Source organism: Bubalus kerabau, chromosome 5 (assembly GCF_029407905.1).
Source record: "Bubalus kerabau isolate K-KA32 ecotype Philippines breed swamp buffalo chromosome 5, PCC_UOA_SB_1v2, whole genome shotgun sequence".
Taxonomy (NCBI): Eukaryota; Metazoa; Chordata; class Mammalia; order Artiodactyla; family Bovidae; genus Bubalus; species Bubalus kerabau.
This window is the reverse complement of record NC_073628.1, coordinates 37,741,794-37,813,882: the sequence shown is the minus strand read 5'-3', so window position 1 is coordinate 37,813,882 and position 72,089 is coordinate 37,741,794.

Here is a 72,089-nt window from a genome sequence, read left to right as displayed (position 1 = left end):
GAATACACCAGTCTTAATGAAAAATAAGGATTTGGTAGTTTTTCTTCTGTAATGATGTGTCTTTGATCAAGTGATGATTTCTTTCTCCGACCCTTAGTTTCCCATCCATGAATTATATACAGGAATGCCTGCCTTCACGATGGCCGTGAAACAGACAGACTGATTTCACTTTCACTTTTCACTTTCATGCATTGGAGAAGGAAACGGCAACCCACTCCAGTGTTCTTGCCTGGAGAATCCCAGGGACGGGGGAGCCTGGTGGGCTGCCGTCTGTGGGGTCGCACAGAGTCGGACACGACTGAAGCGACACTGCAGCAGCAGCAGCAACAGCAGTGTTCAGTGTTGATCACAGAGATGTCCATGCTGGAGGTGTTCAGAAAACGGCAGCTCTTTCTACTGGTTTCCATCCTCTTAGCAATAACCTCCAGTAGCTTTGATTGCATCAAGCACCTTTCCAGAAGCACTCAGGACACAGGAGTCTGAGTTTATTTTCAATGAATATCAGTTCAGTCATAAATAACTTTAGCAGATAATTTTCTGTTCAGAGTTAGAAGCAGATTGTACATCAGAAAAGTACCTGCTCATCGTGAAGAGAAGGGGAGGGACAGTGAAGACTGTGGATGTTTAGAAATCGCTCTACAAGTTTGAATATGAACCTCCCTTTACAAGGGTTTTTACCCAGGATAATTAATAGATACATACAGAAAGGAAAAAGGAAGATAGAAAAGAATACAGTATATACTGCCTAATTCATCACTGATGGGTCTCTAACGTTTATCCTTCACCTCCTGAGCACATAGCATTCTGCTATGCACTTTATATCCACCCTTTCATTCTATCCTCACAGCCAGCCAATAAAGAATGAGTCTAAATTTTGCAGATAATGCATACTAGAGAAGAACTTTATCCTAGGTCTGCTGACTCCAAAGCACCTACTTTTTCTATAATATCATATTACACTTCAGTTGTATCATTATAAGGGCTTCCCAGGTGGCTCAGTGGTAAAGAATCTGCCTTCAATGTGGGAGACCCAGGTTTGATCCTTGCATTGGGAATATCCCCTGGAGAAAGAAAAGGCTATCCACTCCAGTATTCTTGCCTGGAGAATTCCATGGACAGAGAAGCTTGATGGGCTACAATGCATGAGGTTGCAAAGAGTTGGACATGACTAAGCAACCAACACTCACTCACTCACGTGCATTTATAAATTAATTTGATGGAACCGTTGAACTCAGGATTTAGACTCAGGTCCCTGCCATGATCCTGCCACTATAAAACAGAGGTCATTCATGCTATTTTACTGCAAAAGTGAATGCAGTATTCTTAATCAGGATAGATTTTTACCTTATAGCCTCGGTTTTGCTTCACATCTTAAAAGCATCAGAAAAAAATATCGGTCTTCACCCTTCCTGACAGCTGGAGAACAAGAAAGTTAAGATGGATACCTTGAGAGTTTGCATTAATAAAGGTACAATTATACTAGGCATGAAGAAGAGACATGCAGAGCAGCTTTCTGTATTTAAATGAATTGTTTTGTGATGCAAATTAGTACACTCTGCACTAATGAAGTGAATTCTTTAACTGCTTGAGTCATTTCTGGTTATCATTAAACCATAGAAACCCCATGAAAAGAATTTACAACTGAAGATGGTGAATAAAACAAGGTGTTGAATAAAACAAACCCATTATAAGTTCGCCAAATTGATGCAATTCAGCTATTGAAAAGTAAAGTTGTTAGGTTTTCAGAGTCCATATTATAAAACAGAAATAAAAGATATGGTCTCAGCCGAGGAAGAAACAGCTAACAACTAATGCTCTGAATTATACTGAAGCCGGTTACTAGCCAAACCTCTTTACATTTCTATCATTATTCACTTAATAATAATTCATTGAGTGTCTTTGTGCCATACACTAAGACATGCACTTCAAATTCAGCCCTGGATCCCTGGAGACTGTTTTCAAAAAGGACAAAGTCTAGTATGGAAGTAGATACGGAAGTTAACAAATGTGGGGGTTTTGACAATTGTTTCAGTGAAGGTGGAGTGCTCTCAAACAGCAGTGGTTCCGTGAGAGACGATATCGTAATGTCTGCTTACGCCTGGGAGTGAAGCAGACTTCACATGGGGGTTAGTTTTACTCTCAACCCTGAAGTATATGAGGTTGATAAGTGTGTGAGGTTTAAGCATTTCAAAGACGCAGAGTGAGGGAACTTCCTTGACAGTCCAATGGTTAAGACTCCATACATCCAGTGCAGGGGGCGTGGGTTCCATACCTGGTTGAAGAACTAATATCTTGTGTAGTGTGGCCAAAAAAAAAAAAAAAAAAAATGCAGAATAACGATAAAGCAGGGCATGGAACCAGAAATTCCACCGAGGCTTGATCAGAGGAAGAGAGGGAGAGAGAGAGTACTAGTTGGGACCTAGAGATACAGTAAAAGAGAGGTCAGGATAGTTACAGTGGGTTATGGATGTCATATTTTAGTTTATCCTTTTTGCTAAAGGAGCTGAGGAAGCACTGAAAGATACTAAGTAGGAGAGAAATAAGCCAAATTTTCTTTTCAGAAGTCTGTTTTTTGAGGACAGCCTCCAAGGGACTGTGATGCAGACAATGAATTATAGAAGTCCACGTCCATTGTTCTACTGAAAATTATGTGCCGACACCAAGAAAAAAGAAGGAATGGGAAAGATGGGGAGGGGATCTTGAACGGGATGCTAAACAAATTTTTTTATTGCTCAAACCCGCTGAGGAGTTGCCCTTCAAAAATGTCCTCAGTATCTGAAAAGTGAATGCTTTAGAAGTCACCTAAGACACGTTCATGGCAACCACAGTTATCAAAAAATAATGGACTTTTACATCTATGGGCTTCCATGGTGACTCAGATGGTAAAGATCTCCCTGCAGTGCAGGAGACCCAGGTTGATCCTTGGGTTGGGGCGATCCCCTGGAAAAGGGAATGGCTTCTCGAGTATTCCTGCCTGGAAAATTCCATGGACAGAGGAGCCTGCTAGGCTACAGTCCATGGGGTAACAAATAATTGAACATGGCTGAACAACCAACATAGTTACATAGTTTTGGTCTATAGGTGACTGAGGCTTGCAGTGTAACCTAAGTGGTTCTGTTCCTGGTTTATGTTATCAGCTTTTATTAGCTGGAGAGAGCCAAATAAACAGAGCTAACAGGATAGGTAGATAGAAAACACATAGGTAGGTAGGTAGGTAGGTAGGTAGATACACAGACAGATTCTTAAAGAAATAGACCATATGACTGGGGGATGACAAGTCCAAAATCTGTGAGGCAAGCTAGCAAGTTTCAGATTCAGATAAGAGTTGATTTTGCATTTTTGATTCTAAAGGTTACAAACATGGGCAGAATCTGTATGTTGCAGTTTGGAGTATAAATTCCTTCTCTGAGAAACGTTTCTCTTAAAACCTTCAACTGATTGGGTGAAGCCCACCCAAAATATGCACAGCAACTTCTTAAAGTCAATTGATTAGAAAAGTTAATTGTATGTGAAAAATGTTTTTAGAGCAACATCTAGACTAATTTTTGACCAAATAACTGGTCAACATTGTCTGGCCATGTTAACACATAAAATTAACCATAAAAAGCATTCAACCTTGATTTAATGTCAGCACAATTTTTATGTCCTTAAGTCCAAGTTTATTGTACTAAAATATTTGGATTTTACTTCACCTTAACTTTTTAACATTGTAGTTGCTGTAACCCTGATAGTTTTAACTAGCTTCATTCTCTTATTCCAGATCATCCCAGGGGTTTATACATCTGACCAAGCTCTGTTTTTGAATTGTATCGTCCTTCTAAGACTTTTTAGCTTCCTACTCATTCCCTTTACAAACATCTATGGGCAAGTGTTTGTCCCTGGGAGTCTCCAGGCAAGAATACTGGAGTGGGTTGCCATTTCCTTCTCCAATGCATGCATGTATGCTAAGTCGCTTCAGTCATACCCGACTCTGGGCGACCCCATAGATGGAAGCCCACCAGGCTCCTCTGTCCACAGGATTCTCTAGGCAAGAATACCGGAGTGAGTTGCTATTTCCTTCTCTGAGTCTATTCTATGGGAGGGGAAAAATGTACACACACACACACGTTTCCCTGTCATACTAATCAATCAATAGGCCAGTGATTCTTTTCAAAAAAACCTATTGCAGAAAATAAAAGATCTGTCTTCCTTCTCAACAAAACGTTACATTTATTTCAGAGGTTGTTATGCCTACAGACTGAAGGATCGGTCAGTTCAGTTCAGTCGCTCAGTTGTGTCCGACTCTTTGCGACCCCATGAATCGCAGTACGCCAGGCCTCCCTGTCCATCACCAACTCCCAGAGTTCACTCAAATTCACTTGCATCGAGTCGGTGATGCCATCCAGCCATCTCATCCTCTGTCATCCCTTTCTCCTCCTGCCCCCAATCCCTCTCAGCATCAGAGTCTTTTCCAATGAGTCAGTTCTTCACATGAGGTGGCCAAAGTACTGGAGTTTCAGCTTCAGCATCATTCCCTCCAAAGAAATCCCAGGGCTGATCTCCTTCAGAATGGACTAGTTGGATCTCCTTGCAGTCCAAGGGACTCTCAAGAGTCTTCTCCAACACCACAGTTCAAAAGCATCAATTCTTCAGCGCTCAGCCTTCTTCCCAGTCCAACTCTCACATCCATACATGACCACTGGAAAAACCATAGCCTTGACTAGATGGACCTTTGTTGGTAAAGTAATGTCTCTGCTTTTCAATATGCTATCTAGGTTAGAGAAGGATAAAAACATCAAGTATTGAAGTTCAACAGTACCAGCAGCAAGCTTAGATATCTTTTGCATAGGATAAGAATGTTTTTCGGTTGTATGATTACTTTTAACCCATGGGAGTTTGAACTGAGGAGCCACAGTGTTTTGGTGCTTGTAGAAGTTGCTATTAAATAACAATGTCTATTCATGAATCATTTATTATTGAGGGTAGGGATGATGACAATTGACTTGTTGACTTTTCTTCAAACTTTCTTTAGAAATGATGGTGCCTGGAAGATACAAAAGTATCTTTTTGCTCCCAGTCTACCTGTCTCATAATAAAGATACAAATTGTTCCTGAATTGGAGACTCTCATTTTCTAGTGTTTAATAATAAATTAGGGGAGCCTGGTGGGCTGCCGTCTATGGGGTCGCACAGAGTCGGACACGACGGAAGCGACTTAGCAGCAGCAGCGGCAGCAATAATAAATTGGCAATGAGATGAGGGAGCATGTGTGATGATGATAACAACAACAAAAAAGCTTAAAATGTAGTTATCTCACTCCATATATTCCAGTGGTAAAACTCTCTCACACCTGTGCACCATTGTTCACACAGAAGACATATCAATTTTAACCTAGTTTCATTTGAACCTGAACCCTCCCAAGTAGCTAAATGATTTCCTCCCATTATAACAACTAATGTGACGTTTATCCTTGTAAGAATCAAGTAAAGACGAATGATGTTCCTTAGGACAGAAACTATCTTATGAAATATTGATGTGTTTGCAAATACTTTTTTATGAGTAGAATGACTTGGTCTTTTAGATTTGTGGAATTTTAGAACAGGAAGAGAATACAGTTTAATCTCACATTCTTCAGTGCTGCTCAGTGCTGCAAACCCTGGGTGAACTGAAAGTAAAGTTTCCTGTCATTTTGTTTTTGGCTATCATGGCACCTAACATATTATGTAACTTGTCTATTTATAGCTCTGACTCACTATTATGGTCATGATTTAATTCAGGAAACAGAAAAAAAAAAGAGTTGCTAGGTATTTTAAGCAGGAAGAGACTTAATATAGAAGAAGAAAAGGTACTCACAAAATCATGGGCAGAACTGGGGTCGCAGAAGTCAGGGGACTGCCCTTGGACTGTTGAATTGAAAGACACTGCACTGTAGCTCGCATCCAGAGCATAAGAAGCCGCGGCAGCCTTCTTTCGCTGTTTTCACAGCTACCCTTCACACATGCAAGCTAGAAGCTCAGTGCTAGCCATTAGGCATGCACCTCCTCCATGAGACTTTAAGCACTGTACAGAGGATTGTAGCTATTCTGTTCAGAAGTAACCCCTAGTATCTATTATATTGTGTAGTACATAATATGCATCCAAAGAAATATTTGTTGAAATAGTGAATAAAGTAATTGATGAATACATGAATAAGTGAGAAAATATAACATTAGATTGTATAAATTATCCTAGACCCAATATGACTGTGACTGTTAATTATTATGTTTGATTCCAAAGCCTGAGACACTCCCAGATTAACCTGTGCCTCTTCCATGTGCGTGCATGCTAAGTCACTTTAGTCGTGTCCGATTCTGTGTGACTCCATGGACTGTAGCCTGCCAGACTCCTCTGTCCATGGGATTCTCCAGGCAAGATACTGGAGTGGGTTGCCATGACCTCTTGCAGGGGATCTTCCCAACCCAGGGATCGAACCCAAGTCTCTTACATCTCCTGCACTGATAGGCATGTTCTTTACCCCTAGTGCCACCTAGGAAGCCCGCCTCTTCCACACTCATTTCTTATGACTTTATTTAGACACACATCATACACTATAAGACAGAGCTTTAAACAATAGTTCCTTTCTACATGCTACCCTTCTTTATTCACTTAGAAAAATCTTGAGTATCCTTTAAAGGACAGTTCAATCATTATCTTCTAGAAAAGTCTGCCTCGGCGAATGCGATGGCACCCCACTCCAGTACTCTTGCCTGGAAAATCCTATGAATGGAGGAGTCTAGTAGGCTGCAGTCCATGGGGTCACAAAGAGTCGGACACTTACTGAGTGACTTCACTTTCACTTTCATGCATTGGAGAGGGAAATGGCAACCCACTCCAGTGTTCTTGCCTGGAGAATCCCAGGGACAGTGGAGCCTGGTGGGCTGCCGTCTGTGGGGTCGCACAGAATCGGACACGACTGAAACGACTTAGCAGCAGCAGAAAGTCTGCCTAAAGTCATCATGCTGGAATATGTTGCTCAAACTGTTTATTATGCTAGTCTTCTGAGAGTTTCAATAGCATCGGGTTTTGAAAGAGGGTGGGATGCTAAAAGAATCAGATAAATCTGAAGTCGATTCCTAGTGCTTCCATCCTCAGTTTTAAGACCTTGACCAAATTTTCTCTTCTATACTTTACTTTCTTCCTGTTAAAAAATCATGAAAAATCACAAAATAGGTCACTATATGTCTCTAAAACTTAACCATGGTGTTGACTTACTAAATAATCCTCTAGTGGATAATCCTCTTTTCTACTCTTTCTTTAAATAGTCTTATTAGGAAAAATGCTATCTTCCTCAAGCGCCTCTTTTCCAAACTTTTTTTTTATTATTATTCCCTGACCTTTATTTTTGTGCCCTCTTCTATTTTGCCAGTACCATCCATCTCCAGGCTGCCTAAAATAGCTTCACTATGACAACTCGCCTATATACTGGCTTCCCCCTGATTTGTGTTCTAGAATGTCCTGGTGGCTGAAAATTCGTTGTTATATTTCCATTGCATTTGATAAGTCACAGAGAATATGGCCCCTCCCCACCTTTGATTTTAAGATCAAGGGGATATTGTCATGAAGTGAATAATCAATGTCACAATATGGAAACCACTGGGCCAGATTTTTGGAAGATAAGAATGTTCTTGTTGCTGTAATTATCTGTCAACACATGACAGATAACCTATGTTCTCAATATGTCCATGAAATCCCCAAAGAATCAATGGAGTTTTTAAGACTTCAGGCACATTGTCCAAGTGTGGCACAGATGATGATATAGATATCTGTGTTTAAAAAGACCTGGTTATTTTAAGTCATGTTTATGCTTATTGTTGTTCAGTCGTGTTCAGTCATGTCCGACTCTTTGTGACCACATGGACTGCAGCACTCCAGGCTTCCCTGTTCTTTACTGTCTCACAAAGTATGCTCAAAGTCTTGTCCATTGAGTCAGTGATGCCATCCAAGCATCTCATCCTATGTCGTCCCCTTCGTCTGCCTTTAATCTTTCCAAGCATCATGGTCTTTTCCAATGAGTCAGTTCTTCAAATCAGGTAGCCAAAGTATTGGAGTTTCAGCTCCAGTACAAATCCTTCCAGTGAATATTCAAGACTGATTTCCTTTAGGGTCGACTGATTTGATCTCCTTGCTGTCTAAGGGATTCTCAAGAGTCTTCTCGGAATCATTTTGATATTTGGCAAAACTAATACAGTTATGTAAAGTTTAAAAATAAAATAAAATTAAAAAAAAAAAAAAACAAAAGCATGAACTATTTCTTTGCATTAAGAATGCGAATAAATAGAGGAAAATAATTGAATGGGAAAGACTAGAGGTTTCTTCAAGAAAATTAGAGATATCAAGGGAACATATTTACATATGTATATATATATTCAGTTCAGTTCAGTCATTCAGTCTAGTTCGACTCTTTGCGACCCCATGAATTGCAGCACGCCAGGCCTCCCTGTCCATCACCAACTCCTGGAGTTTATTCAAACTCATGTCCATCGAGTCAGTGATGCCATCCAGCCATCTCATCCTCTGTCGTCCCCTTCTCCTCCTGCATCCAATCCCTCCCAGAATCGGAGTCTTTCCCAATGAGTCAACTCTTCCCATGAGATGGCCAAAGTACTGGAGTTTCAGATTTAGCATCATTCCTTCCAATGAACACACATGACTGGTCTCCTTTAGGATGGACTGGTTGGATCTCCTTGCAGTCCAAAACACTCTCAATGTCTTCTCCAACACCACAGTTCAAAAGCATCAATTCTTCGGCACACAGCTTTCTTTATAGTCCAACTCTCATCCATACATGACTACTGGAAAAACCATAGCCTTGACTAGACAGACCTTTGTTGGCAAAGTAATGTCTTTGCTTTTTAAAATGCTGTCTAGGTTGGTCATAACTTTCCTTCCAAGGAGCAAACGTCTTTTAATTTCATGGCTGCAGTCACCATCTGCAGTGATTTTGGAGCCCAGAAAAATAAAGTCAGCCACTGTTTCCCCATCTATTTGCCATGAAGTGATGGGATCGGATGCCATGCTCTTAGTTTTATGAATGTTGAGCTTTAAGACAACTTTTTCACTCTCTCCTTTCACTTTCATCAAGAGGCTCTTTAGTTCTTCACTTTCTGCCATAAGGGTGGTGTCATCTGAATATCTGAGGTTAATTGATATTTCTCCCGGCAAACTTGATTCCAGCTTGTGCTTCCTCCAGCCAAGCATGTCTCATGATATACTCTGCATTTAAGTTAAATAAGCAGGGTGACAATATACAGCCTTGACATACTCCTTTTCCTATGTGGAACCAGTTTGTTGTTCCATGTCCAGTTCTAACTGTTGCTTCCCTACCCGCATACAGGTTTCTCAAGAGGCAGGTCAGGTGGTCTGATATTCCCATTTCTTTCAGAATTTTCCACAGTTTATTATGATCCACATAGTCAAAGGCTTTGGCATAGTCGATACAGCAGAAATAGATGTTTTTCTGGAACTCTCTTGCTTTTTCTATGATCCAGCGGATGTTGGCAATTTGATCTCTGGTTCCGCTGCCTTTTCTAAAACTAGCTTGAACATCTGGAAGTTCCCAGTTCACATACTGGCTTTACTACATGCTGCACTGTTTAATTGTTTCAAAGTGGTGAATTTCATGATGGTTAGTCAGGGGGGAAAAGAAAAATGGGTTTGGCTGGTACTTGAAAACAAAGGCACAGATTATCAAGTACCTGTCTTGGGACATTCTTTCAAGTTTCACTTTGATCTAAATGAGCCAATTTGGGCTGGCTTTAAAACATGGCTACACTTTCTTTGCTATTCTCTCCATGGAGAAATGGGGTCTATATGCCCCATCCCTTGTATCTGAGCAGGCTTTCAAATGGTTTGACTAACAGAATATAGCAGAAATGATATCAAATGACTTCTGAAGCTTGGTCATATAAGACTTGGAAGCTTCTAACTTATTCACAGAAAACTTGCTTAGAATCCTGGCCCACCTTGTAAAAAAGTCCAACTACCCTGAATCCACTATGCTAAGTCAACTCCAGCGTGGCTCAGATGGTATAGAATCTGCCTGCAATGTGGGATACCTGGGAAGATCTCCTGGAGAGGGGAATGGCTACCCAATCCAGTATTATTGCCTGGAGAATTCCATGGACAGATCACACAGAGTCGGACACCACTGAGCGACTAGAACTTTCATTTTCACTTTCATCATGCTAAAAAGATGCCACATTGTAGGCATACCTGATGACAGCCAAAGCTGAGTCTAGCCTTCCTGCCAGTCCTGGCAAGCACCAGAAATATAAATAAATCTAACTTAGACCTCTAATATCAACTCAACTACCAGCTTAATACTACCTAATGACACTATCCATGTCAGGAAGCCAGGAAGCCAGGAATGGTTATTATTATCATAAGTCACTAAGTTTCAGGCTAGTTTTTGCACAGAAGTGAGTAATGGGAACACTAATCAATAAGTCATTGAAGAATTACTCCTAAGTCTCCTAAGTTTTGGATGTCTTGGTAACTGGGAGTAAATGTAGAAGTTCCAAGAGTCTTTTATCAGGCTAAAAGTAGTGATGGAAATGATGGATACATTTATAAGAAGGACCATGAGGTGAGCATGCATGTATACCTGCTTGTCTGTGACTGTATGTATGTGTGGTTACATTTCTATAATTTGAAAAGTGGCAGCCATAATATGTCCTCAGTTGTCATTATTATAGTAAGGATATCTTTGATTTCTTTTTCACATGTGCTTTGGAGGAATTAAGTAATTACATCCTTTGATGTCCTCACATGATGCATCTGCTATGAGATAGAGAAATATTAGCACTAATATTTTTATCAAGCATCACTCATCCTTTGATTCAGTATTAGTATTGCTGCTTTCATTACATAATATTTTCTTGTTGCTGGCCATCCATTACTTATCTTTAAATATTATGGAATACATGTCTTAGTATGTTCATTCAAGTCTCACTTTTAACAAACTGAGCCCATTGGGCTGATTTTAAAACATGGTCACATTCAACTTAAATCTTCTTGCCCTAGAATGATCATATCCCAAGATAGAGTATGTCAGCAATCTTTCTTCCTGTTGCCATTCATCTGTGAAAAGCAAATTTATACATTTTTTTATATTATTTCAAATTCCTAAAGAAGGTTTGCACTTTGACATTTCAGTATAGTTCCCTATCTGCCCTACCCTTAAAGGAGATTTTCTGAGCTGTGCGTTCTAGTCTTAGAAAGTATTTTCTAAGTGAGTATGTACCGTTGCATACATGATCCCATGTTATTCTCTTTTTTAACCATAAATGAACAGTATAGTGCAAGTTGTCTCTGTAAGACTGTAACTACTCAGAAGTGCCAGCTTGTATGAGTGTGTACAGCACCATTTGCGACTCGATTTATAATGTTGAAAATTAGTATGTTATCTGAGTACAAAGAATTTTTGGGGCAGAGAAAACACTCTGTATGATGCTATAATGATGAATGCTGTCATTATACATCCGTTCAAACACCTAGACTGAACAACACCAAGAATGAACTCACATGTTGGCTATAGACTTTGGGTGGTTATGACGTATCACCGATTATAACAAACGTACCACCGTACCAGGTGATGTTAATAATGGGGAGCAGTATGAATGTGTGTGTCTTGGGTATATGGGAAAAATCTCTCTACCTTCTACTTAATTAACATAGGAAATATATATGGAATTTATATGGAAAGTTCTTACTAGAGGTTCATTCCTGGGCTGACATGCTAAAATCTTCTACCTATTTTATTTCATTTCACCTTTGCCTCATATACAACTATTAGCTGTATATAAACATTCAGAGGTGACAGTGTGGCAGAATAAATGCTGAACCAGGATAAAGAAGACATTATTCTAATCTGCTGCTGCTGCTGCTGCTGCTAAGTCGCTTCAGTCGTGTCCGACTCTGTGCGACCCCATAGACGGCAGCCCACCAGGCTCCTCCATCCCTGGGATTCTCCAGGCAAGAACACTGGAGTGGGTTGCCATTTCCTTTTCCAATGCATGAAAGTGAAAAGGGAAAGTGAAGTCGCTCACTCATGTCTGACTCTTCGCGACCCCATGGAATGCAGCCTACTAGGCTCCTCCGCCCATGGGATTTTCCAGGCAAGAGTACTGGAGTGGGTTGCCATTGCCTTCTCCGAATTCTAATCTAAACGGTATCATTTACTAGATGTGGGATCTTGATGATATCACTGGAAAGTTTAAGAGCGTGCTTTCTTTACGTACATGTGAAATGAAGATGATGCCATCCTTATCTATTTTTATGAGGTCATTGTTCTTATTTTGTCACTAAGTCATGTCTGACTCTTGCAACCCCATGGACTGTAACTGCCAGGCTCCTCTGTGCATGGGATTTCCCGGGCAAGAATACTACATCTCCAGGGAATCTTCCTGACCCGGGGATCGAACTTGCATCTCCTGCATTGGCAGGTGGATTCTTTACCACTGAGCCTTTTATGTCCTTTTATGAGGTCACAGGTGTCTTAAAGGAAGTGAATTTTTTAAGCATAAAATACTACATAAATTATATGCACTCATAGCAGTGGTATTGTTAGCATTTTTATAAATAGGTATTTTGATTTTGACCAAATTAGCTAAATACTGTCAGTGAGCAAGAAACAAAACCAAAAACAAACAAAAGCACCATGCAATCTCTATTTAATTTAGTTTCCCATTTAAAAAATAAAATCAAACAAATGTTTGGAAAAGGGCTTGCATTGTATATTATTCACAAAATAAAACATATATTTGTTTGAGATTAAGTGATAGCACAACTTACATTTTTAATTAACATAATCACTATAATGATTTACCATTTTAGAAAAGCTACACCAAATCTCCATTAGAGTATGTGCTTAAAAAGAAGAGAAGCAAAGTGCCCTTAGTTTTAAAAAGAAAGTCCTGTGTTTTATGAAGTCCTCAACTCTGGAGATTGGGAATGTGGGGTTTGGAGATTGAATCCAGGACATAGCATGTCTGTGACTTCCAACAGGAAACATGATAATTATGTTTCAGATGGTTTGGTATATTTTCTTTACTTTTTTTCTAACACCTGAATTTATTTTCTTTTATCTACTTCAATTATGACTTCTCTGGAATTTGAAACTAAGTACTATGTTATTAGGATAGCACCATACAGAAGTAGTTTGTGTGATGCAGTTCTTACATGTGGACATAAGTTATTTTAGAAGGATAAAAAGTCATTACAGAAAAAAAAGACAATGTTGAGTTACCTGTATTCTGCCCTCCATCTGCCATTCTTGCATTGTACCTTGGGAATGTTTGCCCACCTAACTTTTATTTATATGCCTAACATGGAGACTTTTTGAATAAAAGATCCAAGTTATAACTTTAAAAAAGTTTATTATCATCTAAGAGTCTCCTTGAGCCTCCCTTGTAGTTCAGCTCATGAAGAATCTGCCTGCAATGCGGGAGACCTGGGTTTGATCCTTCCATTGGGAAGATCCCCTGGAAAAGGGAAAGGCTACCCACTCCAGTATTTTGGCCTGGAGAATTCCATGGACTGTATAGTCCATGGGGTCACAAAGAGTTGGACACAACTGAATGACTTTCACTTTACTTCGAGTCTCCTTGGGCTTCCCTGGTGACTCAGATGGTAAAGAATCTGCTGCAATGAGGGAGACCTGGATTCAATCCCTGGTTTGGGAAGATCCCCTGGAGAAGGGATAGGCTTCCCACTACAGTATTCTTGGCTTCCCTGGTGGCTCAGCTGGTAAAGAAGCCTCCTGCAGTGCGGGAGTCCTGGGTTCAGTCCCTGGGTTAGGAAGATCCCCTGGAGGAGGGAAAGGCTACCCACTCCAGTATTCTGGCCTGAAGAATTCCATGGGCTATATAGTCCATGCACTCCCAAAGAGTCAGATATTACTGAGCCAATTTCACTTTCACTTTACTTTATTACCCAAGTGAGAAAGGATTGTAGGTTTTCCGGTTTTCATTGTCCCTATGATCATGGCCCATCAAACGGCAATGGTGTGGAGCAGGCTGTTCTGGCCTCTGTTCTCATCAGTTTCTCGGGTCCACCTGAGCTCTTTCATTCCAGATATATTCAAGGATGTGCTCCCAAGACTCTGGGGCATTTTATCTCCAGTTTATTCTCCCTTTTAATATATTCTGTCTTTCTCTGCCATCCAGCCTTTCTCTTCTTCCCAACCCCCATGTAACCATTTTTAATTCATTGTAATGAAGCCTGTTCCTCACTGCTCACTGTGAGGTACTTTGTGCTATTGGGCTCCAGTGTCATAGTCCGAAGTATATTTTACAAATAAATCTACCTTTAGATTAGATTATGCATTTATGTAGGGTTTAGGAAATTTAGGAAGGTATTATAACTTACTAGTACTGTGATTGATTATATAATCATGTACAAGCAATTATTAATGTTTCAGATGAATGTGGTAACACAATTTAAAATACGTTTGTATCTTTGGAACATATAGATGATGTATAACTTTGTCAAACAGAAACAGTGGGATTGGAGACATTTTTGAACAGAACTTACAAATGAAAAATGATATTTTAGCAATCCATCAAATTGATAAATATAATTAATAGTTCTTAGTCTTCATAAGAATTTGTTGAACTTCTAGTTCAGTTTCAAGCCAACAGGATCATAAAAGCTCTGATTTGTATAATGAAGAGTTTATTTATACTTTCTATTCTGTTACTTATTTCAAGCCAGATAATCTTTTTTAAAACTATATATTTATTTTGTAAATAGAGACGTTGTGAGTAACAAAGATAAGGAAAACTGCCCAAGTCAAGCATGGATTCAAATTTTAGTTAAATTTTCTCTTGGCCCTTGAGTAGATGGATATATTTTTCTACTGTGACATAGTTGGCAACAGTAGATTTTTTAAATTTGATGTACGAGAACATTTTTGAACCCCATGACAATGTTTAAAAATTCACCTTATCTGTACCTCTTTCTTCTAAAATGCCATTTTCACTAGGGAATTACAACATCACTTAAAAAGCAACCTGCCTAGTTAAGGGCTGTCTGCAGTTACCTTTATCTTTTGTAGATGAAGGTGATCATCCCTATGGAGTAGAAAAAAAGGTGAGTTAATGGAAAGAAGGAGGTGAATTCTGTCCCTGGAATTGAGTTCTGATATTGAATCATTTTTTATCATATGCATATGCAATTGGAGAAGTTATACAAGCTTCTTTTCCAGTCTAAGTTTCTAATCTGTGAGAGTTTATTAAACATTTTTGCCTCAAAGACTATAAAAGACTATGATAATTAGATGACCTGAAGCATATGGAAGGGCCACAACACCCAGTACCTAGAATAGAGTAGATTTTTGATAATTGTTAGGTCTCACTTTCGTATCTCCTTGTTCATGATGATTCCACATGTTAAGCACTTTTGTGTCAGAGAATAATTGGTGGAACCCTTTAAGTAATTGAAACTCTCAAAATAATAGTGTATTAGCGGCAATGGCACCCCACTCCAGCAGTCTTGCCTGGAGAATCCCATGGACGGAGGAGCCTGTTGCGCTGCAGTCCATGGGGTCCCTAGGAGTCGGACACACTGAGCGACTTCACTTTCCCTTTTCACTTTCCTGCATTGGAGAAGGAAATGGCAACCCACTCCAGTGTTCTTGACTGGAGAATCCCAGGGACGGGGGACCCTGGTGGGCTGCCGTCTATGGGGTCACACAGAGTCGGACACAACTGAAGTGACGCAGCAACAGCAGCAATAATTACAACACAACAACCATTACTGTGTCTAGTATATGAAATTATAACATCATTCATTGTCTGTGTAGAACTGTTAACTTCATAAGCATAGCTCTTACTCAAAATGTAAGTTCACGTATGCTCTTTTTTTGTTGCCAGAATGATGCTGTGTTAATGTGTTATACTTCTAAACAGAAGGTGCTTAATTGTAAAATGTCTGGAATACTAAGTTCAATACTTTAATAACATCCCATTTATCATCATCACCATTATTATCAACATTCTTCACCTCTTTATCATCACTTCTAACATGCAGAGTGTTTGCCACCTGTCAGCTCCTTTACTAAATACCTTAGATGAATGGCCTTATTAATTTCTCATCATCACCCTTATGGGGATTCTATTATTAACCTCAAAGCATAAATAAGAAAAACAAGTTTTAGCGTGGTTTGACAGTGTGTTCAAGGTTACAAGTAAAGTAGTGGCGTTAGGATTTGGATTTGAGTATAGGCAGTCCTATTTAGGAGACTATGATGCCTTTATATCCTCTTTAAGCATGATGCTAAGATTTGTATTCAGTGGTAGCAAAATTATAGTTTACATATTGATCAAAATTTAGGAAAAGGAGTGTGAAAGTGTTGAGCTCAGTTGTTTAATCCCACCAGATACAGTAGTATCTCTGAGAGGTGTATCTGGGGGACAGGCAGGTGAAGAAGATTCAAGTTCATAATGCCAGAGAGCATTTTAGTCACACAGAGTTGAGGGTTCAAAAATTCTTCAGAATACAAGCTTTAGCATGCCTTAAAGTAGTTTACTTGGTGAATATTTCAAATCTACAGTAATCCCTAGGTCATGAAATGGAGCGTTTCCTTTTTAAATCGTCATAATCTGTGTTTCATGTATCTTTGCATTTATGTATTCTACACTACACAATGAGATCATAAGTCCTTCTAGGACAGGAACCAAGATTTCTGTTCTTATTGAGAGTTTTGCCCCTACTGTGTGTGAAGTATCTGCCTTAATGCAAAGGAAAGAACTTTTGAATGTTAACATTGTGGGCTTTTTCCTATGTGTGGTCCCTCCCAGGACAGACTGCATAACTGGCTAGACCCAAATGAAAATGTAGAGCCCCTTGTTTAAAAAGTAGGAAGAATTTCAAGATGGAGGAAACAGAGCTTAAACCAAGAGTGGAGACCTTAGGAGCTTGGTGCCCAATAATTGCATAGATCAGCTAGTCCAGAAGCCAGCTCTGGCCATCCTCTACAGGGCTTGAAACCAGGTTTTTATATACCCAGGAATGAATGTCTTCTTTTGTTGTTAAATGAGATGAAAGTTCTCTCATGTAGGAGCTGTATGCCATTTTCTCTACAGTGTAGTTGACTTGGCTCATATTTATGAATCAGAAACGCCTTAGTAAAAAGATATGATCAAGCTTCCATTCTATCATCATCATCATCAATTCTAGCTCCATCATTATAATTATTTCCATTATTAATAATCACCATTATCTGATTATATTCTATGTCCTATAACTATACTATTAATTAAGAAATCACCATGTAGTTTAATCCTAAGCAAAATATCTATGAAGTTCAATGGCTGAGACATTTGCCAAATATCAAACATCTTACAAATAATAGAGCATGAGTTTCAATCCAGATATCTTAAATTCCAAGGCCTAGTATTATTCCAGCAAAATTCTATCTGATAGAAGAAAATGGTAGCGGACACTATTAGGAGACTTCATGTTTATAATCAGATTATTCAAACATTTATTTAAAACAATAGGAGCTTCATCCTCAGAAATGCATTATCTCTTTTGTTTTTCTTATAGCTTTTTTCCCCTCCCTTAAGGAATAGAACAGTTTATCCAAAAGATTTAGGACCAGATATAAAGGTGTAGTGGGGCTTATAAATAAAATCCTGTAAGATAATTTCTGCTTTCTTATTCCAATTGAGTAGAGAAAGGAATTAAACACACTTTGGGGAAGAAGGTTGAATTATTTGTTTTTTCTTTGTTTTAGAACACTATTCTAGAACTCACCTCATCATACATACATGTAGCAATTCAGATGATTTTGTTTAAAATACACACATGTAAGTAATTAGAATTTCTACTTTAAAAGTTATTTTCATATGAATTGTCATTTAACAATTATCAAAAAGTTTTCTTACTTGTATTTCTATAAAATATATTTGATTAGAATATAAGGATTAAACTTAAAGTTTATTATCTTTTATTCTGTAAGAAGATGGTTTAATTTATTTGATTTTATGAACTATTCTTTCTTTCTACATGAGTCAAAAAAGTCCTGTTGAAATTTAAAAGTGTGATTTCAAAATTATATTAGTAAAACATTATATAGAAATATAATTTAATAGCTTTCCAATTAAATGTCTACAGAAGAAATATTCTTACTCCCTCATGTCTTCTCTAATTTGCAAAATATGTGTGACAAAATTAAATTTACTTCTGACTTAATCAGTTCAATTCAGTACTCTCTCTCTCTCTCTCACACACACACACACACACACACACACACACACAATAAGCGAATAGCTAGATTGTCCAGATGGGAGAAGTAAAGGAATTAAAAATTGTTGAAAACTGAGGGATGCTGGTTATAAGAATTTAATTTGTTTCAACAAACTCTCCTGGATGAGCTACTGTGTCAAAGATGTGCAACCAAGCCTCTTTTTTCTAGTCACTTCTGTGGCACCGGTGTTCTTCTTTCTAAGAAATAGCAACCTTATAATTATCTTATCAGTAACCTTATCATTGTCTATCTTCTCTATAAAATGAAAGATTTATGTGTATCTGGGGGGAATGATAATATTTTTCATGCTTAAATATATATGTAATATTAAATGTTTGAATATATATTTAAGCAAATACTATATTTTTCACTGTAACACTGTATATGATATCTGTAAATACCTCATCTTTAAGTATTAGTCACTCAGTCATGTCTGACTTCTTGCCACTCCATGGACTGTAAGTTAACTACTAGTGAGGTTGAGTATTTCTTAATATTCTTATTGGGAGTACAGGCTTTCCCTTTGATAAATTACCTATTTTTAGTTATTTGATTATTTTTCTATTTCAACTTTTCCTAATTTGCAGATATTTCTTAGATATTCTAGATATTAATATTTTGGTTACTGAAGATACAGGTATCAATTCACAATAAGTAATCCAGCTCTTTACTCTGTATATACCACTGCTTTTAATTCTATAAGATTTACATTTCATACATAAATCATTAACCTTCTGGAGTTAATGTATATGAATGGCAAGAGCTAGCACTCTGTGATGACCTGGAGTGGTGGGAGAGGAAGGGGGAGGGAGGCTCAAGAGGGAGAGAATATATAGGTATAATTATGACCGATTAGCATTGTTGCACAGCAGAAACCAACACAGCTTTGTAAAACAATTATCCCACAACCACAAAAGGGATAGGGATCTAATTAATTTTTCCACCTGTAAAGACAAAAAAGTACAATGGATAAGAGAAAAGACTCCATAGCAAAACCGTTGAGTTTGTATCCTGACTCTGCTCCCAAGTAGAGTGGAGTTTTGACAAGAAAAGGATCAATTCTGTCTATGGGGATTAGGACCGTGCCACTGAGAAGGTAACCTTTGAGGAGGCCTTGAGAGTATGAATAAAATTTCACTTCAACAGTTTTGAAAAGAGTTTTGACAGCAGCACTCTTAACAACTTAAATTTATATGGCAGTTCCTCAATGACTGAGTAGCCTCACTAACTTTGTTGTATTTAACTAGAAAAATGACTTTGCAAAGTTAAGTAAGGGGATATTATTATTATTATTGAAGTATACTTGTTTTACAGTGTAGTGTTAGTTTGGGGCATACATCAAAGTGCTTCAGATTATTTTCCATAAAAAATCATAACATTCTATGCCTTAATTTCCTCATCTATAAAATACAAGTAATAATAAAGTTCAGCTTAATGGACTCTTTTATCAAAAAGCTTGGAACCTTTAAAGTGTTTGCATCATTGTCTGATACATTTTGAACACCACAGAGTTACCTTCATTGTTAATATCATCATTATCTTCATCATTATTATTAAACGATCTGCCACTATTTTCAGCAATTTTTACAAAATGACTCATTTTTTTTCTACACTGATGCACTGCTTCTAGATGTCAATCCACTGTGAACTAAATTTCCAAATACACGTAGGTCACTTGCTGGACCTACATTCTGTCCCACTGGTTTATTTCCTGTTTGCTTCAGTGTATCACATTATTGAATTTGCTGTGATTCTGTGTATCTTGCTGCTGCTGCTGCTAAGTCCCTTCAGTCGTGTCCAGCTCTGTGCGACCCCATAGACGGCAGCCCACCAGGCTCCCCTGTCCCTGGGATTCTCCAGGCAAGAACACTGGAGTGGGTTGCCATTGCCTTTTCCAATCTTAATAACTGGCAAATGAGAGTCCTCAAATGATATTATTTTTCAAATTGTTTTAGCTACTGGAATATTGGAACACTGTGATTCTCCATAAATTTTAATTATTTTATTAATTAAAACTCTTCTTGGTATTTTATTAAATAAAATAATTTTTGAATTATCACTTAATTTAAAGAGAATTGGCATCTTTACAGTACGGTCACTATACTTGTTGTGAAATAATTCTCAGTACATTTTTATTTTGCATAATGTCCTTTATAGTGACACATAAATTCTCCACAAAGGTCTTCTTGGATTAATTTCTAGAAACATTATAGTTTTGTTGCTAAAGTAAATGATCCTATTTTTATTTTCATGTTTAACTTGGATTTACCGATTAAAAGGAACCAATAAGTGATTTTGGAACATTCGTTTTATATCTGGCATATTTCTGAAATTATATGATTTCTAATAATTATTCCATTGTAGATGGTTATATATCCTCAAATAATTATTTTTTGTCACTTTGAAATCTGTATTATTTTTTCTTCTCTGTAAGCATTAGCCAGTATTATTTCTACAATACTGAACAATAACAATGATAGTAAACATTTTTATCTTGTTCCTGACCTGTAAAGAGCAAATACTTTAGATATTTGGCACATTGCTTGCATTCACTTTATAATAAAACATATTCAATGTTAATATGAAAATAAATGTTAAAAATTTAACAAACCCATGGTAGAAAAGGAATAAATATTTTATACTAAAACCTTAAGTATGTGTATAGTTCTCAATGATTTAATTTAGAAAAAAAAATAGTTAAAATGTTATGCATAAAACAAAAAGCAGTTTTACAAGACTGTCTCAAAACAAAGTCTCACTTTGCATCTCATTAAGAATGATTCTGAGCCCTTTGCCTCTTCATCTTGGAATAGTTTCATTTTATATTAAGCTCTATATTATCTTCATTAAAATGTTTCAGGTGATGCATTTTTTGGATAAAATATTTGAATCTGAAATAGAAAATCATTTGGTAAACTTTACCTTGGGCAAGCCATTTAGCTTCTAATCTATGTACCTCAGGATTATTGAAAATAAATAAAATAATGAAGTAAAGAACACAGAACATATTTTTCCTTCCTCTCTTTTCTCTCATTAGCAAAAGTATCTCTTGATTTTCCTTACTTATACATATGACTATTAAGATTAATTCATATAAAATCATTAGATCAACAAAAGACATGATGTAAGCAAAGCTTTATTTTCTTGTGCTTGTTTGTTGGTTTTAAGAAATTTTAATTGTTTCAGCCATTAACTATGTACAATAAATTCATAACATCTCTACATCTTTTTATCCTGTTTCCCTGATGAAATTAGAGGAAATCCCTAGTGACATCAGTTGTCTTAAATAGTTCATTGCTTCTTCTTATGTAACATTTTGCTTTTTTGGACCATAAAATAAAATAAAACCTCATTTCAAAGTTTCCCAATGCCAGGGTAGAGAGACATACAGAATATCCTTTATATGTCTAATGAAATAGTGGTAGGTAGAAATCTGGATACCTACTCCTAATAATCTGTGTATGTGGATGTGTTCTGTTTGTGTGTTTGTTTCTTATTATTAAATTTGTATAAGTAGCAATCACTTGAACTAGATGCACTTTCTAAAGATCTCATTCATCAAGTGTCTCAATTTTCTGGAAATTGCATTTCATATAATTTAGAGAAAAAGATGTCTGACTAGATTGTGCAGATTGATTATAACCTTTTCATTCTATCTCCTATTGTGCTTTGACATGTAATGCCAACATTATTCTCTTGCCTACAATTTGCATCCATGTAAGTCAAAATAAGAAGAAAGCTCTGATGTGTGCTCTGATGCTTTGCAAAACTGCTGAGGCATCGCTACAGATCAAGCAGATAACAACAGAATTGAATCTGACAGGTTGCTCTGATTGTTATTTTGTTAAAAGTGTTAATGCTATGCAAAATGCCGTCACATCCATAATCTCTTTTAATGCTCACAGCAGAACCAGCAAAACAGAAATTATGAACTTCATTTGACATTGAGAAAAGTGAGGTTCACAAAAGGTGAGGTTAACAAACTACATCTACAGCCAAATCTTCTCTATCCAACTTCAAAGTTCTTTCCCAAAACCAAGAGAGAAAGGTGTGTCCATCGTTTTACTCCTTTCTTTATTGTGGCACCATGGAAGCTTAGGGAACTGTGTTTTAAAAAGAAACACGTGGTAACACTTTTTTTTTTTTCCTGAAGGAGAACATATTTATTTACATCATTCTTTTCCGTTTTACAACACATACACTTTTAAATAATAAAAAATTTTTTGGGAAAAGGGATAGTTTTAAATTAAGATATTTTAGCAGAGGATTTTCACAGTATGATTTTTATTTACATGAATTTTCAGAAGTTTTAAATAATTCATTTCCAACTGCAGAGCATGACTAAAAGCTCTAATTTAGAGCTTGTGTCTTTCTCAAAACTTTTCATTTAGGAAATTATGCTTAGAATCAGAATCTTCCAGTTAAAATCCTGACAGGTGAAAATCTTATCATTTGTAAATACAAACCTGCTTCATAAATGGCTCATATTAAAAAAAAAAAATCCTTCTAAAATGGTTTAAATATTTAACTCACTTCTTTCCAAAATATCACACTGATACTTGAAAAGCTACCTACATATTCTTTATTCAGGTATGTATTTGGTTGTTTGAATCAGAGTTCCAGAGAAGGCAATGCCACCCTACTCCAGTACTCTTGCCTGGAAAATCCCATGGACAGAGGAGCCTGGTGGGCTGCCATCTATGGGGTCACACAAAGTCAGACACCACTGAAGCGACTTAGCAGCAGCAGCGGCAGAATCAGAGTTCAACAAAGAGAAGACTCAGTAAGATAGATAGATATAGATAGATAATATAGACAGACAGACAAGCCGACAGATTTTTGAAAGTAATTGGCTGATGTGATTAGAAGGATGCAGGAAAACCTGAAATCCTCAGAGTGGTGTATTGAAAAGGGCAAACTAGAATTCAAGGGCATGAGTTGTTGTCCACAGGTGGGATCACTTCCTGTATCAGGACCTAGTTTGCTTTTAAGTCATTTTATTTTATTTTAAATTCATTTATTTTAATTGGAGGCTAATTACTTTACAATATTGTATTGGTTTTTCCATACATCAACATGAATCTGCCGTGGGTGTACATGCGTTCCCCATCCTGAACCTCCTCCCACCTCCCTCCCTGTACCATCCCTCTGGGTCATCCCAGTGCACTAGCCCCGAGCATCCTGTATCTTGCATCGAACCTGGACTGGCAATTCATTTCATATATGATATTATACATGTTTCAATGCCATTCTCCCAAATCATCCCACCCTCTCCCTCTCCCAAAGAGTCCAAAAGACTGTTCTATACATCTGTGTCTCTTTTGCTGTCTCGCATACAGGGTTATCGTTACCATCTTTCTAAATTTCATATATATGCGTTAGTTTACTGTATTGGTGTTTTTCTTTCTGGCTTACTTCACGCTGTATAATAGGCTCCAGTTTCATCCACCTCATTAGAGCTGATTCAAATGTATTCTTTTTAATGGATGAGTAATACTCCATTGTGTATATGTACCACAGCTTTCTTATCCATTCATCTACTGATGGACATCTAGGTTGCTTCCATGTCTTGGCTATTATAAACAGTGCTGTGATGAACATTGGGGTACATGTGTCTCTTTCAATTCTGGTTTCCTTGGTGTGTATGCCCAGCAGTGGGATTGCTGGGTCATAAGGCAGTTCTATTTCCAGTTTTTTAAGGAATCTCCACACTGTTCTCCATAGTGGCTGTACTAGTTTGCATTCCCACCAACAGTGTAAGAGAGAGGGTTCCCTTTTCTCCACACCCTCTCCAGCATTTATTGCTTGTAGATTTTTGGATCGCAGCCATTCTGACTGGCATGAAATGGTCCCTCATTGTGGTTTTCATTTGCATTTCTCTGATAATGAGTGATGGTGAGCATCTTTTCATGTGTTTGTTAGCCATCTGTATGTCTTCTTTGGAGAAATGTCTATTTAGTTCTTTTGCCCATTTTTTGATTGGGTCATTTATTTTTCTGGAATTGAGCTGTAGGAGTTGCTTGTGTATTCTCGAGATTAGTTGTTTGTCAGTTGCTTCATTTGCTATTATTTTCTCCCATTCTGAAGGCTGTCTTTTCACCTTGCTTATAGTTTCCTTTGTTGTACAGAAGCTTTTAAGTTTAATTAAGTCCCATTTGTTTATTTTTGCTTTTATTTCCAATATTCTGGGAGGTGGGTCATAGAGGATCCTGCTGTGATGTATGTCAGAGAGTGTTTTGCCTATGTTTTCCTCTAGGAGTTTTATAGTTTCTGGCCTTACGTTTAGATCTTTAATCCATTTTGAGTTTATTTTGGTGTATGGTGTTAGAAAGTGTTCTAGTTTCATTCTTTTACAAGTGGTTGACCAGATTTCCCAGCACCACTTGTTAAAGAGATTGTTTTTTCTCCATTGTATATTCTTGCCTCCTTTGTCAAAGATAAAGTGTCCACATGTGCGTGGATTTATCTCTGGGCTTTCTATTTTGTTCCATTAATCTATATTTCTGTCTTTGTGCCAGTACCATACTTTCTTGATGTCTGTGGCTTTGTAGTAGAGCCTGAAGTCAGGCAGGTTGATTCCTCCAGTTCCATTCTTCTTTCTCAAGATTGCTTTGGCTATTTGAGTTTTTTTGTATTTCCATACAAATTGTGAAATTATTTGTTCTAGCTCTGTGAAAAATACTGGTGGTAGCTTGATAGGGATTGCTTTGAGTCTATAGATTGCTTTGGGTATTATACTCATTTTCACTATATTGATTCTTCCAATCCATGAACATGGTATATTTCTCTACCTATTATTGTCTTCTTTGATTTCTTTCACCAGTGTTTTATAGTTTTCTGTATATAGGTCTTAAGTTTCTTTAGGTAGATATATTCCTAAGTATTTTATTCTTTTTGTTGCAATGGTGAATGGAATTCTTTCTTTAATTTCTCTTTCTATTTTCCCATTATTAGTGTATAGTAATGCAAAGGATTTCTGTGTGTTGATTTTATATCCTGCAACTTTACTATATTCATTGATTAGCTCTAGTAATTTTCTGGTGGAGTCTTGAGGGTTTTCTATGAAGAGGATCATGTCATCTTCAAGCAGTGAGAGTTTTACTTCTTCTTTTCCAATTTGGATTCCTTTTATTTCTTTTTGTGCTCTGATTGCTGTGGCCAAAACTTCCAAAACTATGTTGAATAGTAGTGGTGAAAGTGGGCACCTTTGTCTTGTTCCTGACTTTAGGGGAATTTTAATTGGTTGAATCAAGCCCACTGAAGGAAAGTTACATGGCTCAAAATAGCCTGGAGTTAAAATTCCCCTCTGGTCCTCCCCACAATGCAAAACAAAGAACTCTTTCACCCAAGAAAAAAAAAAAAAAAAAGACATTAAGGTTGATTACAGGGATCCCAAAAGTGAAGTGAAACAAAGTCGCTCAGTTGTGTCTGACTCTTTGTGACCCCATGGACTATAGCCTACCAGGCTCCATCCATGAGATTTTCCAGGCAAGAATACTAGAGTGGGTTGCCATTTCCTTCTCCAGTGGATCTTTCTGACCCAGGGATCGAACCCGGGTGTCCCACATTCAGGCCGACGCTTTACTGTCTGAGCTACCAGGGAAGCCCCCCAGCCTCTGACCAATCTTCAGAATTTCTTGCCCCAGCCCTTTAAGAGATAACTAATCTGAACAACCTTGGAGAAGAACAGGCCCCCTTAAGACAGTAGATTTCCACATATATGCCTCTATATATATACTTACTCTTTTCTTGGGTTAGCAGCTCGCTAATCTGACTGCTGCCCCTTCTCGCCTCATTAAAGGTGATCTGTTCTTGTAAAGTGCCAGTCTTGTTCTTTCTCAGACTTCGCTTTCTCTAATTCCCTTACCCTACACCCACCAAGATCACCTAGGAGAGTATCTCTTATCTAAAGTCAACTAATTATGGAATTTAATTACACCTACAAAATATCTTTATAACTAACACCTAGCTTGCTGCTAAGTTGCTACTGCTAAGTTGCTTCAGTTGTGTCCAACTCTATGCGACTCTATAGACAGCAGCCCACCAGGCTCCCCCGTCCCTGGGATTCTCCAGGCAAGAACACTGGAGTGGGTTGCCATTTCCTTCTCCAATTCATGAAAGTGAAAAGTGAAAGTGAAGTCGCTCAGTCATTACAACTCTTAGCAACCCCATGGACTCTAGCCCACCAGGCTCCTCCATCCATGGGACTTTCCAGGCAAGAGTACTGGAGTGGGGTGCCATTGCCTTCTCCGAACACCTAGCTTAGTGTTTACTAAATGCCTGTAAACTGAAGCCTCGCCAGGTTTACTCCTCAAAAAGATTATCACAGGCTTGAAGTATAGACTTGCATAGACATGCATAGACTTTGGAAGCAGGCTTGCTTTAGGGATCAAGGAAAAATTTTAGATGAAAAGTTCTGACAGTTATTGACTAACATTTTTTTCAAACCTTTCTGGGCCATCTTTCCTCATCTGTCAAATGGATATGGTATTAAGCTATTTGACAATGTTACAAGATTAAATAAGACAATTATTCACCTGCAAGGCTTCTCCAAAATTCTAATCCAAATTAGATGTACATGTTATATTTTTCCCTGGCACCAGGTAATTTTCTTCAGATCAATTGATTCAGTGTTTACTTGTATATGTAATTGTGCACATGCATTTATATTTGATTCTCTTCTTCAATTATAAGCTTCTGGGTCATGGTTGGCACATTTCTTTTTGCTCACCACTGCATCTCTGTGAATTTTCTTAGTCTAGTAGCAGATCTTAAAATATTGGCTGTAAAGATTTATAAACAGCCTGTGAGCTTTGTCAAGTGCTAAGGAATTTAAGAAATCAAGCTATCCATTAAAAAAAAAAAAAAAAAAAAAAACAGATTCCTCTGAACTAAAGTTAATTTGCTTGGGTAGAATCTGCTAAACATTGCAAAATAAACTAAAATTTCTGTTTTGAGCTTTAGTAGTGTATAATATAGTTTATCTAATTGGTACAAATGATAAACTTAGAATAATTGAGCTTTGTATCTGTCTTCTCTGAACCATGAAATGCAATTTAGGATTTGCTCTTTCAAATTAAAATCAGGAATAAAAGACAAAAACTGGAAGAAAACAAGGAAAAGGGAAGCTGTTCTCCAACCCTGCAGCTTAAAATCTGGACCTAGCAGAATCCACTGACAGCTGTCATTGCAAATAAAATGCCCCAGTGAGCAGAATCCTCTTCATTTCAACCGTGCTAGCATGGTTCAGAGAAGATCCTGTTTGATAATAGAAATTCAAATAATGGAAACTTCGCTACCTACTGTTTATCACATCAACTGAGTGCCAAAATGACTGGTCCCATCCTCAAGGTGGGATTCAGTATACGAACATCAACCAAAAAGAATGCCTCCTGACCCATGAGTATTTACATCAAACACCTCAACCTTCATCAGCTCTGGAAGAATAAGAACGCCACCTACAGAAGGTACAAAACATGGCTGAGTTTACTCAAGGTCACGTCACTAGTTGACATGAACCATGGGCATAGCAACTCTTTCCCCAGACCGCTGCACTAGTAATGACTATCTTCATTCTGAGTTGGAGGAGAGGATCAAAACCAGGAGTGGCCACTATGACATTGTCTCTGTTGCGCAAATCAGCAAAGTTATTTTCTGGAAGAAAGCAGAATTTTAAAGTATGCTCATTACAGAAGAATAAGCACTGTATAATTTCTGAGATGGGGAAATCCAGGAAAAGAAACAAAAACAGAAAAACATCAAGGTACAAATGAAAATGCATCAGAAGGAAGTAGGAAAAGGTTTTCCTGAATGGTGGAATACAAAAGTAGTGTGAAAATAACAAGACAAAGTTGCTCCCACTTTTTTAAAATGTCCAAGTGGGATACTGCTCTATAGCACAGGTAGCTCAGCTAGAAGATGGGATGGAGCGGGTAAGAGGAAGGTTCAAGAGGGAGAGATAATATATATTGCCCCAGTGGCTCAGCAGTAAAGAATTTCCCCGCAATGCCAGAGACCCAGGTTTGATTCCTGGGTTGGGAAGATTCCTAGGGAGGAGGTCATGGCAACCCACTCCAATATTCTTGCCTGTTGAATTCCATGGATGGAAGAGCCTGGAAGGCTATAGTCCATAGGGTCTCACAGAGTCAGACACAACTGAAGTGACTTAGCATCCATGCATGCACACACACATAAAACATAATTATATATATATATATATATATATATACACACACACACACATTTAGCTAATACACTTTGTTGTACAACAGAAATTAGCATAGCATTATAAAGCAATTATACTCCAATAAAAAAATAATAAATGAAAAAAATTATGCCCACTATACTTAGTTATAGATTTCTTCTGGAGGACCATCTGATTTGGTGACTTTTTTCTTAAAATGATGACCATTTTAAATGCCAATAAAAGTGTTTTGATTCATTTTCAGAAAATAAAAATAAACTGTGCAAGTTACAAGGTGCCTGCATTATAAACTTGAATAAAAAATTAATTATATGATTATGTTACAGAAGGTTTTATTTTAGGATTTTTTAATTGTAAGACTTCTTAATGCATTGATAATGAAATGTAATTTACAAAAAAAAAAAAAACACTCTGATTTATGTAGAACTGCTGAGAAACATATCTCTTGTCTAAAGTAAGATGCACCAGAACATGCCTGGATATGTCTCAGAAAAATGATCAAAATCCAAAGACAACACCTGTCACTCCTGGCTATTTTTCTGATGTTTAGATCACTCTAGCACATAGAGATGGTTGATTCCGTCATGGTATAAGAGCACGCACACTCTTCTAGGAACTGGATGATCACATACAATTCTAACTCCAGAGGTATGATTTTAGCAAGGCTCACCCCATTTCACAAGCTGTTAAATGGAGATCAGAATACAGGTTAAACACATCTTATTTTGCAGTTTTCATACAATGAATATAGATATGCTTTAAGAACTATATCTACTAGAGGTTACCTGTGTGTTACAATAATTCATTTTAATAAACCTTGCTTTAAACTTTGATTTTCTCCTTTGATTAAGCATCCAGTATTCATTCTCTTGTTTACACGCTGCACTGTTCTTGTTCATGTCAAGTGGCCAATTCACGTGTGAATCTTGGTGATTCCTTGCAAGCCAGCTTGTTCATTTGCTTAACACATTCTGTTTCTCTTTTCTGTGGCCTCATGTTTATGCAGTTTGGCAGTGCTCTAAATTGAAGGTCATTTTCCCAACACATTGTCTTAGATTTGCGTGGAGAGAACCAATATTATTTCCCTCTTCAAACTCTGTATAAATTGCCTTTGTCTTTCTGATTCCATATCATGCTGTAAAGTTACACCCAATTTGTGTGTTTTGAATGCCAAGTGGATCTGAGCTGGAAGATTAGAGTTCTGGGTTCTAGTTCTGACTTTGTAACTAATTCTCTTGCGATTTTATGTCTTCAGGAATATAGCTCATTATTCATTTAGACAAATGTGTAATAAGTACCTCTGAAAAGCCCACAATAATGAATAAAACGTAGCTCCTATTCTCCTTAAGTTCACAGTCTAATGGTAAAAACAAATGCAAAGAAATCAGCAAAGTACACAATGGTAAATGAATTATCTTCAAAATATGCAAGACCACTGGGTATACTATGATGAGTTCTGCCTACAGCTTTGTTGAACTGTACTTATTTTTTGAACTGGGTCTTAGAGGCTGTATTACATTGTCAGCAACAGGAAAGAAAGTATACTTCAAGGAGGGGTGAATGAAGATTTTCTGGAGCAAGGAGGAGAAAGAATAGAGATAAGACTGGAAGGTGAACCCCTCTCTGTTCTGTAGCATCAAATTTGGAACAGCTATTTTTCATATTATCACCACAAAAAATTTATAATTATTTATTTGTACGGAGTCTTTTTTTTTTTTTTTGCTAGAGTATGTCTCTCTTTAAATATATCATGAGGTTAGAGACCATGTATTTTCATTATTGTATAAGCAGCATCTTTCACCTATATGATAGATATATTTTGAAAGAATGAATAGATTGATACCTATAGAACAGGAACACATTTATATTCCATGCAAGAGATGTGCATGACTCTATTTCTATTATTTCTCCTTTGGAAAGATCACAGTAAGAGCAAAGTGAGAGGTGAAGTTAAGGCAGGCAACGCAAAGCATGACAAGCAAAAAACAAAATATATTTTTAACTCATGTGTAAAATTAATAAACAATTTTCTTTTCATAAAATGACTAATAGATATGCATACTGAAAACAAGGTCAATGATCAGGTGACTAGGAATTTGGTTCTGTTTCCCCACTTGGGTACTAGGTCATCCGAAGCAGTTTAATCTTTCTGGATGTCAAATTCTTCACCTATTAAGTTAAAGAATTAAAATGCAGTTATCTCTAAATCCCTGTGTAGTTTTAACTTTCCATGTGACAAAATAGATAACCAAGTGATGAGGGATATAGGAATGGAAATATTAATAGAAAAAATTCAGAAGAAATGCATACTGTTATATAATGGCATGCATTTTTCAAATGCATAGTTCATGTTGATTTATCAGTGTTGGATTATCCTCTTTTCTTTCTTAAACCATGCTCTGTTTCTGTCTGGGCAAAGTTTTTCCACTGGAATATTAGATGTCAGTGTGTAAATATCTTATGCTTTCTCATAGGAATGTCTGACATGTCTGGGTGTTCAGGTTGTGTACTATACAAAGAAGGCACAACTTAGGGGAATGCTATTTACGTCCTAAATGTAGAGATTTGGGGCTTTCAGGCCAACTTATAGAGCAGCAAGGGAGAACCTACCTTGCAGCCGTCATGCTTAGCTGTGATCTTGTCTCAACCGTGTTTCAGATGTACCCTGCAGTTGCTTTCTCTTACCAACCTTTACCCTGAGGCTTGATTCTTTCTCTTCATTCAGTTCTGAACTTGACACATCCTACCTGAGTAGGAGAATGGAAGGGGACAGAATGTGTTGTGTAGTGAAGGTAAGTGTGTGTCCTTGTAGTATCAAGGGTGTGTGTGGAAAAGGCTGCATTTGGGGCATATGTGCACATTCTGCCAGTGTGCTACTACTGGATTATGAAAAGTTATTCTGAGTGTAGCTGTGGAGGAGCTGAAAAGTGTGTTAAAAAAATATGCCTAAAAAAAAAAAAAAAAAAATGCCTGATGAAAAGACGGTTTGTTCTAATTTGCACAGAAATGTTTCATTGGGTAGGAAGAAATCTTTGTCTTTTTCTTTAATGTTTCTTTTAGTGTACCCACAGGGATTCAGCCCTTTCTCTCATCTGAGCAACTCTGTTTACCCATCACTGTTTTTGACCAATTTTGTGTGGCCATCACCATCCACTCTCCCTTTACTACAAGGAAATCCAAATGGTTCAACTCTTCCCTGACTCATTCTGTTGTTATGGTAGAATTATGCACTATTGAATGCTACGTGTCAAGGACAATATTGGGCATAACAAAGCAGAACTTTTAAAGCCATAGTTGTATTAAATTACTACTGTAGGGTTTTTTTAGGGATGTTGATTCCTCTGAAATATTTAGAAACACCTTTCATACGAACTTTGGTATTTAGCTAAATAGCTCTGTCAACAATCACACAATCAACAGATGGTTTTTATAGACAGGTGGGTGACGTCACTCATTCAGCATTAAGTGAGGTACCTATTGAGAGCTTCTATGTGTCATTCCACACTTTCAAATAGAATTTTTTAAGTATTTGCACTATGAATGATTGTATAAGAAGTGTGGTATATATTATCCAGCATAAGAAAATGCAATCCTATCATTTGGGACAACATGTATGCAACTTGAGGGCTTTAAACTAAGTGAAATAAGTCAGAAAGAGAAAGACAAATACCATATAATATCACTTATATGTGGAACACTCCCTTTACCCCCTGAAAGAAAGAAAAAAAACAAGTTCATATTTACAGATACAAAAAACCAATTGGTGGTTATCAGTGGTGGATGATGGGAAGGGTGCAATGGGTTAAGGGGGTCACAAGGAACAAACTTCTAGTTATAAGTTAAATAATTGATGTGGTTATAATGTAGAGCATGATGAATATTGTTAATCCTGTACCATCAGCTCTCCATATCTGCAAATGTGGAACCCATGGATATGGAGGGCTGATATGCTACACCAAGTGAGGGACTTGAGAATCCACGGATTTTGTTATTTCTTGGGGTGGGGGTCTGGAACTAATTACTGGCAGATACTCGTGACAACTGTTTTTTTGATAGTTACTAAGAGAGCAGATCCTGAAAATCCTCTTCACAAGAAAAAAAATATGTCACTATATATGGGGGCAAATGTGAGCTAGACTTATTGTGGTGATCATTTTGTAATATATAAACATAAAATAATTATATTGTATACATGAATGTAATGTAATGTTATATGACAATGTACCTCAATTAAAAATAATTAAAATATATATACTGACTCTAATTTTCTCTAAAATCCTCTTGCTGCTATTTAGGACCTATATTTCATTTAAGGAACACAAATGCAATTTTTCAGTTCCCCATACAATCCTAGAAGGATATTTAGAGTGCGAATTATGAGTAAATTTTTAACAAACTTCCCTTAACTGAAATTTCTCTTTTCATAGTTTCAGGTACCCATGGTCAACCTTGTTACAAAATTTTAAATGGAAAATTCCAGAAATAAGCAACTTATAAGTCTCAAATCGTGTACCCTTCTGAATAGCTGATGAAATCTCACAACATCCTGCTCAGGACATGAAGCATCTTTTTATGCAGCTTATCACACCCGTTAGTCACTTAGCAGCCATTTAGGTTATCAGATTGACTGTCACAGGATCACACTACTTGTGTTCAACCAACCCTTACTTTACTTAATAATGACCCCAAAGTACAAGAGTAGTAATGTTGAAAATTCAGGTATGCCAAAAAGAAACTGTAAGGTGCTTCCTTTAAGTGAAATGTTGAAAATTCTCAACTTGATAGGAAACAAAACCTGTACACTGAAGTTGTAAAAATCTGTGGTAAGAACAAATCTCCTATCTATGAAATTGTGAAAAATAAATTTATTTTAGTTTTGCTATTGTACCTTAAACTACACAAGTTATAGTTTTTGGTTAAGATGGAAAGGCATTAAAGTTGTGCTATGAGATATTTGAGAGAGAGACCATGTTCACATAACTTTATTATATTGCTATAATTATTCTATTTTATAATTAGTTATAGTGATTAATCTTTTACTGTGCCTAATTTATGAATTCAACTTTGTCATAGGTATGTAAGTACAGGAAAAACATATAGTATGTATAGGATTCAGCACTATCCAGTTTCAGGCCTCCACTGAGTATCTTGGAAAGTGTGTCCTACAGATAAGAGGAAATTGCTTTATTTAAATATGATTACAATGTGGTTTCCTTGCATATAAAGCTCATCATCAAAAGGACAAACATTAGTGTAAGTATCTCCTTTAAAATTTCTTAGGTCTGTTTCCTGACACTAAATGTTATTAACTGTTTCCTCCAGGTTTCCAAGGTTTGGGTTTCATTTGTTTGCTACACCAATAGAAACACACAGATATAGTAATATCATGAAAATCACTTAGTGGACTTAGGAAAAGTGTACTGAATCATTAATTTTTTGTATTTAGTTATTTTTACTTGATTTATGATTGCTTTATGATATTGGTTTGATTTCTGTATACATCAGCATGAATTAACCATAGGTATATGTGAATCATTCATTTTTAACACAGAAGGAGATAATATTCATCATCTGTTGAGCACCAATGCTATCCGAGGCATGAACTACGTGGATCTATTCTTTCAAGACTTCTGTGAAGTCAGAAATAATGATATCCTTGTTTCAAAAATTAGGAAATTGAGCATCACAAGAGTTAAGTCACTTCCCTAAGGTAAATTAAATCACTGGGGATGGGCATCTCCAACATTCTTGTTCATGTACTGCAGCTGAAGATGAACTAAATTTGGATGAAACAAATATCGTATTTGGGAAAATATAGTCTCTCAAGAGACTCTCGATCGTTAATAAGACTACACTCTGCAGAAGCTTGGGAGAGGGCCATTGGAAGAAAGATGGACATCCCGTTAGTTAGGCTGTGATCTGGACAAACAGACATTTCCTGCCCATCAGGTTAGACAAACTCCAGTACCGTAGCTGTGTGGCATTGTGGGATGGGGAGGGGTAGGTATTAGTTGTCCTACCATAAGAGGTTAGAGGTTATCCTTTTAAAAGAATCCTAAAATCAGAGGAATACTTCTGGTATTAGGGAACCCCAGATCTTATAAAAGAGCCTACAATCCACCCCAACATCTATTTTCATGCTGCCCTGGAAACTTTTAGACCACTTTACCCAGACCTCAGTGTAGAACACATTTAAAGAATTTTACCTGCCCTGACTAATCAGTGCAGATACAGTAATGACCTAAAGTGATCAAACAGATCCTTTGGGATGAACAATAATCACCATGAATTGATCAGAACACATATATTAAAAGGGATAAACTGCTTGGGACCCAAAGGGAGCTCCAGAATTTCTATTTCAGGCACAACCAACAATCTAGGCCCATTATCTGGTGCTTATCTGTCTATTACACCCACTAACAGGGTCAAACACACTGATAGCCCCAATATGCCAGGAACCCAGCCCTAGCACCTAGGAAAGGAGGTGAGCTTGACTGACACCATATGACCATCTTCCATCTTTTCTAATTAATTCATTTTAAGGGTTACTTTTCTCAAGATAATGGTTAGCAGAGATTTCATGTAAACACATTAATCAATATCAAGAAAGTATGTGGCATGTGACAGAAAAACAACAACAACAACAACAACACTCTGGTTAGCTGGTGAATGTTTGAGCTCATATTTAGAAAGTATTTAGTTGCATAGCAATATGATTAGAAGTGGGAAAGGAGCTTGGAATAGCATTAGTGCATCACTTTACAGAAAATAGACAATGCTCATAAATCATGCATTTTAAAAAAGCATAGATGTAGTGTTGTGCCTGGGGATGTAAAAAGAGGGTGACCAAGCACCTCTCAACGTATCTTACCAATGCCCTTCATACATTTAATTTATAAATGTTAAACATTTTAACTTTAAATAGTATTTAAGCTAGTTATAGGGCTTCCATGAGTGTTCAAATGGTAAAGAATCTGCCTGCAATGCAGGAGACCCCAGTTAGATCTCTGGGTTGGGAAGATCCCCTGGAGAGGAGAAAGGTTACCCGCTCCAGTATTCTGGCCTGGAGAATTCCATGAACTGTAGAGTCCATGGGGTCACAAAGAGTCAGACACGACTGAGCGATTTTCACTTTCAAGCTAGTTATAAGCAATTTATATGATTCTGCATCCATCACAGGATCAGGTTGTATTAATAGCAAAAGAAAAAAAAAGGTTTATTTTTCATGAGCCTGTACTTCATAAATTTCTCATTTGTTACTACATACACAAACAGTGAGATCAATAACTCTTTTTATAAAGAAATATAGAACTAGATTCATTAGAGATATAGAACTATATCTATATCTCTATATCTAGAGATATAGGACTAGAACTGACTCATTGGAAAAGACCCTGATGCTGGGAAAGGTTGAAGGCAGGAAGAGAAGGGGGATGACAGAGGATGAGGTGGTTGGATGGCATCACCAACTCAATGGACATGAGTTTGAGTAAGCTCCAGGAGTTGGTGATGAATAGGGACGCCTGGTGTGCTGCAGTCCATGGGGTTGCAAAGAGTCGGACATGACTGAGCAACTGAACTGAGTAGTTGATAGAACTATATTGAAATTGCATATCTAATCTAGCAACAAATCCTAGCATCTCCACCTACAAAGCACTCCCCAAATCAGAAAGCTTCTCATCACCCTGTTTATAGTCCCCAGTCCAAGCCACAGTTCCAAGTTACTCAAGAAGATCAGTGTAGCTTCATGACTGAGTTCTTTCCTCCCCTCCTCACTGAAAAAGCAACCAGAAGGATCTATTAAAAATCATAAGTTAAATCATGGGCCTCACTCGTTAGAATGCTCTGGTGGATTCCCATAATATGTAGGTAACAGTTCAGACAATTAAGTTGGCACCCTACGATTAATATCTTCTGAGGTTCCTTTTCTATTTTTCTGTCTCTAGCTCTTGCATTAAGTTACACAGACTCTTACACTTCTTTGCCCACTGCCTGGTATAGTCTTTTTCTGGATTTAGGCTTGACTCTTTTGTCATTTTCATGTTTTTTTCTCTCAGAAGAGCAACCTTTGAGTGGCCTTTCTCAAACACCTCCTCTTCATCCCTTTACCCTGTTGACTTTTTCTCTGTAACATTTATCATTACCTGAAATTGTTTGGTGTTTTGATTTGTTAATTATCTACTATCTGTGTGCTTTATGAGGAGGGAAGAGCTTCTAGTTTTAATCAAAGCTATTGATTTATTACTGGATGCGTTGATAAACTAATTATGAAGTGAAATATTTTAATAGTTAAGATCTGCTAGATTGTTCCATGTTGTAACGAGTACACATATTAAAGGTCAGTGATATATGACAAGTTCATCAAGTAAAGAGAGTCAAACTCCTTGGAGAAAGTTTGGGGGACCTAACAGAAACCATGGTGGTGATGACAGAGCTGACATTGATAATGATAACAGTTAACAGTTTCTGTGCCAGGCACTGACTAGGTGTCTTATTTGCCTAAGATTATTTGACCTTGACAGTTGTATGTAATATGTAATAATTACACTTGTTTTACAAAGAAGGAAACTAAAGTCCAAGAGAAGTTAAATTATTAAAGTCCAAGAGGCTAAATAATTTTCCAGTTAGGAAAAGGTCTATTTCTGGGTCTGTCTGAGTCCACAGCCTATGCTTTGAACCTTCCAGCTGTATTTTATAAGTTATAGCTTGTCCTGGGATAATCCTGCCATAAATATAAACAGAGCAGTGTCCTGAGAATAGCATGTTTTAGATTGCTAAGTTGAGCTCTACTAACTTTCTGCTAACTAGGCAGCAGATACATAATTTATTTTCTTTGAGTCTCAATTTTCTCAAGTATAAAGTCGAGTAACTTGTCAATGTCATGTGAATATTAAATTAAATAATCTATGTAAATCACTTAGTACAATGCCTATAGCATAGTGATCACTCCCCTCAGCCCAGCCTAGAACTGTAAATCCAATTATGATACACGTTTCTCATTGAACACGTACTGAACATTTGTCAATGAAGGTCATTTTCTTCACAAATTCCACAATCCTGTAGACAAGTACAGTCCCCTAGGACTTTAAATATAGATTAATAACACATTTAAAAAATCTTTTTCTAAATTCAAGAGCAAATCAAATAAGAATATATTTTTAATTTGGCTTAGTTCTTCAGATTTTAAAATAAAATTTGGTTCTGAAGGCTACCTTAACAGTTACAGGTCCTTCATTATTTTAAAAGGTTAACAATCCTTGACTGTCTCTGACTAACAATGCACATGGAAGAAAGGAGGTCTATCAATGACAGAGAAATATTTATTAGTTTTATATCATACTTGATTTATTTTATTTTATTTTGTGACCAGTTGTTTCCCAGTGCATTAGTCCCCTTGATATGTTAATGTGAACTCATCTGACTCTCAGGAGAGGAAACCTTCAAACCTTTTGCCAAAATCAGTTTTCTCTTTCTTTTATGCTGCTTTGAGCTTTTCCCCAGAAGAGCATGTGGCTCTTATTTCTCTTAGCATGACAGTTGTTGATCTATATTTAATGTAGTCAAATTTTTTCATCCCTCTGTATTTCACGAAGTCATAAGATTCAAATCATCAAGATCTTGCATGATGTATTTTCTGTAACATTTTAACCAATACTAGTCTTGTTATTTTGGAGTAGGAAATGGTAACCCACTCCAGTGTTCTTGCTTGGAGAATCCCAGGAACAGGGGAGCCTGGTGGGCTGCCATCTATGGGGTCACACAGAGTCGGACACGACTGAAGTGACTTAGCAGCAGCAGTCTTGTTATTTATACCGGAGCTGTAAAATACTGACACTTATTAGAAACCTGCTTGAGAAACATACACAAATATTTCTACTCTTCACTTATTTTATTGTTTTCATTATGTGGCGTCTCCTGTTTTTATTCTTGATCTTGGAACTACCAGAATTTCTATTATGATAAATTATATCACTCCTACCACCCTCTCATTCCAATCTCTAAAGCACAATGCCACATTAGCTTATTTATACTCAAATGATTTAATTAAAATGCACCCCATTGTTCTTAGTCATAGGTATTCTAGATTTGTTAAAGAGTATATCATTACTTTTAATTATCTAGGTGAGAAGTTAGAATGCTTTCCTTGTAAAGCACAAAATAGCAAATATTTTAGGCCTGTGGTTCAAATGGCATTTCTTGTAACTAGTCAACTCTGCTCTTATAATATGAAAACAGTCAAGGGCAATACATAAATGAAGGCATGTGAGTTCAGTAAAAATTTATAAATATACAAAAATTGCATTTTATGTCATATTCATAGGTTGAAAATATTGGTTTTGACTTTTTAAAATTTTTTTAAAACTATAAAAATACCCCTACCTCACAGGCTCAAAATGACTCTGTGGGCTGTGTTTGGCTCATAAGACTTTGTCTGCTGATCCTTGATATTGGCTTTCCCCTTTGTCAGAGGTTTAGCAATATTGTAGTGCTACATTATGTAGAGACTCTTGATGTACATGTGAATTGTTACTATATTTGGAGAAACCATAAATAAAGAAATAGAAAAAAATGGGGAACAATATAGAGAATACAGCCAATGAACTAGTAAAGAAATTACAAAATTATCGCAGGCCTTTAAGGAAGAGAAAAATAAACACAAATGTATAAGAAAACAGAACGAAACCTACAGTTGTATAATGTTCTTTTAAAATATATTAATGTTATTTATCTAAAGTTGTGCTCACAAATGCAGTAGACTGTGTTGTGTTGTGCTTAATTGGTCAGCCGTGTCTGGCTCTTTGTGGCTCCATGGACGTTAGTCTGTCAGGCTGTTCAGTCCCTGGGGATTCTCCTAGCAAGTATACAGGAGTGGGTTGCCATGCCTTCCTCCAGGGGATCTTCCCAACCCAGGGATTGAACCCAGGTCTCCCACATTGCGGCAGATTCTTTACCATCTGAGCCACCAGGGAAGCCCAAGAATACTAGAGTGGGTAGCCGTTCCCTTCTCCAGAGAATCTTTCCGACCCAGGAATCAAGCTGAGGTCTCCTGTATTGCAGGCAGATTCTTTACCATCTGAGTTACCAGGGAAGCCCATACAGTAGACTAAGTTGATATTTAAAAAAAACAAAAAACAAAAACCTGCTCCTACTCCAAGTAAATATATAACAATGCTGAATAACAAATAGCTTTAAAAATTAAAATATAACTATAAGTTGTGACCAAATCAGGACAACACCCAAGAGCAGTGAACATGAGGTGAATCTGAAGTAGATTCATTAATTTGTAGATCAGAACTGGACATAAGTCTTTTAAGAACAGGAAGCTGGAGTTAGAAAGCCCATGTGGAGTGACCAATCCAGGCCACAGAAATTGAACTAACTTGGATAAGTTTCAAATATTACTTGTTTATGAGCTAGAACTTGTCCAGTCTCTAAAATGAGAACATAAAACCTCTTCTCAGTAGCTACAGGTACATCAATAGGAATTTTCCATTGCCCCAAGGTTTGCAATGGGAAAAAAAAAATACACTATGCATATTCTATTCATGGCTTTAATATTCACACTCTCAATATTCTCATGATCATGAATAAAATGACAATATATCCTATTTGGTCCTGGACAATCCTGGTTTGCTCTTTGTATAAAATTCCCATTCACTTTTATAAGTGTCTTGTTAAGATAATACATTATAGTATCTTCCTATTCATAGCCACAAACTGAGAAATTAATACAGAAATTGATCAAGAACTGATGGAGACTTAGGGCCTACCTACAGTGAAGCAAATCAGAAACTCTCCTTCAGCGACTCAGGATAGAGAAGATTCATATAACACATACAGCACACATACAAATAAAATAAAAATTCCTATAGATGAGTCCACACACAAATTATAAACGTAACATGATTAATCAACAAGGGGTAGAATAAGTTAATAACTAAACAGTGGAGAATTTATGATATTAGGGTGACTGATATCGTTACAACTGAAAGAGGTATTTTTAAGTGTTTGAGTAGATAAAGATAAAATAAAAACTTAAGCAATGACAAAATATAAAGGTAAAATCACAAAATATGAAAAAATAATCAAATAGCACTTTTAGGCCAAATGTATAGCTATTGAAAAAAATAGTAATAACCTAAATTGATGACTTAATAGGTAGACCAAATATAAAAATCCTACAGGTTTTTGTTTTCTAATCAAATGATAAAACTCAAGAAATAGCTCAAGATGTAGTTCAGAGAAATAAAAAATACAAAATACAAGTGAACTTATGAGACTCTAAAGATCCAGTGTAAAATCCCTATGTATTTGAATATATAATAACTGACAATTTCCTTATATTGAAGAAAGATTTGACTCTTGATATAGAAGGAGGACATTGAATCTTGAGCAGGAAAAATAGAGATTGACACCGGGCACCTCATAATGAAAATGTATAGCATCAAACAAAAACAGAAAATTATTATTAAGTATTACAAGACAAAGATTACTACAGAGTAATAACCAAGATAATAATATAGTCAATTGAAATTAGACTTTTCTTTAGCAATGATGCTTAGCATAAGACCATTGATTGATATCTTAAAAGTACTAGAAGAGATAATTATTAACCTAGAATTTTAAACTAAGATAAATTATTAGTTAATAATCTAATACTTAAAGCCATTTTGGACTAGCCAAGATTGAGAAAGTAATTAATTCTAGACTGACCTTAAAACAACCAAGGAATAATATCTAAGAAAAAAGATTGTTGGAGCAGAAGGAAGGAGTTCAATTAAAAAATTAAAATAATTATTAGCAAAGATATTAGTAGGCATATTGGTAAATGATATTTTTTTTCTTAACTTCAAATTCCTCTCTTTTGGATTTGAAACACATTGAATTCATGTTTCAGATGTCCATCATTAAGCCATTGAGAGTCATTAGTTATATAAATTAAAAGAAAGGTCATTATTGTTATTCAAGTATGACTGGCTTTTATGTTCTGTTTTCTAAACTCAATAGTCCCTCCCACTTCCTCAAACACATTTACACACACACACACACACACACACACACACAACACATACAGTGTATAACATTGCACTATCAAAGGTTGTGTGTAAAGTAGCCAATTTAAATTTGGATCTTATGAATAAATCACTTTTTAAAACCTCTTAATTTATATTGTCTTAACTGACTGTACCCTGATGCTGGGAAAGAGTGAAGACAGGAAGAGCAGGGGATGATGGGATGAGATGGTTGAATGACATCACCGATTCAATGGGCACGAGCTTGAGCAAACTCAGGCAGATAGTGAAGGACAGTGAAGTCTGGCATGCTGCAGTCCCTGGGGTCACAAAGAGTCAAAAACAACTGAGTGACTCACAGCAACCAAAAACTGACTATACAACAGCAAATGCTTATCAAAGGCCTAGTCCATTTCCTACTCTGTAAAATTATACCCTGTGACTAATGTAGCATGGTCAACTATAATCCCAACGTGTAGGAAGTGTAATATGTAGATAGAGCTTGTGTAATCTACCTCATGAAAATACAGTGACCAATAATATTCTTTAGTATGTTTGTCTAGAGACTAAGAACACTCAGTGATAATGGGAATTTCTCAATATTGCTCTTTACAGTAGCCGCTAACCACATGGGACCACTGAACACTTGAGCTCTTACAATGTAGTTAATACAAATGAGATACTAAAGTTTTGCTTTTATTTAATGTCAACTCTTATGCTTATGTTTCAATGACCACATGTGGCTTGTGGCTATTGAATTAGATGTTACTGGACTGGAAATATACTTTGTAAGTATTAGGAACATGAAGGTTTCTAGTCAGGTGTGTGTGTACACGCTCCTACCTGCTAAGTTACTTCAGTTGTGTCTGACTCTTTGTGACCCTATATACATAGCCTGCCAGGCTCCTCTGTCCATGGGATTCTCCAGGTGAGAATACTAAAGTGTGTTGTCATTTCCTTCTCCAGTCTGGTCAGGTAATTAGGGGTAAACATTATAATTAGATTGTTAAAATTCCTTATTTAATGCCAAACTCCTTCAATAGCTGATTAAGGTTTTTCCATTTCCCTATGTCATTAGTCTATTTGTTTGTTTGCTTCTTATACAACGATCTCTGTACAAAAATGTTTGCGATAACTTTCTCCTACATAAAGAAAAAATATTTTATAAGTTGATAGATCTTATTTTGAGTCCAAAATCACATTAACTGCTAACTCTGGATGATTCATTTAATTTCCCTAAGCTTCAGTTTTCTCATTTTTATAATAATAATACAAATCACTTGTCCTCCTCAAAGACTAAGAACAAGAAATTGTTGACACGATTGGAGAAATAATACTCAGAAATGACACATCATGGTAACTCAATGTAAAGATCAAATACATTGTTGTCAAAGGGTTATGCTTAAATTGTAAGTGGCTCTCTGTTTGGAAGTATTGCTCAAAATCATAAAACAGCAAAGGGAAAAAACCCTGAAATATAATAAACAAGCACAACAGTTAGCATACAGGTTCAATTTGCTATCATACAAAGAAATTCTGGTGTCCATATGCTGATATAGGTTTCTAAGGCGTGGATATGGTAAATATATTTGTAAGAGTGCTGCTGCTGCTGCTAAGTTGCTTCAGTCGTGTCCGACTCTGTGCGACCCCATAGACGGCAGCCCACCAGGCTCCCCCGTCCCTGGGATTCTCCAGGCAAGAACACTGGAGTGGGTTGCCATTTCCTTCTCCAATGCATGAAAGGGAAAAGTGAAAGTGAAGTCGCTCAGTCTTGTCCGACTCTTCGCGACCCCATGGTCTGCAGCCTACCAGGCTCCTCTGTCCATGGGATTTTCCAGGCAAGAGTACTGGAGTGGGGTGCCATTGCCTTCTCCATTTGTAAGAGTAAAGAGCATAAAATAATGCAAAGCCTTAGAAAATATTAAAATATGAAACTTGGTATAATTATGGTATACAATTATTAATTAGGTTGTTATTCTTAGTTATAGCTATTTTACCCATGTCAACGTAACTGAAAGTTATGTTTACAAGCAATAATTGAATAATTTAATCAAGTTTATACTCTGATAGTTTAATTAAAGTATTTCTATATCCCTTATTGGAGTACTCTTGCAAACTAGATTGAAACAATTAGTATTATTTGTTGGCAATTAAAACTAGGCCTTATATTGTTATATACCATTTTCACTCATGTATTTAATATCTGTTCCCAATGTTTTCTACACTTATTTTTCCTATAATTGATTTGGTTGTAATCAACAGAAGAAGTCATGAATCTCTAAGACCTGGATAAAAGTAAGCAGATTGTTAAAAATCTTAAACTAAGAAATGTTTTAGAAAAAAAATACACTAGAAAATTACACAGTTTCTGCCTTCTGAAAAGTAGTTTCCACTGGTGTAAAGTGGAAAAAATGTTCAATGGGACTTATTCTATTTACATAGTTTCATCTCAAATACACATTTTATAACAGAGTCGCATAGGTAAAAAGTAATCTAAAAAAAAAAAGTAATCTATTTACTAGAAAAGGGCAACTTAAACCCATATTATTCTATTTAATCAAAGACAGTACATTTCTTGACAAGTATTTTCAGTAATTATGCTTGGCTAAAAGCAAAATCAATGACATTATTTTAATAATTATTTATATAAGATGATAAAGGCTCATCTACTAGGCCTTACATAATGTTATTATATAACTCCCTACATCTTTAAGAGAGAGACTTGGGAAGTATAGATATGTTTTGCAAATAGATTTTACACTTTACTTTTTCCAGGGGGTAAAAATCATTATAACAATAACAGTTCATTTATAGGATTGAAGGAACTGAATCCACCTTTTAAAAGGCATTCTTATTGTTTCTTGGCCTTTTGGCTAAAATCAAGTGTAAAAGGCAATCTCTACTTTGACCTGCGTTTTCTGTGTTATGCTCTTCATATACAGTAATTTTTCTGTTTCTTTTTTCTGCCAGATTTTTATGTATGTTCCTAGAGCCATGGACAGATTTATCACATAGGAAAGAAAATCCTTGAGGCTGGATGGGGCTGGTTAAAACTGGATACTGAGTCCTTTGTAAATTTGTCTTCTGCATTCATTAGTGCTTGTAAGCATGTATATGAAATAAGGGAGAGAACTTTTGGCTCCTAGGTGACTTGACTTACCACTGATGTTAAATGATATCACATTAGAGATATATATCTATCTACATATACACACATATATATATGTATACATCACTGTAAAAAAGTGAAACATAAAGCATATCACTATAAAAGTTGTACATTGCAGCCGTTAGGCCTGTGATAAAAATATATTGCTGATCACACCAATATATTTTTATCACAGGCCTAACAACGGCTGAAATGACAGCACTGCTATAGCAAGAGCTCATGGAAATAACTCTTCCTTCCACATCTCCACTCACTCCCCCCTTACTTCTGTGGTTCCCAGTCCTAGGTCTATGAAAGTCATTGACAGTCTTCCACACTATTCCGTCTCAGACTGCATCTTATACAATCAAATGTTCCAGCCCCTTCTAAGTAGTTAGGATTGACATGCATAGTGAAAATCATTTGCTGTCTCTTCTATCTGACTTTCTTTGATGTGGAATAATTACCTACACATAAGGACCTGAGAATAACCAGTAAGTTTTCAGCATCAAAAATTCCAACATAGAATGTTAGAGCTGAAAAAAATATTGTTAAACTTCTTTGTATTATCATGAAACTTGTGGTCTAGGGGAGCAAAGTAATTTATCTAAACAGATGTAACTTATTGTGATCAGCCCCCTGAATCTTGGTCTTCCTTTATGCCTCTTTCTCTTAGAGGCTGCACTTCAGTATAAATTAAGAGTAAAATACTCTCTTTCTTGATATATCTGGTACATTTATCTATATAGTTCAAGTCAAATGCTAATTTTCCTAAGAAATATTTTCTGTCTTCTCGAAGTAGGTTGAATATTTGCCTTCTCCTGCTGAAAATGTTTTTGTCCTTTACTAAAGTTTGTCCAGTTTATCATATTATATTGTAATTACTATAATTATGTGTTGATTTTCTCTCTTCTTCAAAATACTATGAATAGCTCCAGGACTGAGGTTTCAAGAATTATTCAGTTCAGTTCAGTCGCTCAGTCGTGTCCGACTCTTTGCTACCCCATGAATCGCAGCATGCCAGGCCTCCCTGTCCATCACCAACTGCCAGAGTTCACTCAGACTCACATCCATCGAGTCAGTGATGCCATCCAGCCATCTCATCCTCTGTCGTCCCCTTCTCCTCCTGCTCCCAATACCTCCCAGCATCAGAGTCTTTTCCAATGAGTCAACTCTTCGGACAGTTCATAATACTCTGGCCTCGCCTTCCTTGCACGTGGTAGGATTATACTTTTTTACCCCTTTATCAAATAGCCTTGGGATCTGGGCTGCTTTTCTACCAAACCATCAATACCCAGGGAGCAATGTGGTATATTCTCTTCCCTTGACTCATGGATTATGGTAAAATGAGTAAAAAATGGCAGTTAGATTTTCTAGATTACTATAGGAACACAAAACACTTCTGCTCATCCAAAATGGGTTATACAGTTTAAGAGAAACACAATTTTAAGCTACAAAGGTGGGTTCATTTTTTATTAACCACAGTAAAACCTAGTATATTCTGACCAATACATTGGTTCTGTCTTGTCTGTTATTATATCCAAATGCCTAAGGGATTGGTCCATAACAGTACTTTCTGAACTGATGTTAACTTGGTAGTAATTCAGTTATTTTACATGTTGTTCAGTGAACCATATGCATGTTATTTAATGAATAACAAGTTACATGTCATATAAAGCAAATGTCTATATATGATTTTCTTCCTGCAATGACCAAGAAATTCAACTAAAATGTTCTTACACAGATTGAAGTAAGTCAGAAACATAAAAACTGATATCCTATATTAACGCATGTATATGGCATCTAGAAAGATGGTATTGATGAGCCTATAATGGAGATGCAGGGGCTTCCCTGGTATATATATTGACATCTATCAACAGAGAAATGTATTTTACATTTTTTAATTAGAAAGTTCAACACTAAAAAGTCTTCACACTTTATTATTAATTTAAAACAATGCAGTGAAATAATACTCAACACCATTTAGGCATTCCAAGTACAGCTACAAAAATAATTTTGTAAAACTAAAAGTTACCAAAAGACACTATTATCATATTGCCAGATATAAAACAATACATGCCATCTGATTAGTTAAAAAAAAATCCAGACTTAAAAATATAATAAAGTATCATTTCAAATTACTGTAAAATTACTGAATATTAAACTCATCAGCTTACCATTTGTGGAAAAAAAGACATAATACTATGCTGCACAATAAAGTTTGATTAAAATGATAAATAGAAACTGAATCCATACAAATTGTAGAAGAAAATGTATAGTTGAGTATTTACACAGTCTTCAAACAGGGAAGGAGTTTATAAACATGACTCCAAAAGAAGGAAGATTTATGAATATAGTTATATAAAAGTGTATGCCTCTTGCAAGGAGGATATATATAATTAAATTTCAAGAAAAATGCAGGATATATATAAAAATAAGAAATTGTTACCTTGAATGTATAAACATTTTTTGCAATGTAATAAAAGCAGTGAAAGAAAGCTCTTTATAAAACTGGATAAAGGACAGTAACTGAGAATTCATGAATGAAAAATTAGAAATGATGAATAAACCAATGTAAGAATGTTCTTCCACAGAGGGGTGTGAATTAAAATAGCAGAGAGATAATTGTTTTACATCCATTATGCCAGAGAAGAGTAAATAATTCCAAGAATCAGGTCAGTGATGACATGGAGAAATAGATATGTCTACACTTACTGATGGGTAGGTACCTCAGAACATTTTTGGGGAAAGTGAGTTTTCTATTATGTATCAAAATACAAAACTATAATATCATTAGCCTAGAAATTCCAAAGATTTCAGAATGCACAACAATTTGTAAAAATAAGTTACTGCACATTGTTTATGCCAACATGAGAATGATGGTTAATGATCACTGAGCTCTTATGATTTTTCATAAGTTGACCCATTTAATTCTTACAGAGCCCTCTGAACAGGTGTTATTATCTCTATTTTTTAAATGAGAAAATTGAGGGCCAGAGAAGTCACAAAACCTGTTTAAGGTTACACATTGTTTAAAATCACAAAAAACATATTAGACAAAGTCTAACAACTTATTAACAGTGGTTCAGTTTATTATGTGCCTGCAATACATAAAAAGTATCCATGTAGTCATTAAAATGATATTATAGAATAGTTAATGACATGGAAAAATGTTCATGGTACACTGTCAAATGAAACAAGTTAGGTTCCCAATAGTATAAAGTTTATGATCCCATAAAAAAGAGACAAAAATTCTGTCCATTTGGTTTAGGTGTTGTGACTATGCAATGGTTTCATTTTGGCCTTATGGCTCCTCTTTGTTTTAAACTTTTATACAGTGAACATTAGTATTTTACAATGAAAACCATTTTTTAAAGTCAAGATATATTTTTATAATTTGTATACAGGAATCGGGGGGGGGAGGATCTTCTAATTGTTGCTATATGTGTAACTTGATGCAAGAGATTAGAAACAAAGGGAGGGATTTCTCAAAGTCAAAGGTAGGCCATATTTATCACTTCAGGATTCTGCTATAATTTTTTTTTTCCTTAACCTCTGGCCTACAGATTTAATGGTGCTGAAAATAGACTTATTGATAGAGAAGGTGGAATTTTGACATCAATATCTTTTGGGCCTTTCTACCTCACCCCATCTCTTGCCCTAATCTCATTGCTTGTGCATGTCACACCATCATAAGTCTTCAGGGTTCCAAACATATGTCATAGACCAGTTGTAAATGGAGGGTTGGTACTTAAGGAAATGATCTCAGATTAGCACCTACTAAATTCCAAACAATGTACTAAACACTATGCACAGACACTCTGTTTCTCAGCATGTTTAAGAATAGAGAAACAATATAAGCCTATGGAAGTTTTCATAACAGTAAATTTGTGTAAAAATAAATGCAAACCTAGGGGAGGACTTTAGGAAGAGTGATTTCCAGTGACCTAGATGATCATTACTTATTTTAGAATGTAGAGTGGTCTCTGTGAATTAGAATGCTTTTATAAGACTCCCTGATTTAAGAGGGATCTTAATGAATTCCAAAATATCCCACAGGTTTTGAACAGATGAAAGCAAGAGTCAAGGGTGGCCTAGTATACTGGAAAGTGTGCCAGACTGAAAGGCAGAACATGAGAAAGCAAGTCCTTGTTTTGCTGCTGTCCAGAGGGAGAAACACAATCAAACAGATGATTTTATGGAGGTTCAGTTTCTTCCTTTATAAAATGCAAAAAAATATCCTACTGACCCCACAAGGTTGTAGGAGAACAATGAAGGAATGAGAGATAGGATATCAAATGGCAAAAGCAGTTTGGGATCAAATGATGTGGGCCATGATGTATTGAAAATATGGATTACATTTAACCAGTAAAATGATACTTTCAGGTAGAATTGTAAGGTCAGTCTTGCATGGGAAGTGTGGATGGCAAAACAGCTGATGACACAGTTGTTACTGAGCTATGGGCAAAGAACTGGGTTAGGTGACGGTGAGAAGGATCAAAGGTGGATTAGACATTATTTCTGCTCTCAAGTACCTCCTAGTTTGTGGAATAAAAATAATTCAGGGTTTTATTGTTTTTTGGTTTTTTTATCTTTTAATTTTGTATTAGAGTATAGCCGCAATGGCACCCCACTCCAGTACTCTTGCCTGGAAAATCCCAGGGACGGGGGATCCTGGTAGGCTGCAGTCCATGGCGTCGCTAAGAGTTGGACATGACTGAGTGTCTTCACTTTCACTTTTCCCTTTCATGCATTGGAGAAGGAAATGGCAAGCCACTCCAGTGTTCTTGCCTGGAGAATCCCAGGGACAGTGGAGCCTGGTGGGCTGCCGTCTCTCGGGTTGCACAGAGTCGAACACGACTGAAGCAACTTAGCAGCAGCAGCTTGCTCCTTGGAAGGAAAGTTATGACAAACCTAGATGCATATGAAAAAGCAGAGACATCACTTTGCCGACAAAGGTCCATAGAGTCAAAGCTATGGTTTTTCCCAGTAGTCATGTATGGATATGAGAGTTAGACCATACAGAAGGCTGAGCAGTTGAAGAATTGATTGTGGTGCTGGAGAAGACTCTTGCAAGACCCTTGGACAGCAAGAAGATCAAATCAGTCAATCCTAAAGGAAATCAATCTTGAATATTCATTGGAAGAACTGGTGCTGAAGCTGAGGCTCTGATGCTTTGGCCACCTGATATGAAGAGCAGACTCACTGGAAAATACCTTGATGCTGGGAAAGATTGAGGGCAACAGAGGATGACATGATTGGATGGCATCACCAACTCAGTGGTCATGAGTTTAAGCAAATTATGGGAGATAGTGAAGGACAGGGAAGCCTTGCATGCTGAAGTTCATGGGGTTGTAAAGAGTCAGACATGACTTAGTGACTGAACAAACAAACACCTGATTAGCTATATTGTGATAGATTCAGGTGAACAGCAAAGGGACTCAGCCATGCATATACATGTATCCATTCTCTTCCAAACCTCCCTCCCATCCAGACTGCCACATAACATTAAGTAGAGTTCTATGTGCTATATAGTAGGACCTTGTTGGTTATCCATTCTAAATATAGCAGTGTGTACATGTCCATCCCAAAGGATAATTAAGCTTAATGATTAAGTTTAGGGACTGTCCATGTTGTTGTAGACATATACCAAGGTAACTATTTCCCCTGCCCCCTGAGACATGAAGACATTTCCCCCTCCATCTGAATCTTGTTGTACAAGTAATACTTAACCAGACAGAAAAAGTAAAGAATAAACTTATCATACGAACAAGAGAAGGCATGTGTTTTTGGGAGTCACATGGTCCATCAGAAATGACAAAGGGTTAGGTGCAGCTCACTTAGCCTAAGCGAAGTCTTTGCCCCTCTGTACTTGTAGCAAGAGATAAGTAAAAGAATTAACCTTTCAGGATAGATTTCTAAAGGCCATAGGTGTTACTCACCACATGGCAAGTGCAGAAGGGACTGAGTTAACACCATTATCGATAAAGACACAAGGGCTGCTAGCAGCTGGGAACACTGACAAGTCATCTCAAGATGATCTACTCCTACTTAGCACTTGGCACAAGGTGGTTTACGGAGAAGGCGATGGCACCCCACTCCAGTACTCTTGCCTGGAAAATCTCATGGATGGAGGAGCCTGGTGGGGTGCAGTCCATGGGGTCGCGAAGATTTGGACACGACTGAGCGACTTCCCTTTCACTTTTCACTTTCATTCATTGGAGAAGGAAATGGCAACCCACTCCAGTGTTCTTGCCTGGAGAATCCCAGGGACGGGGGAGCCTGGCGGGCTGCCATCTATGGGGTCACACAGAGTCAGACACGACTGAAGTGACTTAGCAGTAGCAGTAGCAAAGTGATTTATTCCTGGAGACCAACCCACACAGAAGCTCCTCCCTTGTGTCCATCAGAATTCAAAGACCACCTCCAACCTCCAACAAATCACACTTTGTTGGAAGTGTTAACTTATTTCTCTGCTTTTGGTCTATAGGGAGGATGTTCCTGAGTGTAGAGATCCCTTCATCTCTCATCCTGTGGAGTAAAAAGGGAATTTAAAAGTCTCTTTCCCTCTCATAACACCAATACAGTATACTAACGCATATATATGGAATTTAGAAAGATGGTAACAATAACCCTGTGTACGAGACAGCAAAAGAGACACTGATGTATAGAACAGTCTTATGGACTCTGTAGGAGAGGGAGAGGGTGGGAAGACTTGGGAGAATGGCATTGAAACATGTATAATATCATGTATGAAACGAGTTGCCAGTCCAGGTTCGATGCACGATACTGGATGCTTGGGGCTAGTGCACTGGGAGGACCCAGAGGGATGGTATGGGGAGAGAGGAGGGAAGAGGGTTCAGGATGGGGAACACATGTATACCTGTGGTGGATTCATTTTGATATTTGGCAAAACTAATACATTTTGTAAAGTTTAAAAATAAAATTTAAAATGTTAAAAAAAAATAAAAGTCTCTTTCCCTCTCATAATATGTCAGTCTATAATCATGCTTTATTTCTACTCCTAGAATCTAACCCAGTATTTGGCACATTGCACAGTACCATTAGGGTCTTTCTGGGTGGTGCAGTAGTAAAGAATCCACCTGCCAACACAGGAGATGCAAGAGATGCAGGTTCGATCCCTGGGTCAGGAAGATCCCCTGGGGTAGTAAATGGAAACCCACTCCAGTATTCTTGCCTGGGAAATTTCATGGAGAGAGGAGCCTGGACGGCAACAGTCCACGGGGTCACAAAAAGTCGAGCACACTCATACACATGCAGGATACAGATAAATATTAAGGGGAAGAAGCAAATGGAAATATGTAGCCTCAGGATATGTATTAAATGACCAGAGGTGTCCTATTAACTGACTTGTCCTAGCTTCTGACCTAGTAGGGGAAAGCATGACATATATGTAGTCAAAGAATACTTGAGGATGGTTTATGCTTAATATAGTGTTTGATTGGATTTAGATGAATATAGTGTGTGCAAGTCAGGCAGATAAAGGCACATAAGTGCTAAAAATGAGTAACTGAGGGACTTCTCCTGTGGTCCAGTGGCTGAGACTCCATGTTCCCTATGCAGAGGGCCTGGGTTTGATCACTCCTTGGCCAGAGAACTAGATCCCACACGTTGCAACCAGTGGTTCAAATGCCTCAGCTAAAGACCCTGCATGACTCAGCTCAAGATCAAAGGTCCTGCGTGCCACAACTAAGACCTGGCACAGCCAAATAAATAAATAAAGGTTTTTTAAAAAATGAGTAATTGAAATGAAAAGTCAAAGCGAATTTTCAGCAAGTTCTAAGGGTATATGAATAAAAGGGTTGTTGACAAAGCAGATGCAAATATGCCTCCAAACTTTGTGGAGAAAATACTAGAAACATGCCATTCAACTCACCTGTGACTACTGTCAACTCCGAATGTGAACATTGCAGAGTCAGTTTTTAATTCGGTTCCTTCCCTATGAGTAATATATCCTCCCTCTCACTCTCATTTGTATCTTCACTGAAAGACTGAAGAACAAGGCATTATCCTGCCTACTACTTCGAAGAGAAAACTAAGGCACCAAGAGGTTCCTTTGCCTTGAGTGTTGAGGATCCCAGCTCTTGGCCTCTGTTTCTTTTACTAACTGAGTCATCCTTTGATCTGCAGGCCTTGAGTCCCTATCCTAAGATGTGACTCCAGGCTCATTTTCATCTCCACTTTGTTCTGCCTCTAGCCGCTCTGCTTCACTCAGAAATCTATAGCTTTCATTAACAGGAGGAAACTACGTTAAGGGTGGCCTTTCAGTGGGCTTGACTCTTAAAAGTGCCTTTTCTGTATTTGTCCTGGGCTTTGGGAAGGCTCAAAGGGAGCCCCTCCTCATTCCATTCTAAGGAAGTCTCAGAGTCAGCACTTCAGGACTCAATACAATATTTTAATGGAGAAGGGGCCCAGAGACCATTATCCAGAAGTTACTAAATGTCAGGACCATGGAGGCAGGCTTTATAGATTTCTTTAAAGAGGTTCATTAACTTGACTAATTGGAAAGTGGAGATTTGCAGACTTGTCAGCTTGTAGGGGTGAGAAGACAAAGTCAATAGGGTGTGCATGCAGGACACATGGGGCTGTGATAAGCCACTCACGATTCCTGGAAGATGGACAGTATGTTTGCCTTTGGTCCACTGCAAACAGGGTGGTAACTGAGGCAGCAGCATGAGACAGGAGGAGCCAGAGACTTGGTTGACCTGAACTGGATAAGAATCCTGCCTCCACCAATTATTAACCTTGAGCGTATAAAACAACCATTGGAATTTTCTGAGTTTAATTTTTGCCTCTGTAAAATAGGAGGTATTCTACCTTAATTCTATCACAGCCCTGGTGATAATTCATACTAATGGACTCTGGGTGAATATAATGACCTAAAAAACACATTTACCTTTATTCCCTAAATGAAAATAAAACATGTCTTAAATCTTAAATTATACACACCCACAGAGAAAAAGGGAAAGGAGAAGAAATAAAAGCAATAAAAGTTGGGAGCTGTGAAGTTGACGGACAGCTGTTAAGTGAGCATATGTAAGGAAGCTGAATTGTGAACTTGTAGTGAGAAAGACTTAAAAACGTATTAATCATGTAATGCATATTAAACCCTCTTAAAGTAATAATTTTTTTTTATTTAAAAGGACAGGAACTGGGTATCACTTGGTTCTGGGAATAGGGATAAAGATGAGCAAAAATAAGGAGTGCTGGAAACTTTATATAAAAAGCATTCAAATTGCCATATAACTCCCCCTATTCTGTCTTCCAACTAAAAGGCTAAAAACGATAAATAGAGATTTGTGATAAGTTATCAGTCATGGTTGTTGGGAAAGTACTTTACTGAAAATATGAGGGCTGAGTTTATGTTTACACACTGAATGCTGAGACCCACAATACTCTTCCCTCATGTAAGCATTGCAGACAGGAATTTGGGGATTTCCTCTAAGGGGAAAGTGATTCACCCCAAAAAAAAGACATAAACTAAACAAACCAGGCAGATAATCCTACAATTACATGCACAGTTACAAGTCACAAACATTGGCTCTTCTAAATAGATTTTTATTTCCCAACTCTTAAATATAAGTAGACAACTAAAAGTCACAGACAACTAAAAATACCTCCAATATGAAAAATATTTAACAAATCAACAGAAGGAAAAAGTAGCTCTGAGTAAGTTAAAATTATAAAAATTAAAAAAATATATTTTTTAAATTAAAAAATATTAGTTGACAATTTCAGAAGACTAAGAGTAGATATTCTATTCAGAATAGAATATTATAGTAAGATACACTTAGAAAATAAACACTCTCATAATGATAATCATTTTATGTTCATATATTCATATATAATTTTTCTTTATATCATAGCTTATAGATACAGATTTTTCATATGTGTATAGCAGCAGAAATCAAAATTGAAAAAAATGCTTCATATATAATGTTGAAGAATTAGTGCTGAAAGTGGAATAAAAAATGTAAAGAGAAGGAAAATGAGACTGAACACATGAAAATTAGAATATACTTATGGGGAGTTCAGTATCAAAAGAACAGAAGTTTTAAAACTAGCATAACCAAAAAAAATGAAGATTGAAAAATGGTGAAGGGAATTTTTATATTAAAGAAAATACTCACTTCTTGATTGAAGGGTTTTACTAAATGATATGGCTCATGAGTAATTCAGGCAGTTCAGACTGGACATGTGCTATCTAGTTGACCTTCTTCTTTCATTTAGATTCCTAGCCTGGTCCCTATAAGTATGTTTATTTGCCTCCTGAACTGAAGGCTTCATTAGACTCTTCCTCTGCCAGGGTTTTCGGAGAAGGCAATGGCACCCCACTCCAGTACTCTTGCCTGGAAAATCCCATGGATGGAGGAGCCTGGTGGGCTACAGTCCGTGGAGTCACGAAGAGTCGGACACGACTGAGAGACTTCACTTTCACTTTTCACTTTGATGCATTGGAGAAGGCAATGGCACCCCACTCCAGTGTTCTTGCCTGGAGAATTCCAGGGATGGTGGAGCCTGGTGGGCTGCCATCTATGAGGTCGCACAGAATCGGACACTACTGAAGCGATTTAGCAGCAGCAGCAGCTGCCGGAGTTTGAATGCTATCCACCTGTGTTGTCATGCTCACTCCAGCACCTACAATGGATTTTCAGTCAAGTTACTCAAACTCTCTTTGCCTCTGTTTCATATGTGCATGTGAAGTCACTTCAGTCACATCTGACTCTGTGAGACACTATGGATGGTAGCCCACCAGGTTCCTCTGTCAATGGAGCTAGGTAAAAATACTAGAGTGGGTTCCATGCCCTCCTCCAAGGGATCTTCCTGACCCAGGGATCAAATCCATGTCTCATGTCTCCTCCATTGACAGGTGGGTTCTTTACCACTAGCACCACCTGGGGAGTCTTTGCCTCAGTCACTTTCTCTAAAAAATAAAATTATAGACAGTACTTACCTCAAAGGGGTCTAAGAAGATGAAATTATTAATTTCTGGAAAAATATTTGGAACTCTCCCCAGTCCTGGGTGTTCATTGGAAGGACTGATGCTGAAGCTGAAACTCCAATACTTTGGCCACCTGATGCGAAGTGTTGACTCATTGGAAAAGAACCTGATGCTGGGAGAGACTGGGGGCAGGAGAAGAAGGGGCCGACAGAGGATGAGATGGCTGGATGGCATCACCGACTCGATGCATATGAGTTTGAGTGAACTCCGGGAGTTGGTGATGGACAGGGAGGCCTGGGGTGCTGCAATTCATGGGGTCGCAGAGTCGGATATGACCGAGTGACTGAACTGAACTGAACTGACAAATAGTAAGTTCTCCATTTGATCATCAACATCCTTCAAGATCTAGTTAGAATGTGTGTCATCTAAGCAAAACCTTTCCTCACTATCCACATCCCTACATAATTCATTCTCATTTGCCCAACATTGTAACTAGTAAAAATCTTGACAAGCCCTAAAAATCTAGTATTAAAAATGTTAGCATATGTCACTCTTCTCCATCAAATCATGATCTCATGGGTGACAAGGGCTATGTTTTATTCATCTCTGCATTCCCAGAGTCTGACAATATGAGCATTATACAAAAGGAAACTCACACTTAATGGATCTTTTATTCACTTGTTTTTATCTGGCATTTGTTACTGAACACGATACACATTAGGACATGAGTATGCCTTGAGACCAAATGGCAGAGGACAACAATCCATCAATGCATACCATTATTTATGTTAATGACATAAATATTTTATCCCCATGCTCATCTACTATTTTTATCTCCCAAAGATATTTTTTCAGGGCAAGAATTAATGCCAAGCTATATTTTTCACACTCTTGAAAGGATTTGCAATGTATTCTACAAATGTATCTTCATGTCTCTAGCCTCTGTCACAGGGTCTGGCATATTAAAGGCACCTTCTGGAAGTTGTTGAAAAGTGAATAACTGAATGGATAAATGTTTGAATGGATACCATTGTCCATCTGGAAGTGGACTCCTGTTAAGACAGCAAGGACTCAAATCTCTAGTGAAGAACTCTGGAGCCATTCTTAATCCCACCCTCTCCCATAACCACATCACAGTATCTAAGGTCATTGCACTTCCAGAGCTACAAAAGTGAATGGTAGTGTCTCCTTCACCCTGTTAGGTTCTCACATAAAACTAGGGGAGGAAGTAAAGGGCTTGGAAAACTTTTAAAATAACTTTTAGGAAAGATGCAGCTGCTCATTGGAGAGCCTGGTAATAGGTCTTCAGTTCAGTTCAGTCACTCAGTTGTATCCGACTCTTTGCCACCCCGTGGACTTCAGCATGTCAGGCTTTCCTGTCCATCACCAACTCTGAGTTTAAGCTGCTCAAACTCATGTCCATTGAGTCAGTGATGTCATCCAACCATCTCATCCTCTGTTATCCCCTTCTTCTTCTGCCTTCAATCTTTCCCAGAATCAGAGTCTTTTCCAATGAGTCAGTTCTTCACATCAGGTTGACAAAATATTGGAGTTTCATCTTCAGCATCAGTCCTTCCAGTGAATATTCAGGACTGATTTCCTTTAGGATGGACTGGTTGGATCTCCTTGCAGTCCAAGGGACTCTCATTATCCAACACCACAGTTCAAAAGCATCAGTTCTTCTGCCCTCAGCTTTCTTTATAGTCCAACTCCCACATCCATACATGACTACTGGAAAAACCATAGCTTTGACTAGACGGAGCTTTGTCAGCAAAGTAATGTCTCTGCTTTTTAATAGTTTAAATAGCTTTTAATAGTTTTAATAGTTCTTACTGAATGTGAAAAATAGTAACCTTTTACTTCCCTAATGAAGACATGAAAAGGACACTTAGGAGCTATACACGTGGTGGTAGAGAGGCAGAAATTCAAAATGGCTTTTTGGATACCTAATCAGAAAGGCTTCTATACAACCAATGCATTTGAATGCAGTTAGCAATTACTCGTATGTATTAATCAATTTAGGGCTTCCCTGGTGGCTTAGAGGGTAAAGCGTCTGCCCACAATGCCAGAGACCCGGGTTCAATCCCTGAGTTGGGAAGATCCCCTGCAGAAGGAAATGGCAACCCACTCCAGTACTCTTTCCTGGAAAATCCCATGGATGGAGGAGCCTGGGAGGCTGCAGTCCATGGAGTTGCAAAGAGTTGGACATGACTGAGCGACTTCACTGCACTATTAATCAATTTGATACTCAAATTAACCATGAGAGTTGGAAAAGTATTAACCTAAATTATCTGACGAGGTAAATGAGGGTTTAGGATTTTTAAGTCCCAAAGTTTAATACATATTAGACAGATTTCTTTGAAAAATGTATATGCATCTCAAATTAAATAAGGTTGACCAACTACCTTTCATTTACTGCCCTCATATTAATGCCAAATGTTTCATGTACTGTGTATATAAGGTAAAACATTCTGAATATAAATTCCAAGGATCTGGGCCTTCACAATTGTATCTAATTCCTATAATCATAACTTTAAAATTCTGTGATATGTCATACAAGGTGTAATTTCCGATTCTCAGGTTATCACTGTGGCTTTTCAGCTGTAGGCCGTGGGATAACCTTCCTGAGCAACTCTGCTGTGAACATTGACATTAACCTTCATCAATTCCTCTTTCAAAAACAGATGGCTTTTCATTTCACATACCTCTCTCTTATTGTGAATAACCTTTATTGGTGCTTAGCTTAGACCCTTTGGGAATTCATTTTTTAAGATGTTAGTTTATTGCAACTTGGGAGAAACAAGGAAATATTCCCGACAGAGATGTCTGACACATGAGCGGGAGCAGAGAAAAAAAATCACCATTTCCTTCTTTAGAGACTGGTGGCTACTTATATTACTACCATCAGAACACAGTTCCCACATCCGAGGATATCCCATGGTGTAATATGGTCAATAAATTTGTAAAGTGTCATATTAAAGTGTCAAACAGCACCCTATATTTTTCTGTAATCATTTCCATCTCTCTTGTAAATGTGTTTTCAACATATGTTGTACTCCTCGATAACAAAGACCATGACTACATTGCTCACCACTGTATGTCCCTGTGAATATCAGATACCAATAAGTAGCCAAACCCAATACATACAAAGGAACCAGGTGACCATGTCTCTATCCTCCATGGGATAGTCAAAATTCACCTTTAATTGTAAAGGTCATTGGCAGTCCTCCAACCTAGAAACCTTCACCTTCAGTGGATTTTCATAGTATTCTGCATGCCTCTCTCCCTGCAAGATTTTCAACTTAAAAGTTCAAGCACACAAAAAACTTGAAATAACTTTACAGAGAACCCTTATATAACTACCATCTCTATATATGCTACAAATAACATTTTACTATACTTGCTTTATTAAACATCTAGCCATCTTTCCACCCACCCATCATTCCATGGTGTTTTTTTTTTTTCTTTTGTATTTCAAAATAAGTTGTAGACTTACATGTCTTCTGCATTTTCTGAGCATGCATATCAATAAGAGTGCAGTGTTTGTTCATGACTTTTTTTACCTTTGCTAAATTTTGCGTATTTGGAATAAACAAATATTAAGCATACATAGTGGACTGAAAGGAGATCAAACCAGTCAATCCTAGGGGAGATCAACCCTGAATATTTATTGGAAAGACTGAGGCTGAAGCGGAAGTTTCAATACTTTGGCCACCTGCTGCAAAGAGCCGACTCATTGGAAAAGATCTTGATGCTGGGAAAGATAGAAGTCAGGAAGAGAAGAGGATGACAGAGGACAAGATGGCTGGATGACATCACTGACTCAATGGACATGGGTTTGAGCAAACTCCAGGAGACGGTGAATGACAGGGAAGGCTGGCGTGCTGCAGTCCATGGGGTCGCAAAAGGCTGGACATGACTGCGCGACTGAACAGCAACAACAACAACAAAACATGCATTCAGTGAGTTAGACACTCATGTTCCTATGTAACCCAATCCTCAATCAAAGTGCATCACTTTAAAGATTCTCCTTATTTCTCTTCACCAAAGTTCATACCCTTCACTCAAATAGACCTAACTATGTATCTGACTTTTCTTCCTGTTTGTTGTTTCTCTCTTTTCATTTATTTGTTTTGGTTTGAGTTTGCCTGTTTTAGCACCTAATGTGTATTCTTTTGTTTATGGCTGTTTGGTTTTATTAGTGTAATGTTTTTAAGAATCATTCATATCTTGTTTCCTTTCTAGAACTGAATAAAATTCAAATGCTTTACAGGAGTTTCTCATCGAGAATATATTGTGACCCTGTCTAACCCTGAGGATTCAGACCCTTTCCGCTTCCCAATGGCCCACTGTTTCAGCCACATTTTCTTCTAACAATCCCAGAAGCACAGCTCCTTCTTTCACAGATTGCTTTTGCTTTAACTCGCTGTCCTCTCTACCCAGAGCAAATGTCACGTGTCTCTACGTCTGAGTCCTTCCTTTGTAGCTTTTGGGCCTCAGTCCATATATCATCTCAGAGGTCTCTCTCCAACCACCTTATCTGAAGTAGCCCTCTTGTCCCTGATAACTTACTGTCACAGCATGTTATTTATTAGCTCTTATCACAGGCTACCATGCTCTTGTTTCTTGGCTTTTTTATCTTTTAGTACTCCTATGAGAATGTAAGATACGTAAGCCTAGGTTCTAATCATGTCTTTTCTGTTAACCTTAGTATCTTCAGAATAAGCACAATTGGGGGCAGGCAGTAAGTATTTTATCAGAATTTGCTATCGAGATACATGTAACTTTGGAGTTTTGTTGCCATATAGTATACCTTAACAACATTAATACTCCTTGAAATTACTGTTTTATACAACAAAAATTGGTTTTGATTACTGTTAAAATGCAAGTTGGTTCTTTAGTCGCTGAGTTGTGTCCAACTCTTTTGCAACCCCATGGACTATGGCCTGCCAGACCCCTCTGTCCATGGGAATTTTTAGATGAGATTACTGCAATGAGTTGTCATCACCTTTTGCAAGGGATCTTCCTGACCCAGGAATTGAACTCTCATCTCCTGCTTGGCAGGCAAATTATTTACTGCTGAGCCACCTGGGAAGCACCAAAATGCAAACACCTGTAGAAAAAAAAATTGCTTAAACTTTCTCAGTCACTTATATTTAGTGTGAATGTTTTCTTTCTTTTTTTTTCTAAGTATATATTGGTAAATAGCAACATTTATTGTGTTATGGCCTGATGGTCTTTCTGAAGCACTTTGACATATAATGTCTCATTTGATCCTAAAGCCTGGAGAATTATATATTATTATTATTATAAATATTTTGCAGAAAGGGATAAATAGAGGTTCAAAAGAGGAAGGACTCATCCAAAATCACATGTCTGGTAATAAGTGCAGCCATGTTTCCCATTTACAATTCTAGTTTTATTTCCACTATTTCATGCAGAAAAACATTAAGACCCTTAGCAAAAACTACCACCAGCTGCAGAGATGAAGAAATGAGCTTTACCAATGTCAACTTAATCCATTCAGTAACTCTGTTTGAGAAAAATCACTCTCCCCATTTTTTCAGTTTTATTGAGGTACAATTGACAAATAAAAGATGTATATATGTAAGATATGCAACATGATGTTTTGATATAAGTATACATTGTGCAATTATTATCAAATCAAGCTAATTAACATATCCATCACCTCACATAGTTACATTCTTTCTGGTGGTAGTGATGGTGAGAACATTTTGAATCTTCTTTCTTAGCCAGTTTCAAGGATATCAGTTCAGTTCAGTTCAGTCGCTCAGTCGTGTCCGACTCTTTGCAACCCCATGAACTGCAGCACTCCAGGGCCTCCCTGTCCATCACCAATTCTTGGAGTTCACTCAAACTCATGTCCATCAAGTCGGTGATGCCATCCAGCCATCTCATCCTCTGTCGTCCCCTTCTCCTGCCTCCAATCCCTCCCAGCATCAAAGTCTTTTCCAGTGAGTCAACTCTTCTCATGAGGTGGCCAAAGTACTGGAGTTTCAGCTTTAGCATCATTCCCTCCAAAGAACACCCAGGACTGATCTCCTTTAGAATGGACTGGTTGGATCTCCTTGCAGTCCAAGGGACTCTCAAAGATATAATACAGTATTATTAATTTTAGTCACTAGGCTATCCATTAGATCTCCACAGCTTTTACATTCTGAATAACTAGAACTTTGTAAACTTTTGACCAACATCTCTCCAATTTTTCCAGCTTCTCACCCCATTCTACTCTTACTCTTTGCTTTTAGGAGTTGAACTGTTGATTTACAAATAAGTGGATCATGAAATATTTATTTTCCATGCCTAGCTATTTCAGTCAATAGCGTCCTCCAAATTCATCCATGTTGTAACAAACGGCAGAATTTCCTTCTTCTGTGGCTGAATAATATTCCATTGTATGTGTATCTCACATTTTCTTTATCCACTGATGGAGGTTTGGTGCCGGAGAACTATGATCCTGAGATACCTTTTTGCATTATATTTGTTTGATTGATATTTGATAACACATGCAGTGATAATCAGAGCTCTATCTGGCTTCCCTGATAGCTCAGTTGGTAAAGAATCTGCCTGCAATGCAGGAGACCCTGTTTCGATTCATGGATTGGAAAGATCCCCTGGAGAAGGGATAAGCTACCCACTCCAATATTCTTGGGCTTCCCTTGTGGCTCAGCTGGTGAAGAATCCTCCTGCAATGTGGGAGACCTGGATTCGATCCCTGGGTTGGGAAGATCCACTGGAGAAGGGAAAGGCTACCCACTCCAGTATTCTTGCCTGGAGAATTCCATGGACTATACAGTCCATGGGGTCACAAAGAGTCAGACATGACTGAGTGACTTTCACTTTCACTATTCCATCTTATTGTTAACTGAGTGTATTTTCAAAACTGGGAGATCTTTAGTATGCTTCTAGAAAGAGAGAGAAAGAAGACTTTTCTTTTTAAACACTGTGTGGCCACTGTATGCTTTAGACTCTGGAGAAAAATTGGTTAAGATGAAACTTCTCTGAATTTCCAAAACTGATTCTTTTTGCATATGTAGTTAAAGAAAACTGATTTGATAAAATATATTTTTTCAGAATACTGAGTCTCAGAAAATAATAATTTAACAAAATTCTAGGAGAAAGCTTGAATTTAGCTAAGTAAATTTAACCATTATTTTTGGTTTTGCATTTGCCAGGTGAATAGCCATGACACATATGGTCATGATTCCCTGTCTTTCCATTTTCCTATTGTTTGTTGTTAAAAAGTGGGATCTTTGTTGGAAAAAAGTTGAGAAAATTGTTGGACTTCACAGTTGTTTTTGTCCTGCAGGAATTATATTTTGCTCTTTGTGTATATGCTTGCATTTGTCTTGTGCATAAGTGTGCTGGGTATGGGAAACTCAGATTTATTTCCTAAACGTAGCCCTTCAGGTGCATTCTCCAGATTGGACCACTTACAGTTATGTTATTACTGAGTTAACTTGTACATGAATTCTATTTAATTGAATTAAAAGTAAGCACTTACAGATTAAATATTTCCTAATATTTAGAACATTGGCCAAAATGAATTTCAGGTACTCATGATCTGGAAAATATTCAGTACTGAATTAATATCTGGTATTGAAGCTGACTAAAGCTTGTTGGATTGATAAGTATAATGTATCTGTTGTATCTAGGTTTATTAGAAATCAGGTAAGATCTTATATCTGTTGCAAATTTGTCAGCAAGGAAAATAACTTGATATGTTGAAACTTTAAGTCTATCTAAAGTAGCCTCTCCAGATTTTGGTAACTTGAAACTGAATGAAGTTAAATGGCAAGAATTCATTGACTGTCTATGCTATGCTATGCTATGCTAAGTCACTTCAGTCGTGTCCAACTCTGTGCGACCCCATAGACGGCAGCCCACCAGACTCCCCTGTCCCTGGGATTCTCCAGGCAAGAACACTGGAGTGGGTTGCCATTTCCTCCTCCAATGCATGAAAGTGAAAAGTGAAAGTGAAGTCACTCAGTCGTGTCCGACTCTTAGCGACCCCATGGACTGCAGCCCACCAGGCTCCTCCATCCATGGGATTTTCCAGGCAAGAGTACTGGAGTGGGGTGCCATTGCCTTCTCCGCATTGACTGTCTAGGTCATTTCAAATAGGGTGAAATATTTAAACATTGAATACTGAGAAAATCTAAGTTTACCTGCCTTAGCCTTTTTAGGAGAAGAAAACTAAAGCATAAGTTTCCAATGAGAAATGTGGGTGTGACTGATCACAATTACTTGCCCCTTGATTTTCACTAAAAATTAAGATTTTTAAGAATTGAGGATACTAATATAATCAAAAAATGCAGAGTACAATAGGAAATTATGATATATGTTTTGTGTAAAACAATGAGTTTGTTTGCATGGTCAGGCTGAAATTAAACTTGGATAAATGCATTTGATTGTTAAAAGTAGGCTGGTGCTAAACTAGGTTTGGTTCCCTTCAGCTAAGGAAGCAAGTTTACTTAGAATGCTGCTTTTGATAACAGGTTATATGAACTTCCTTGCCTTTAAGTGATCTGTATTTGCTTTTGAGATCTCTTCTCTCTTTGGATAAGAGATACATATTGTCTTTCAGTGACCCATAATCTTATTTGACCAAATATTTTGAAACTTTTTGAAAAACTTCCCAAATATCAAATTTTATTTAAAGTTCTTTTGCCCTCCAGCTATCTTTGGGGCACTTTAGAGGGCCCCTGAGTAATCTCAGAGAGGAATATTTAACCAGTATTATTTGGTATGTTGAATTACATGACAGGCATTGTTCAATGAGTAATAAACCTTCTCAGGTTATACTATATTGAAAAATGTTACTACTATAGATATTCTAGAAATTAAAATGTAGGTATGTCCTGGTATATATCAGTCATAATTCTGGTTATATCACAACAAATTGATTAAGCTTCTTTGTCAACACATTGTGATCAAATCTTTAACCATGGCTTTTTAAGTCTTTGATAGACATTTAAGCTGATACTTTTGTTAAAGTGCTTTACCTTCAAGAAGATTCATAAGAAAGACCTTTTGATAAGTACAGGTCTGTAATACATCTCGGATTATTGCATTGAACTGGGTAAGAACTTTAAAATCTTATGGACAAACTAATGGCTTCATAGAGTTGTTAAAATAATTTGTTACTGAGTAAACTGGTGAATATGGTTATAATGTTTATGGGTTTTATATGGAATTTTACTGTGTTTTCCAGATATAGGGAAGCCTTTCCCTTCAAATTAGTCATGGCTTACAGAAATTTGGTAAATTTTACCTCTATGAATAAAATTAAACTCTTTTTCTTTTCTCCCTTACTGGTCCCTCTAGAAACTTGAGACTCTCGGGTAGAGTTATCAGGTGAATGGGAAAGACTGTCTCCTGGCATGTACAGGAATCTTGATATTTTGTGGACCAAGAATTCCACTGAGGCAGAGTCTGATGGCAGGCCTTTGGTGTGGAATTCCTGGCCCCGAGAAACAATTTGGGAATTCATTCTGTTACTCCTGAGGAGCTCCACCAAAACCAGTTTGGAGGAGCCTGTGTAGTCGACTGATCAGATTTTTTTACAAATAAATTAGTCTTGATATGGTATGTACGTGTGTGGGGGGGTGGAGGGAGGCAGGGAAGAACACTGCTTGCTTGAAGTCCATTGCTAAAATCACATGTATAATGCTTGTGTAAAGATTGGGTATAAGTGACAAAATGTATGACCTATATAGTGCTTCCCACTGGCATACTTCTGAGCATGTTCCCAATATCTGATCAGTTTTCCCCCAACATAAATATCTAGGCACATATAAAGGAGGCTTAGCACCTAGGAACATGATCTAGACTCAGAAAAAACAGCCAAATCACCTTGGCATCAAGGGACATGCTTTGGTTTATTGAGGTATTTACAACTAAAACAGGAAATGATGAAAAAGTCTGCACTTAAAGTGTGAGGAAGTCATTCTGGCTGATACATAATTTCAGTTAAACTTTACAGACCAGAGTGACCTGTATTATGACCTTTAAGACATGCATTATACATCTGCCTTGGCCATGGAGGAGAGAAATATATTTGAGTCAGAAATGGAATCTCCTTCGTTCAGACATCCAAGGAAAAATGAGGCAGCCATTGTGGATGTGATTTCAGACACACTTCTGTATTTCTGAGCACTTGGGTTTTCGGAGCCATGTCATACCCAGGCAGGATGCCACTAGCCATTCATTCTCAAAGCAGTGTCTGCTGGGAGATGGTCGTTGCAGCCTTATGACCTCACGGTCTCCTCTGTTAACTGTGAAACTTTAGGCAATAAAATTGCTTTAGATCAGATGTTAACAGATAAAAGGAGACACATGGTGCCCAATGGGCTTCCCTGATGGCTCAGTGGGTAAAGAATCCACTTGCAATGCAGGAGACATGTGGGTTTGATCCCTGGGTTGGGAAGATCCCTGGAGGAGCAAACAACAACCCACTCCAGTGTTCTTGCCTGAAAAACCCCACAGATAGAGTAGCCTGGTGGGCTACAATCTAAAGGGTCGCAAAGAGTCAGACGCGACTAAGCACAAGCATAGTGCGGTGGCCAGTAGCTTCTGCTATGTGTGTTTTAATACCACTGCTGCTGCTGCTAAGTCGCTTCAGTCATGTCCGACTCTGTGTGACCCCATAGACAGCAGCCCACCAGGCTCCCCTGTCCCTGGGATTCTCCAGGCAAGAACACTGGAGTGGGTTGCCATTTCCTTCTCCAATGCATGAAAGTGAAAAATGAAAGTGAAGTTGCTCAGTCGTATCCAACTCTTCATGGCCCCATGGACTACAGCCTACCAGGCTCCTCTGCCCATAGGATTTTCCAGGCAAGAGTACTGGAGTGTGTTGCCCAAAACCAGCTTACATAAAATTAGACAGCTGGATACCTGGCAATAAGTCTCCACCAAAGTGCTAGGTCCAGACTGGATTTCAGGCTTATTCTCCTGAATTCCTTCTTATATAAGATTTGGATCCAGGGCATGAAATGCAGAAATATTTCCAACTCGATATCCAGTCCCCAAATCAAGGTTAGGATCATACCCCGTTTCAGCAAGAAAGAGCCTGAGCAGTTGTCATTCTATTTCCTGAAAGACTTGGGGAAGGTGAAACAGGATTGGAGGTTGAAGCTACAACCTTACAACCAAGTTCCTGTGCTGAATTTGTCTTTAACTTCTCTATCATAAGGGCTTCCCTGGTAACTCCAATGGTAAAGAATCTGCCTGCAATGTGGGAGATCTGTGTTCAATCCCTGGTTTGGGAAGATCCCCTGGAGGAGGGCATGGCAACTCACTCCTGGAGACTGAGGAGTTTCAAGGAAAGGGAGAGGGTATTGTAACAGGGGCCAGGCCCATGCAGAAATTGACTCAGGATGGTTAGCACAGGACTGTTAGCAGGAGACTCGGAGCTCGGAGGTTAGAGGTCCCACCCCGGTAATGGTCAGCCGGGTGTGAGTGGTCCTGGGGTGAAGAGTGCAGTGAGAGAGTTTGTGGCCTTCTCCTAGGGGCCCTCTAGGCCCTCTGGCCTCAGGCTGGCAGAGGAATCGGTGGGGAGGCCGCAGAGAGGGGCAGAGGTCTGTGTCCTCCAGAGCTCCACCTAGAGCTCTCGTCATGGCCACGGGGCCCCGGCATTAAAGCACAGCGACCTTTCCCCCTTCTCCACTTCCACGACCTAATGGCAGCAGCGTCTCCATGGGTCACAGTCCACAGAGCCCTTGGCAACTAGAGTATATGGACACTGCCATTAAGGTAACAGTCTCAACCAACTTCAGTCTCTCTGTTCAAGTTTCAAAGAATGGTACAGCTTAGATCAGTTGTATACCTCTGAAAAAGTGAATGTTGCTCAGTCGTGTCTGACTCTCTGTGACACCATGGCCTATACAGTCCATGGAATTCTCCAGGCCAGAATACTGGAGTGGGTAGCCTTTCCCTTCTCCAGGGGATCTTCCCAGGGACCGAAACCCAGGTCTCCCACATTTCAGGCAGATTCTTTACCATCTGAGCCACAAGGGAAGCCCATCTAAGAGGTGGCTAGATTTCAGGGTTAGGTTGCAAGGACATTGCACAGCATTATTTCAGGTCCATCTCTCTGGTTGGGGCTATTCTCAAGGAAGAGCAGTTGTTGCGAACTGGATATTAACCTGATTTACATTTGCTACACATACTCCTATTGATCCAGTTAATTCTCTCCAGTTTAAATAAACCATCTGAGGGCTGGCTGCATCCTGGTCTCCTGACTCCCTCAGTGATGATGGCTGGGCAGGGTCTGGAGCCCTGGGCACCGCCCGCTAAGATCTGCCTCCTCAGCCAGGCCTCGGCACTGGAGAGAAGACCCAGCCTGCATGCTGGACGATCACTCCCAGGCAGGGTACCAGCCTCACAGGGTCCCCTTCCTCTTAGCCAGGGCCTGGACCTCAGACAAGTATGACTGTTTCCATATCTTGGTTATTATAAATAATGCTACAGTGAACATGGAAGTGTGGATATCTCATCAAGATACTGATTTTATTTCCTTTGGACTTACACCAAAGTGGGATTGTTGGATCACATGTAGTTCTATTCTTGATTTTTTGAGGAACTTCCATACTGTTTCCCATAATGACTTTACCAACAGAGCACAAGGGTTTCCTTTTTTTTAGCCACAACCTCACCAAGTCTTGCTATCTTTTGTTTTTTAGATAACAGCTATCCTAACATGTGTAAAGTACTAACTCACTGTGGTTTTGACTTTCATTTCCCTGATGATGAGTAATATTGAGCAGCTTTTCCTGTGACTGTTGGCCATCTGTGTATCTTATTTTGAGAAACGTCTATTTGCATCCTTTGCCCATTTTGTGAATCAGGTTATTTGGAGTGTTTTTGCTACTGAGTATTTGAGTTCCTTGTGTATTATGAGTATTGCCTCCTTATCAGGTACATGGTTTGCAAATGTTCTTTCTGTAGATGGTCCCTTCACTCTGTTGGTTGCTTCCTTGTAAGTAAGCATTCATGGCAAACCCTGTAGTATTGTGAATTTAGCATTTGAAACCAGGCTTCTATGATGTAATTTCCATGATTAAAACCATACATTCAGGTGTATGAATCAGGATTACAGAAGTGGAAGAAATATTCCAAGAGAATTCTCCTTTGGCCATTCTGAGATATTCTGATAGACTTACAGTGTTCAGTGTTATCTGTGTGGATATTAGCTGGCTGACGGACCAGAGATTGTGTTTGATCTTGGGATTACAAAGATGGGAAAATAAATAGTTCCTGTCCCTGTTAAGTTTACACCTAAAAATAAAACAAAAGCATATATAAATTATGCCCTATAAAAGATACATGGTACAGATGTACACTCTGTAAAAGAACACACTAGAAGTCTAATTTACATAAGTGGGTCAGAGTTAGTCTGGTTTAAAGTGACATTAGAGTTCAGATGTAAAAGCTGTGTTTAAGTTACCCATACAGAGATTGGAGCAAAACTGTTCTAGGCAAAGGAAATCAAACCAAAGGCCCTAAAAAGACAAGGATGGGAATAGTTACCCACTCCAGTATTCTTTCCTGGGGAATCTCATGAACAGAGGAACCTGGTGGGCTGCAGTCCAGGGGGTTGCAAAGAGTCAGACATGACCGAGCGACTGAGCACAAGAACTCAAGGCTTGGAATTTTCAAATACCTGTATTACCTAAAGTAGGCGTCAAATATGATGATCATGGAAGAGATAAGACATATAAAAAGAGACTAGATTATGTATGACCTTTCATAGTCAGTGAGTTTAAAATTTTTCCTATCAGCAAAAAATCACAGAAGCAAGGTGAACAGAAGAATTACAGTAAAGGATGTAGGTCATGGCCAGGTTATTTAAACTTTCTAAGGGCTTCATTTCCTTATTTGTAAAAATCAAATGACATCTGTGTTTATTTCACTGCATTGTTAAAAAGATAATATAGGAAATGTTTATAGAATTATGCTTACCACATAATCATAATTATTTTAGATATTTTATAATAATAGAATATTATTTTATGTTTATTGAAGAGCTTAATTTTAATAATGATTGATAAATAGCTGATAAAGTAATACCAAGGATAACTCTAAGTTTCTGGCATGAGAATCACCCAGGTATATGGATGGGTCAAGCATAGATATGAAGTCAGACAAGTGATCTGGAATGCGGTCTAACTTTGGGATTCATTGAAATATGGACGATGTTTGAAATGTGAATGAGGTTTCATAGGGAGAGGATGTACAGTAAGAAAACAGTAAAGCCAACACCGAAACCTAGCGCAACATAAATTAAGGAGCAACTGGGAGAGGAGGAGATTGTCAGAAAATGGAGCTAAGAGATGGGTGAGAAAAGACAAAGAAAATGAAGCCAAGAGAACAGAAGGTTCCAAGAAGGTGGGCATGGCCATCTGTCCTAAATGATGTCAGATGAGATCTGAACAATACCTGCTGGATCCAGCAGCAGGTGATGACTGGTGACAGTAAGAAAAGAGTTACAAAAATGGTGTGAGGAAAAGCACATTTTAGGGATCAAAGAGTGAAAGGATGGGGCACAGATGGGGACAGTGTCCATAGAAACATTGTTAGAGAATCTTGGCTCTGGAGAAGGTTAAGGAATTGGGTAGTTGAAAAGAGTTTTGAGATGAAGAGAAGACTTGATTAAGAAGGCAATAGAATATTTGAAATATTTCATTATTTGGTATTTTTTCAAACCACAAACTTAAATATTAATATATACCTACTTGTAACAAATAAAGCAGATTGTCATCCCACATCTATTTGTCCTCAGCCTTCACTCACTCACACATGCATCTAGCCAGTTTTAGCAGGATGGTATGAACCTTTTCCTGGGTTCATGAAGATATGTACAGGAACATATACTCGTATGGGGAAGATATTAAGACTATCTTTGTTTTTTTTTCCTAAATGGAATCATACCATATACATGTGTTTCCAATTCCTTTGAACAATATGTCTCCTCTACAAATGAATAAATATGAAGCTTTTTTGTAGTCTGTTTATACTGATATGTAAATGTATATTTCATTTTGAAAGTAGACAATCATATTCAATATAAACAAGAGGGTTTTGTTTTTTCTCACAGTTTTTTTGTTGTTGTTGCTACCACTTCTTTTCCAGCCCTGATCCATCTGTCCACAAAACTCTTACTTATAGCTTTTACAGGTTTGTTTACTACTGAGTGCTTATTATTTCACACTTTTCTTCATCTTCAAATAATCTTTTCTACCTTTTATTTACTGTAACATGTTTATCTCTTTCCTGTAAGAAAACAGGCAGCTATTTAAAAATAAAACATAAGACCTTAGTAACATATTTATTTTTCCTAAAAAGATGTCTATCCTCACCTGCATTCATAGGTGGTTCAAAACAGAATTGAAACAAAGGAAAGGCCATATACCTTTAATAAATAAATATATGGAGTTCAAATAGCATAAGGCAGTTTAATTTATGTGAAGAATTTCAAAATACTATGCCTCTCCATGTTAACCAGTTTAACTAAAGAATATATAGCAGCTTCCCAGAGAGATCATTTCATCTGACTCAAGTGTTCTCCCCTGGAGTAGAATAAAATAGCTATGTGATAACCAAGAGTAACACTGAACTGTGTCTTAAAATGGGAAATGAATGGTTCTATTAGGGCCAAATGAATCTGCCAAAGGAATTTATGCAGAATGTGTTTTAGATTTAGAATTTGCAGGCCATGCTAGTTTTTATTGCTATTAATGTGCTATTATGAAGCTGGAAATTTGATGTTTTAAAGTGCTTCCTGATAGTGAATTAGTCAACACATAAAATGCTTTTGAAGTAGCATCCCAATTTTCCAGTTGAAATCTTTGCATCCCAAGGTGATTAAATGACTCTGATCAGGTATTTCAATTGCTGTACTTCACCCCTCTGCAACTTTCTTCATAGGGGTACATGTACTTTGGAGTACCTACTGTGTTCCATGTTCTGAATTTGAAAGGTGTTTTGCACATGTGATCACAAGTACGTCTTATCATTACATGAGATAGTTATAATTTGCCTCCAGTTTAAAGGCAAAGAAACTAAGACTTAACTCTTTTGCAAAAGGAGGTCAGAGCTGCTATTTGGCAAAGCTAGAATTGTGAGCATGAGTCTGTGGAATGCCAACAGCAGGAACCTTTCTAGTGGGTCATGCTGCATCCTTCACATCTAGGGGTGTGGCCTGGCTCAGGAACTTGGTTCAATCTGCATTAAACCAAGTTTATATATATGAGCAATGACAAATTTTAAGAACATTTGAAATATTAACAACTTATTGACCAGAGACATATTAATACATCTTTAGTTAACTGAATGTTATTGATCAGAGTGTTTCAATATTCACTTACACAACAAACTCCCAGTCTCCGGTGTTAGTTTCTGCAAAATTCCTGAAGTCAAATAATGTGTTAAGCATCAGGCATACATTTATTTTATATTTCACTAAAGTTCCTT